Source organism: Ciconia boyciana, chromosome 6, assembly GCF_034638445.1.
Source record: "Ciconia boyciana chromosome 6, ASM3463844v1, whole genome shotgun sequence".
NCBI lineage: Eukaryota > Metazoa > Chordata > Aves > Ciconiiformes > Ciconiidae > Ciconia > Ciconia boyciana.
The window spans coordinates 44,544,084-44,616,172 of NC_132939.1; the positions used below are offsets into that span (position 1 = coordinate 44,544,084).

At 38.8% G+C, this 72,089-nt stretch overlaps 1 protein-coding gene across 1 annotated transcript; it reads left to right on the plus strand.

Annotated features, from left to right (window-relative positions):
- Window positions 1–801: 801 nt before the first annotated feature.
- LOC140653019 (tetratricopeptide repeat protein 6-like) lies at window positions 802–23,102 on the plus strand. The gene is made up of 14 exons (XM_072864599.1): window positions 802–870; window positions 1,976–2,052; window positions 2,924–3,084; window positions 5,147–5,281; window positions 6,596–6,745; window positions 7,008–7,148; window positions 7,784–7,897; window positions 9,439–9,558; window positions 12,025–12,098; window positions 13,960–14,170; window positions 15,455–15,607; window positions 15,812–15,982; window positions 17,419–17,644; window positions 21,760–23,102. The coding sequence occupies exons 1-14, from the start codon at window positions 863–865 to the stop codon at window positions 21,894–21,896; spliced, it is 1,878 nt and encodes a 625-aa protein (XP_072720700.1). The 5' UTR covers window positions 802–862; the 3' UTR covers window positions 21,897–23,102.
- Window positions 23,103–72,089: the final 48,987 nt, after the last annotated feature.

The following is a 72,089-nucleotide window of genomic DNA, read 5'->3' on the forward strand; positions in this document are numbered from 1 at the left end:
TTTTCAAAATGTTTTGGGAAAGTGTTTACACTGTTCATTTTCTTCCACAACTAAAGGAAATGGCTTTTAACTCAGTGCATCTAAATGGATTGATGATATTCTTTTTTTGGATACTGTTTTTAAGAACTTGTGCCTGATAATTTATATTGGAGGTCATCCACGAATGCTCAGGTTGCATTTGTAGTTTTTTGATGTTGGTGGTGGTTTGGGGGGGGATTTTTTTGCCTTTTTTTTTTTTTTTTAATTTCAATGTAAAGCAGTAAAATAAATCTCAGTACATGCATTCTATCAATGCTGTTCTTTAATGAGAGTTCGAGTTAGCAGCTATTCCAGCTGGATGAATCAGTCCTTGGGATCTTCACTGTAATGATCTCCTTTCTCCTCAGCATCTGAAGCACACTGAATGGGACCACATGCACAGACACTTGAAAAATAAATGCAAATTCATTACAGCAATGAAGATTCATCAGGACATATGTGCATGTGGATCTCATGACCTAATCTCCTTCCCAATAGTCCAGACTCTTCTTTGGATTTTGGAAGAGTAAAGAAACTGTCTGGAGTTTGGATCTGTCCTGTGGGAGGGTATGGAAATATGCAGGGTAAATGTTTCAGACCTTTATTAAAAACATGTTGAGCTCCTTTACAGAGGGTGTATGTGCCTTGTGAGTAGTTACCATGTGGGCATTACATCCTGCAGAACCACATTTACAGAAATAGTAATTGTGTCTCCAAATTGTGTTCATATTAGCAATTAAATTTCTGTTTTTTTCTTTATAAATTACAGATTCATAATTTACCAAATGCTGTGAAGGATATAAACAGAGCCATTCATCTTTATCCGAATAAATCACAACTTTGCATGTTAAGGTAGGAAAGTGATTAGCCGAGAACTTCACAGATATCTCACTTTTGAAAAAAAATCCATTTGGAATGCTGTTGGTAGATGCCCTTGTATTCTTTGAAACCTGCTCTGAATGGGTTTTAAATAATATAGTATTTTCATAGAATTTTCAAACCTGAAGAACTTTATCTGCATAGTGTCACGCAGCTATTTTAATTGTTACCTTGGAGGGAGGAACCTTGTTTTGTATATAGGATTCTGCTCTTTGAGGTACATACAGTTTCTGGAGAAGAAGTAGTATATAGGTGCCATGACAAAAAGCAAGTCTGATCTTTTAAAAAATTAATAATTTTAAATGTTTTCCCCAGGTGGATGGGTCCTTCACTGATTTGTTTGCAGAATCCACATAATGCAAAGAATGTGAAGGATTGAGTTCAGGCCAATTTAGATTTGAACTATTCTTCTTCCCCATCTTCATCCCAGTGAGAAGTAGTGACCTTTACCAAGACTAAAAAATAAATAACTAGATAAAGCTGTTTCCTCCCCTGAAAAGCCGTAAGAACTAAGGAGGAAATGCTAGGATATTATTCCTCAGGTGTATTAGAAGATTTAGTTACTATGTTCCAGTCTATAATACTGTATTTTCCCAGTTTTAAGAGTGGGTTTGCTCAGCTTGTCTCTGAGTGTGGTTTGGCTAGCATGACCTCTTATACTGATGGTCATATCTGAAGAGGCAAAAAATTGTCCTTGAAAACTGAATGTGTCTATCAGCTATGAGTCTGTGGTGGATTTTAGGAACAGTATTATTAAGATTATTGTTGCAGTTCTTGAGATTGTAAGGATTACTATCTGTGGAATCCAAAGAAAATGTATTTTTGTAACTCCTACAATCTGAAGAGAGGTGAGCATATAATTTCTTGGTACTGTGATGTGAGAGAAAAAAATAAAAATTTGACAGATATTTCTGATTAAAAAAAACAAGGAAAAACTTTAGATGTTTTTATTAGAAGACATCATTTTTCCTTTTTCTCTTTTTATACTAATGAAAACATATTTCAGTAGTATTTGCACTTTGAAAGAAATACCTGGAAATAGTTTTACTAATTACATCCAACAAATATTTCATTACAGGGGACAGTATTTAATGGAGTTGAAGAAATATGAGCTGGCAAGTTTATGTATTTACCAACTTGCAGAAATGGATGAAGGTAACATCAATTTCCATCAATTTTCCTAGATAGTGGTGAACCATGGCAACAGTCTGTAACCAAGGAACCATTCAAAAAATTAAGTTCAAGCATGAAAATAGGTTAGTTACCATGAATCAGCTAAAATATAGGAACTTAATATCTAGAGTATTTTGTTTGCATGTCTGAAGCCTTTAAAGGTAATAATGGTGTACACTATTGCCTGTGCTATCACCTGTGATTTCAGAATTTCCTTTATCTTTTGAGTTCTTGTTGTTTTCTATTTCTACGTTTCAATACTGGTAATTTCTGCTTTAAAGGAATATTGAGTAAGGATTCTGTTCTGTACTTATGTACAGTCTTTCCTAACAAAATATCAAATAGCTTTAGAACTGAACTTTCCCAATAGGTTTCAATAGTAAAAATGTTGCAGTATAGTAGTTCCTTGATATGTGCTGGGCATAAAATGGCAATGCTGAGTGCGTCCTGAAGCTCTTGGTGAATCCACATGAATAGCCATACTGTATGAGATTAATTTCCTGTCTGGTAGTGACCAAGAGTGAATACACAGGGCACAAGAATATAAAAACAAAGCAGGTAAATGGTGATACTTTCGCAGAGCAAAGCCTTCTTAGATGTGGAGAGAGGAAGGTAAATATTTGCAGATGTTTAGCAACCAAACTACACTCATTGATAAATAACTGTTCAACTTCAGAATTCTGTAGGAATTTAGTTTACATTTGTATTTTTATGGATGTTAAAACAAGCTTTGATACTCCTATTATTTTAATAGCCTTTTAAAGTTTGCATATCATTTAAAGGTATTTTATACTGGAAAACATATAGGTTGAAGTAAAAGAGATTATTATTTTTCATGGTGGTTTCCTTCCAGAATCTTTTACGTCTCAGCCTGTTCAGCAAGCACTCATTCAGTCATTTTGTCAAAATCACAATAAGGCCATAGAGTGCTTACATGAAGCTACTGCAACTCAACCTGAGCCTTCAATGTTTGTTATTTTAGGAAAAATACAAATGAAAGCCAAGAAAACTAAGGTTAGAAAAGTTTACATTATATATATGCCAAGCAAGACAATGTTTTTCTTTATGTGTTCTTTTAATATTTTATGAAATGTGCTAGTATGTAAATAAACCTTCAGAGTACCTCATGGTTTAAATTATAAGACCACCTGAGTAAGAATTTTCAACAACAGCACTAATAGTTCAGCATAAATCTAGGCAATTTTAGTTTTAAAACATTTCAGATGATAAATTAAAAGATAGTTATGTAGATTGAGGTCCATTACATGTTATAATTTTGCTTCTTTTGAAATAAAATAATACGGAGGTATGTCTAGCATGTTTTGTCTAACAATGCAGTACAAAAGTTTAAATCATGTATGTGAACTGAATATATAACGTATAGTTACAGGTATTTTCTCAACTTTGTGAATATTTATGTCATAGTGTTTAACCAATATTGTCACTCCTCTGAGTCCTGCAGTTAGCAATATTTGAGGCCTGCAGAATTGTTGAAATTGGCAGTATGGATTAGCTGTTTCTTTTTGTACAGTCCTATTTGTTTATACAAAAAGTACAGAGTCCTTTTTCCTAAACACAGTAGCAGCAAGCAACAGGTAGATTCATAAAACCTTGAATGTACCTATCTGTTGAGTTCTGTGTTTGAAATGCGCAGTCTTTCTGTTTCCTCTTAGCCTCGTTGTTTGCAGGTTCTTTTTAAATGAAAAGGTGTGCACTTTGCAAAAATTATACTCCTGCTCCCTGGGCTTGTACCAGATAAAACCTCGTGATCCATTCAGCTTTTTTCGTTAGGTTGGGGAGGTTTATTTGTCTCAAACCATAATGGGACATTACTAGTTCCGCTGTCTTTGAAAGAATGCTGTCAAAGATGGTGATCATTGGTATGCTCCAATTCAACCCATTTCAGTTGTCATGGTTAAAAGGATGTGTATTAGAGTAATTCCCTGATTTCTCAGAGTGCTTCACCCAGAGGTGAGGACTTGCATTGCCACCTGTCCTGGAGAGGAATGACACAATACTCTCAATATGGGAAAATGATCAGACTTCAGGCTATAATGCCCTGAGAATCAGCTGTGCCTTTAGAATTATATGTGAGTGAGTTCAGGTATCTATAGTTCTTTTTCCTCTTAAAATAAGAGTATTTTTGAATGTAGGAATAGAGAAAAACGATTTTTAAATAGCAGTAAATGCAGACCTGTTTCGTTTAAAACTTCTACTACCTTGACAACTTAAGGAGGCAGGTGTAGTATTTGCAGATGGCTCTATAGGCACCGGTATTTCAAAATTATTTTTTCCGAACAAATACTTCTTCATCTTGAAAGACTCACTTAAGAAAAAAATGCTATAATTCTTTTACTCTTCTTGATATTGAAACTTTAAACTGTGGTCCCTTCATAAGCCATTCCTCAGCCTTTGAGGATTATCTTGAACAGTTCTTAATTTTTTGGTTGTTTTCCTTACACTATCCTTTAAACCAAAGCATTATTAATTATGCATAAATTATTGCCCAGATCTATGAGACATGGTAAGATTCTGAGAGGCTATTCACTTAAGATCCTTCAATGCCTATACAGATTGATCCTTTCAATATATTTCTTAATGGTTATTAAATTTAGTAAGTTGTCTATGGAATAAACAGTTTGTCATTATTTACATAAAGAAACCTGTAGCAAGTACTTCATTATCGTCAGACTCCATCAAAAGGTATCCTTTTCTTCCTGAGGAAATGAATGTAAGTAAAATTAATAAATAGTTATAACTAACTATGTACCTAAATAACAGTATAAATGAACTGTATGTTATTTCTAGATCATGTACATCAGCTACTTTGTCATATATAAATAAAACTCAGGAATATTTATCCATTTTTCTAATCAGTTATTAATATGAACCATTTAGGGATCAAGAGTGTGTCTAACTCCAGCAACATCAAGGAACACTAGACTAGTCATTTTCACAACTAATGTTCCAAAGAAGGACTGAGAAAAAAACATTTAAAAATACTTTAAAATGTCTAACAAATCTTGCAGATTTTCAGTTAAGTGCTTTACAACTATTAATATTATCTGTATTGCAGGATGCTGTAAGAAGTTTTAAAAAAGCTGTGAAGCTCCTGATGACCTCAGCAAAAATCCTGCCTAATACATTTGAGGCTGCAGAAATGTATTATCTCACAGGCCTGTGTTACATGGAGCAAAAAAGTTTATTACAGGTTGGTATTAATTATATAGAATATATTAGCCTTTGACTCCACTGTTTGTAAACAACAACTATGATAACTGAGTGAATGATTTCAATATTTTAAACAGCCTCCACTGCCTTTATCAATTTTCTTTTGAATTCATGATGTACATTAGACTGTCTTGCAAGTTTGTGAGTCATTTTTCCAGTGCTAATGTTATGATTTTTTTAATGTGTGTAATTAATTGCTATTCTGATGGAATAAAAAAACTACATGAATTTCTTACCTGTTTATCAGTGTCTTCACAGATCTTATAGACAAACAACACTCATATAGGAGTATCAGTGGCTTAGTGAATTGGTAGTAAACTTGGACAAAGGAATTCCTAGATTATTGTATTATGGATTTGGTTGTACTTGTTAACTGTTTTTTATATTACTGTAGCTCATAACACCCCTAGCTGGTTCTCTTTGGCACTTAATATATGATACTTAAGAAATAAACTGTGTTACCAAAGAAAAACATATTTCCCTTCTTTCAACAAAATCAATACTTTTAACTGTATTAGAGACTTCTTTGTTGAAAACTACTGAAAGCCTATCAGTGAGCTTTGTGGCAGGCCTAGTGTGAGTTAATGCAAATGTTTCCTATGTTGATATTTTAATAAATATCTTTCAGTTGTTGATTTGCTAAAAGGCTCAAGACAGAAACTAGAAACATTTGAAATATCAGAATTTCACAGGGAAGAGAACAGTTTCTTGCCTTGTCTGCTTCCAACCCCATTTGTCAAAAGTGATATTCTGGTGGAAGAAGGCTGTCAAAATTGTCTGAAATATCTAATGAGGTAATACATGACAGTTGCAAAAGGTGACTTTCTGTGTCAATGTACATCTGATATTACAGCTGTAGGTCCTGGAAAAGCCCATGACTTTGTAAGCTAATGTACAATGTAGAGGAAAAAAATATCTGGATGGATTTTAAAGGAGTTGTATACTAGCCATGTTAATCCATTGTCCATTATAATAAACAAATTCACTATTTCAGCTCTATAGACGGAAGACCATGTGCTTGGTTAAACTTTTGCAGTGTCACAGAAGAAATGAGATTATTAAATCAGTTAGATTGTGCCTCCTTGAGGTTATGATAGTATTAGGTAGGGTGTTAATCATTACAAAATTTTAAGTAGCAGTAAATGGATGAAAGTGATAAAAAACAATGCAGGTACATGGTGGGTTCCAGCTGCAAAGATAAGTCATACCTAGCTATACAAAAGAATCAGTTAGCCTATGGTTTCAGCTGAACAAACAGACCATATTTAACCCACATGATATGTCATCCTTTTAGGCCCGTGATGCTTTTAGTATGGCTATCAGACTACATTCAAGTTACCCTGATGCTTTTTATCAGCGAGGGCTGTGTAGAATGCAGCTCAGACAAGCTAAGTGCATCAGAGATTTCAATCGAGCAGTTGCCCTTTGTCCATCACATTTCCAGGTAATAGAAAGACTCCTGATAGTTTGTTTCTGTGAGGCATTTTTGGATGGGTTCAAAGACTGACAGGTTTTGCATTTAAGGGTGTATTGCCTTGTAATCTGCCAGCAAGGACATGGCAAGCATTAAATAAAAGAAATTAGAAGCTTCATAAGATGTATGTTTTTATAAACTTGTAATTTCTGTCTTCTATTTCACCCTTGTTTTATAATGTTAAACAAAGCTGTTTTTTTACCATGTCATCATTCTGTCTTCATCTCTACAGGCATACATGAGTCGTGCTGCTTACTATGGAAGTAAAGGTAGATACTCTAAGGCAATTCTGAATTGCAATGAGGCGATAAAAATTCTTCCTAACAGTGTGCGAGCTTATTTTTACCGAGGAACTTTAAAGTATCAAAATAAGGTGGGACTGTCTTTATTGTTGTACTTTTGCATTCTCCCTTAAAACTTAATGTATCTTACTCGACACTTTAGAATGGTGAAATAATGGTAAAAGTGTTGCTGATGGAAACCAGGAATTCCACTTGATTACTATGCTTTCAGTTCCCCGTTGAAGCTACTCTCTGGTTGTTCTATGTAACTGAAAATGACTGATGGGTTTGAGAAGCTACTGAGCATCTATCTGGTTATTCCCCTGTTAAGTTCCACAGAATAGATTCTTACCTAGTGACAGAAGTACCCAAACTCCACAAAAGATACCTTCTGTGTTAGGTTAAGATATAAAATGTAAGCTAGTAAAATTAAGGATTGATTATGTATTGCAGTATATGGATGGGATGTAAGAAAACACTAAGAATGTTTGTTTGCCCAGTCTTTGCACAAATAGAGCTTCTGAAGAAGTGCTCCCACTGCAGTGAGGACTGCAGTAAGTAGTCCGTAGAGGACATAGTGAAATGGTTGGATGCCTTCCAGTACTGATGGAAAACCAAAATGTAAACCTATAAAATAAAATTTTACAATAGGCTATTATTTGAGGAAGAATATGTAGTGCTGTGAACTCTGAATTACAATTTATACATAGTGTTTTTTCATTTGCAGACATTTCAAGCTGCAATTGAAGATCTTTCAAAAACTATTGACCTCAACAAAACCTGCATTGTGGCACATTATAACAGAGCTGTCTGTTATCATGAAATAAAGGAGTTAAAAAAGGTATGGTATTAAATTTTTTGTCAACATCACATGAGCACTCAGTTGTTCATATTAGCTAGTAACCTGTTATTGACAATTAGTCAAAATTTCTGACCTCTTGCAATGTCTCCCTGAATGATTGGTGCTCTTCAGGAAATTGTTTAAAAAAATGGCTTTTTAGTGTCTACTATCATATTAATTGCATTTGATATCCCTTTGAAAATATAAGAACTATATCCAGAAGAAGACTACATCAAAATAGGGATTTGGACTACATCCAACCCACATTCACAGCCCTGTTTTTTGGATGTGTTTATACTTCTGTCAATTTGCCTGTGAGCTGCCTCTGAGTGTTTCTGCTTTCTACCTTTGTTATAAAGCAAAGGCACAACACGGCACACAAAGGCACTGTGCAGCTTCAGACTGGGAACACAATTATGTTGAACTGTCTTTTTGATGAGGCCTATTTTCTGAGACAGGGCTAGTTTCTAAGTATTTGAGCTTGGATGTCTCGAGTCAAATCGATCTTGGGCAAAGGTCATTTGTGCTTAGAGGTTAATTGGCCAAGAATGATGCAGATGGGTAAAGAAAAATAGGTGATTACAGTAATTGAAGGTAAAAGTTTAAGAAGTGAAAATGATAGTTCCTTCATAAATAAGGTATTATAAAAGTTGTTCTTTGCTATCACTTTCCAGAAAAGCCACTTAAAGTACAAGGGAAGTTGCAGGAAAAATGTGGTATGTTATTGACAGAAAAAATTTACTAGATCTAACAAGAACTGGATTGTTTTCTTTAAAGCTGTTTCTAATATCTAGCTTAGTTTAGAATTGACAAAGAATAGAACTTCTCTTAAGTGGCTAGTATATGGAATACTCCAATCAACGTCATTTTTGTCATATTAGCTGTAAACTGTCTAGTTATTCTTAACTATACTATATAAATTCATCCTTCAGGTGAAAAAAGAGGCTAGAACTTCTTCAGATCAAGCATTGTTGAAATACTGTTCAGTTTTGATAAATTTGAGAATTGAGGCTTCTTCAGTCTACCTAGTCGTGTCACTATTTGCTCTTTTACAAATTTTACACCCAAATTTAGCTAATACAACTAGTGCTTAGGTTTTTCAATAACAATAAATTATATTTGAAGATGCTTAATTTTAAAAGTACCTTACTTTGACATTAATTCATGACTAATTAATCTAGAATAATATGTTGGGTTTTTTAATAAGAATTTGGACGTAAAATTTATCAGTAGAAGTAATTAAGATTTATTTCTAACTCTGAAATTTATATAATGACAAAATAAGTTTTAATTATGTCTATTGAATATATTTGTATTATCTTTGCTTCTGTACTTTAGGAATGGGTATCTATGTAATTATAGAAGGCTCCAAATTCAGTTAAATTCAATCTGGAAACAGTGAAACATTGGAATAGCCACACTGAAGTCTGTGCATATCCACATGATTTGTAGGAATTTGAAAGTGTGTCTTTAAAATTTTGAAGTATCATTGTATCCCTCTGAACAAATTATCATTTCAAATCCATTTTATGTTTTTGTAGGCTTTGAAAGATTATGGAATTCTTCTTCTGCTTGAATTGAGTAAGGAAATAGCTTTTAAAGTGTTAATTAATCGTGGACTACTCTACATGGAACTTGGTGATTATGCTAATGCATGTGAGGTACAAAATCCTTCTTTGAGTAAAGGAAATTTAGAATTTTCTGTTAAATGTAAGCTATTGCTGATATAAAGACCAGCTTGACAGTTTTTATATTCTTCTGACATAGTTTGTGCCCAGTTCTCATTTGCTCAACACCTAATGCCAGTCTGGCTGTGAAGATGCAAATAAAGTGCAATTTTACAATTTTATGCTGCTAGAGTTAAACATGGGAGTTGCACAAAATTTAGTAAGCAAGAACCTGATTTTTCCTTCTTTTTTTAATCTTGAAGTAATTTATGTTGTGTCCAAATGAGTACTAATTCATTGCAGAAGCCTAAGTAAATGGAGGTTCTGATTGAGTGGGCTTGTTTTGTTCCTCTGTGTGTGTGCGCGTGTGTGTGTCAATGACCATTTTTGTTGAAAGGGCAGGAAGGGTCCAACCTCAAGATAAGTTTCTTAAATGTAAGAAAATATTATGTGTTTCTGACACCGACTCACAGTGCAGATGACTCTCTCATTCCATGGGACTCCATCTCGTATAGCAATAGCAGGCTTGAAACCTAACAATGTTAAACATTACTCTTTCACACACATGGGTTTTTATTTTTTAATTTTAAATAGTTTTTAAGTTTTCTAAAAGTTTTCATTTTTTTTTAAAAGCAGGGGTATTTATTTTCAGTATAACTGGTGCATTCATTGCTTCCATTGTGGGCTAGTAACTTTAAAATGTGTTATCTTTTTCATGTGATAGCAACAATTTCAGCACAGGCATTCTAAAAATTGAGTAATATTTCTTATTTGCAAATAAAAAGTGAAGAATGAATATGAATCCCATTCCAATGACCCAGAAATGTCCTATTGGAAGTGCACAACAAAAGCTCTTTACAGTTGGTAGACCTTGCATAGAAATAATTTAAGTAGAAATATTGTGTTATTGGTCTGTTATGCTTCAAGATGCAGTTGATCAGAATAGTTCAGAAAAGAGGCTGAGGTGGTACAAACTGGTATGTAAGGCCAGTAGAAAGACTGGGGCAGAACCAGCAGGATGAGCAAAAAGTTATTTGAATGGATTGTACTGAAGACAAATTTACAAAATGGTAATTGAACAACAGACACAAAAATAAAACAGCTAATTTAAGAAAAACATCAGTGACTATAAATATGCTTGAGACCTTCTTATGTATCAGTTCTGATAAGATTTTATTACAGGGAGTGTATCTGTATACATGTATAGTACTGGTTGAATTAGGATATAATTACTTAAGCACAGATACATATTACTTGAAGTGAATGTATTCCTGAATTGAGTACACTGGAAGAAAAAGGAAAAGTTACAATTCAGTCTATATAAGATCTGAGTTGCCATATAGAGGTGTCTTTTTCCTGTTGATTCTGTGAAGTGTGTGGTTACCTGTGAGGATAGCACCGTTGGTTTAAGTAAACCAAACCCGGTCCTTGGAACTTTGGTCCTGCTTTTGCTCTGCTCCATACACAAAGCAGAGTGTATACTCCAAATTGTGCACATGAAGAATCCCATTAGCTTTGCTGGGTATTCTTTGAAAGGCTTTGCTGGATGGGAACACTGTCTCTCAGTAGTTTTTTAAAATCATACCTATAATTTTATGATAGTGTGTTCACCAAAAGAGAGGTTTCATTTTAACAAAATACAAATATATATATCTGCACATAATTATTTTGCCACTTGTATAATTCTAACAGTACTAAAATCTTCCACACTTTTTTATTTTTACAATTTGAACAAGTAAAAAATGCTAAGTTGTAGTTCAGTGGATGCATCATCTAAACCACTGCTGCTACATACTGATTGCTTTCCCATGCAGAAGCCTAAAGTGCATCCTTACATCATAATTGAAATGACTGTATTTGATTTTTAAAAGCACCTGTACAGTTTTTACAAGTGAACCACATATATCAAAACCACAAGCATTTTGAAAAATGTTCTGAATGTTAGTAAAAGGCAAAAGTCAAAAGCCCTGTGAAGTCTTTCACTGGAACATTGTGCATAGAATCTCCCAAAGCACAAATGAGTTTGGTTTACTACATTTGTCAAAGTAATAACAGAAAGTAACTAGATAATTTTATTAGTGGAAGAATTCTATTGAAATTGCATATAGCAAAATTATTTTCAATATATATGTATTTAATAATAGCAGCTGAGGTACAGTATTTCTATTAAAAACAAACAAACCCCCAACTTTCTGGAAGGTTTTGTTTCTGGAAAAGTTGCCTCCACCTTTGTAGGAAATACCATGATACCACATAACTTTGCAGATTTTATTCTATCCAAGTCTGGAACAAGAAGTATGAAAACAGTTAAATACATCTGCAGTACTTCTGAACATATAATGCCTTTGTCAGAAGTCATCTCCCTTATATAAAGAAGTATAAAATTGTTTAGCTAAAACCACAGTTGTAAGTGAAGTGAAACAATACCAATTTGCATGGTTTAATGTCTGTTCTTTTCAGGACTTTAAAGAAGCAACGTTGCTTAGTCCAGATGATAGCCAGATCTTTCAAGCTATTGGAATCTGCTACCATCGGTAAGATATGTAGTTTTGTTTGTTAGAGAGTAGAAAAATGAAATAGTTCCTGTGCTTTATATTCCTGTTCGCCTTTTCACATTGAGTACACTGAGAACTGGGGGAGGAGAAAATGGTAAAGAGGAATGGAAAAAAGAAAATTAGATATTTTTCAAGTTTAACAACTGGTATTAAAATCTTCTGGTATCAAGCAACTATGTGTTCATGACAGCGTGAGAAGGAAATACTAGGATGATAAAATAGAACCAAGAGAAGGACTGAAAAAGAAAGAATTAAGAGATAAACAGAGTTGGGTTGGTTTGTTCAGAATTAGTTAGGATGTAATTTCTGTTTAAATATGCACTTTATCCTTTAAAGAAAAGCAAAAGCCTCAATGGTCTTCCTTGCCTGAATTTTTTATTTGGAAATTCTGAAGTGTAGTTTCATCAAGATGAGGTTTGTTTAGAAAGACTAAATTAAATCTGTTAATCACTTAAAATAGATATAAATTGAAAGAAATAAGATGTACATTAGTATCTTTGTCTACTTATCATAGTGGCACTTGGAGTTGATAGCTCCTATTTCACACAAATATTACCTATGATAAAAAGGAAATTTTAATAGCTATCTGCCTATTAGTTTAGTCTAATTTATTTTATTCTACAGTTACTCTGCCATCTATCACTGCCTAACCTTGTTGCTGCTGAGGTAGTGTGGAAGTGGACATATTCAAGATTGTAGCATCAAAACTTCTTGTGTTACTATACCTGTAGTTAGGACATAACTGGCTCCATCTTTCGCAGTGTCTGGATGATGTAGAACTCACACAGGAATGCTGAGTTCTGCTTCTAAGAACTGAGCATATGATTTTGGTGCCCATGTCTATATTCAACTGTCAAAAGGAGTCACTCAGCTGTATAACCCGTTTTAAGATGCATTTGGGATCCATCCTGCAGTCTCTAACCTCATGACTGCCTATCAACAGGATTGGAAGGAAGTCCTAATTTGTTTTTGCAACAAGCGTTGTGCTTTTAAAAAGCATTTGGTTTACGACCCTTAAAGTTATTTGTTAGCTAAATATATTTAATCTTTCCTCTTTTGGTAAAGAAGTCAGGCTGTACTTCAGGTAGACACAGGTAGTTCATATTCAAACAATATATTATCTTTTAGTATCATCTTGGTAAAATTATTTTGTACTTTGATGCATTAAAGTGTTTGCTTTATGTGTGAAGATACTTACTAGCATTCATTGACGTTTCAGGTATTTAATCCTTTTCATTCCTACGCAGTATACCTCAGATGCATCAAGTTTTATCTAAGGATGGAGTTCCACATTTGGCTTACTCTTAGACCAGAGTGGTCTGTGCTTAGAACCCTGAATATTGTTTCTTTTTACCCTGCAAGTTTAGCATAGTTTGGATAAGTTCAAGAATTGGTATGAGAAAAAACAGAGAGAAGGCTTGTACTAGAAGTAAATTATTTATGGCTGAAACATCTGTGCCTGAATACACTACCAAAACCATGTTTGGTCATGACATTTGGACAGCATGAATGACTTGGATAAAATCTCTCTGTTGAGTACAGCTGTTGAAAAGGTGAAATCTTGGCCCAGCAAAAGTTAATGAGGGTTTTGCTGTTTTCTTCCTCAGGCCAAGGAATTCAAACTGAAGTCTGCAAGGTCTTACACTGACTACCTTCACTGTTATAACCATCAGGGAGCACATACAGAAAGAACTTAAGTGGGGGGAGGGAAGTGTCCCTTTCAGTCAGAATTGAACTACTTTCAGTGGGCATTATGGGGTAGTATTTGCTGATCATTCATAAATTGAGAATTTTATTTATAGAATTTTTAAACAGCAAACATTAATATCTCTATTTTTAGACTTCATGAGTTTGAAGAAGCTGTGAGATCATTTGACCAGGTTCTCAAACTAGATCCTGTTTCTGTGGATAGCTATGTTGGACGAGGAAATTCGTACATGGAAAACGGACATGAGGCTGGTTGTAAACAAGCACAGAAAGATTTCCTGAGAGCAATTCACCTGAATCCAAAGTGTATAAAAGCAAGAATTTGCTTGGGATACAATTTGCAGGTAACACACCAAAATTCATTGTCAATGCTATGTTTAATCAAAGAAAATAACATCAATCTTATATGCATACATTTAGATAATACATAAAATAATAATAATAAACATAATCTATGTACTTTAGACAAGGCCTATGGCGTCTTCTTTCTTTTTAAGTAAATGGGTAGACCGTTATTTTCTTTTCACTTTTGTGCCCAATATTCTTGGAGTTCTGCTCATTGAATAATGGAATTTGCATATATGGTTCTCTGATAAACTAACATTAAGAACTGGTGTGTTTTGTGTGTATGTGCTGTTTACTGAAGTAAAAAGCAGACAAAGTGTTGACAAATCTGTGTAAAACAAAATCTTGTATGTCCTAATTATCCAAACTGCACTGTTACCAAGGGATTTTAGCAGATTTGCCAACGGCCTTATGTATAATGACCTCTGAAAACTGCTTAGAAGGCCAGTGACACCCTGGGCTATGTTAGGAGCCACATTGCCAGAAGGTCGAACGAGATGATCCTTCTCCTCTTCTCAGTACTGGTGAGGTCACATCTGGAGTACTGTGTCCAGTTCTGGGTTCTCTAGTACAAGAGAGACGTGAACATACTGGCGTTCATCCAGTGAAGGGTCACTAAGATGATTAAGGGTTTGAAGCATCTGTCATACAGGGATAAGGGAAAGAGAGATGAAGGCTTAAGGGGGACTCTTATAGATAGGTATAAATATCTGATGAAGGAGTATAAATAAAGTGGAGCCAGCCTCTTCATCATGGTGCCCAGTGACAGCACAGGAGGCAATGGGCACAAACTGAAATACAGGAAATTACATTTAAACATCAGAAAACTTTTTTTTTTTACTGTGAGGATGATCAAACACTGGAACAGATTGCACACAGAGGTTGTGGATTCTCCATCCTTGAAGATATTCAAAATCTAACTGTACGTGGTCCTGGGCAACCTGCTCCAGCTGACCCTGCTTTGAGCAGGGGGTTGGTCTAGGTGATCTCCAAAGATCCCTTCCAAACTCAGCCATTCTGTGATTTGATGATGTAGAAGGGATAACACTTGCAGTTAAAACAGTTGTGACAAATACATTACATAGTTGCAAAGATGAGTATTGCATAAATAACAAGATATTTGAAAATTAACAAGATATTTGAATTAATTTTTTCTGTAATTTAGTTAACTGCATTTGTAAATAGCATACTTCCATTCTCTGCTCTATGTTTTTTAAGTGGGACCATTAGTATGTTGTCATTTCTTGTGTTTCTTATTGTGGACACACTGCAATTCATTTCAGGCCCTTGGAAAACTTCAGAGAGCATGGAGCCAATTTACAGTTGCCATTTGCATTGATCCAAAATGCCATGCTGCATATGATGGAAGAGCTTCAGTCTGTCTTCAAATGGGTGAAACTTTTTCTGCATTTCAAGATACAAATGCCTCTCTAAAGGTAGATGTTAGCTTAAAGTGACTTTACTAAAATCAACCTGTTGCTATGAAGCCAGCCGATATTGTACATTGATAGTTGCCAATTTAGATTAGAAGGTGCAATTAATTTTTTTTTTAAAACAAATGTATCTTTGAAAACCAGAATAAATTAATGTAGAAGTGTAAATTTTCCCTGAGTAAGAATGCATCTACGTTTTCCTTTCAGCTCACTACAACTGCTCCTCTGCTAACAAATCGGGGTGTCATCAATCAGTTAATGGGTTATCTACCCTGTGCCATGAAGGACTATCAACAAGCAATTTCTGTTGACCCAAACTATGCATTAGCCTATTTCAATGCAGCAAATATCTACTTCCATAATCGACAGTTTTCACAGGTAAGTCTACAGTCTTCAGAACTTTTTTCCTTGAATAAATAATGTTGGCATAAAGCTGTCTTTAAGTATAATTAACATGAAGCTTTCTTACATTGAATTTCATGGTCCTCTACCAGGAGATGAATTAATCTGTAGTAATTATTAATAAATAATTGCCTTGCTACTATGTATTTTATCATTGATATGAATGAACTAAGATTTATGACAGCTAGGATACACATCACAAAAATTTGTAAATAATTCAGATACCCAAATCCTGCTGATGTTTAGTAACTTTCCCCCCTGGCCTAACTCCCATACATTAAATAACTTGCCCAGATTCACTATAGCACCATGACAAGGAAAATGAAAAGAATCTCCTGCTGATGAACTTTAATCAAGAAATCAGATCTTCTTCCTGTTACCACAGTAACTTTGGAATTTTAAATCACCTAATTCTGCTTAAATATGGTGGGTGTCTTCAAATACAGAAGAGTTGGATACTAAAATTCCTCTTGTGAGAGAATTTGAAATCTGTTTGAAGGCAAGGACTATTTATTTTTCTTTGTGTGAGGAGGCCCCTGCAATGATTTTTCCTTTGGTCTTCCAAGTCACGTTTCTTGGGCATAGGCTCAGGCTTCTGTATGATTGGAGCTCTGTGGTCCAGCAGCTGTGGAAACCCAGAACCAGCATGGATGCTTCAACACATTTCATCTACTTGAATTAATTCTCTCCTAGAGTTGCATCTGTAAACACTTCAGCTTGCAGTTCACTTATTAAGGAATTCACCATGTATGGTACAGGCTTGGCATATGATTTTAAACCTAGATTGTACTTCATAGAGCACAAGAAATAGATCATATAAGAAAAAAATCTAATGTTCTTGTACGTTTCTCTAAGTTAGATCCCTTGTTGCTCTTGAGCATTAGTTAGACTTGGATCAGAAATTCCTTAGGAGTCCAAGGTCAGGGCCCTGCATATGGCTGCTTCTGTGATCATGTAATCTCTTTTCTTATGCATCTGGTATCATTCTTCCATGACTGGTTTTGCATAGGCTGTTCTTCCTCTTTAGTGTGTTTCTGTGACTCCTTACTGTCTCACAGAGGCTGTCTAATTATGAAGAAGCAAGCTCAAGAACAGGTGTTGCATTATAAACTATTTTCTATGTTAATTCAAATTTGCCTTAGTGTGTAGCTTATTTCTTCTGCTACAATTACAATTCAACATAAACAGCTGTTATTTTTCAAAAGTGTGTCTGGGTGGTGATCGACTTATTTGTGGATAAACACACTGGTGCTGTATATCTCTTTTCTGTGCACAAAGAATACTGAACAGAATGAGTAAAGACTTAAGAATACTAACAGCTTAAAGAAATGAACTGTAACTTACAAGTTGTGCATAAGCCATTTCCTCAAGTTTTAACAGCATACTTTGTCTCCAATTCATGTGTTTTGTAGGCCTATTGCTATTATTCCAAGGCGTTACAACTTGACCCAAGAAATGAATCTGCTGTTATGAATCGTGCTATTACAAATACATTACTAAACAATATTGAAGAAGCAAAAGAAGACTTTGAGAAGGCAATTTGTCTCTGCCCATTCTCCGCAGCAGTGTATTTTAACAGGGCAAATTTCTATAATGGATTGAAGCAATATGATCTAGCTGAGAAAGACATTTCAACAGGTAATCTTTATTTACCTGTCATGATTATGTTTGGTAGCATACTAACAATTATGATAACAATTATGATATGGAATGGAAGAATACAGGCTCTTTAGGAAGGACAGGCAGGGGAGATGAGGAGGGTGTGTCGCCCTCTATGCCAATGACTGGCTGGAGTGCATGGAGCTCCACCTGGGGATGGATGAGGAGCTGACCAAGAGTTTATGGGTCAGGATTAAAGGGAGGGCAGGGACAGGTGACATTATAGTGGGGGTCTGCTACAGGCCACCCAACCAGGAAGACTGAGCGGATGAGGCCCCCTATACACAGATAGCAGCAGCCTCACGTTCACAAGCCCTGGTCCTCATGGGGGACTTTAACCACCCCCATATCTGTTAGAGGGATAACACAGCAGGGCGTGAGCAATCCAGGAGGTTCCTGGAATATGTTGATGATAACTTCCTTCTCCAAGTGATAGAGGAGCCAATGAGGAGAGGTGCTATGCTGGACCTTGTTCTCATCAACAGGGAGGGGCTGGTAGGGAATGTGAAGCTCAAGGGCAGCCTTGGCTGCAGTGACCATGAAATGGTGGAATTCAAGATCCTTAGGGCACCGAGGAGAGCGCACAGCAAGCTCAGTACTCTGGACTTCAGGAGAGCAGACTTTGGCCTCTTCAGGGATCTGCTTGGTAGAGTAACATGAGATAAAGCCCTGGAGGGAAGAGGGGTCCAAGAAAGCTGGTTAATATTTAAGGATCACCTCCTCCAAGCTCAGGAGCGATGCATCCCAACAAAGAGGAAGTCAGGCAAAAACGCCAGGAGGCCTGCATGGATGAACAAGATGCTCCTGGACAAACTCAAACACAAAAAGGAAGCCTACAGAGGGTGGAAGCAAGGACAGGTAGCCTGGGAGGAATACAGAGAAATTGTCGGAGCAGCCAGGAATCAGGTTAGGAAAGATAAAGCCCTGATAGAATTAAATCTGGCCAGGGATGTCAAGGGCAACAAGAAAAGCTTCCATAGGTATGTCAGTGATGAAAGGAAGACCAGGGAAAATGTGGGGCCTCTCCGGAAGGAAACGGGAGACCTGGTTACCTGGGATATGGAGAAGGCTGAGGTACTCAACGACATTTTTGCCTCAGTCTTCACCGGCAAGCGCTCAAGCCACACTGCCCAAGTCGCAGAAGGCAAAGGCAGGGACTGGGAGAATGAAGAACCGCACACTGTAGGAGAAGATCAGGTTCAAGGCCATCTAAGGAACCTGAAGGTGCACGAGTCTATGGGACCTGATGAGGTACATCGTGGGTCCTGAGGGAACTGGTGGATGAAGTTGCTAAGCCACTATCCATCATATGTGAGAAGTCATGGCAGTCCGGTGAAGTTCCCACTGACTGGAAAAGGGGAAACATAACCCCCATTTTTAAAAAGAGAAAAAAGGAAGACCTGGGGAACTACAGGCCGGTCACTAACCTCTGTGCCTGGCAAGATCATGGAGCAGATCCACCTAGAAACTATGCTAAGGCACATGGAAAATAAGGAGGTGATTGGTGACAGCCAACATGGCTTCACTAAGGGCAAATCATGCCTGATGAATTTGGTGGCCTTCTACGATGGGGTTACAGGGTTGGTGGATAAGGGAAGAGCAACTGATGTCATCTACCTGGACTTGTGCAAAACATTTGACGCTGTCCCGCACAACATCCTTGTCTCTAAATTAGAGAGACATGGATTTGATGGATGGACCACTTGGTGGATAAGGAATTGGCTGCATGGTCGCACTCAGAGTTGCGGTCAATGGCTCAATGTCCAAGTGGAGACCAGTGACAAGTGGCGTTCCTCAGGCGTCAGTATTGGGACTGGCGCTGTTTAACATCTTTGGTGACATGGACAGTGGGATTGAGTGCACCCTCAGCAGGTTTGCCAATGACACCAATCTGTGTGGTGCGGTCAACATGCTGGAGGGAAGGGATGCCATCCAGGGGTACCCTGACACACTTGAGAGGTGGTCCCGTGCGAAGCTCATGAAGTTCAACAAAGCCAAGTGCAAGGTCCTGCACATGGGTGGGGGCAATCCGAAGCACAAATACAGGCTGGGTGGAGAATGGATTGAGAGTAGCCCTGAGGAGAAGGACCCGGGGGTGTTGGTTGATGAGAAGTTCAACATGACCTAGCAATGTGCGCTTGCAGCCCAGAAGGCCAACCGTATCCTGGGCTGCATCAGAAGAAGCGTGACCAGCAGGTCGAGGGAGGTGATTCTCCCCCTCTACTCTGCTCTCATGAGACCCCACCTGGAGTACTGCATTCAGCTCTGGGGTCCCCAACATAAGAAGGACATGGACCTGTTGGAGTGAGTCCAGAGGAGGGCCACCAAGATGATCAGGGGGCTGGAGCACCTCTGCTATGAAGACAGGCTGAGAGAGTTGGGGTTGTTCAGCCTGGAGAAGAGAAGGCTCCAGGGAGACCTTATAGCAGCCTTCCAGTGCCTGAAGGGGGCCTACAAGAAAGCTGGAGAGGGACTTTTTACAAGGGCATGTAGTGACAGGACAAGGGGTAATGGCTTTAAACTGAAAGAGGGTAGATTTACATTAAATATAAGGAAGAAATTCTTCACTATGAGAGTGGTGAGGCACTGGAACAGGTTGGCCAGAGAAGTTGTGGATGTCCCATCCCTGGAAGTGTTCAAGGCCAGGTTGGATGGGGCTTTGAGCAACCTGGTCTAGTGGAAGCTGTCCCTGCCCATGGCAGGGGGGTTGGAACTAGATGATCTTTAAGGTCCCTTCCAACCCAAACCATTCTATGATTCTATGATAACAAATTACTTGGCTTTATTTCATGATTCAGAAAGTATGTGCATATTTTTGCTACCTAGTTTTTCTACCTAATTTGATCAGATATTATGATATGATTAAAAAGAGGAAGTTAAAGTAAATATGTGAATTAATTGGGTTTTTTCGTTCTCAAAATTGAAAGAATATGTAAATTAGAAGATAAACTGTTTCATATAATGTGTGTCGTTAGCAGCTGAACAGAGCCCCATTCTAAATGAAACTGTGGCAAGAAGTTATGAGAAAATACTATAATTACCAAGTCTGAAAAATTTTTGTGAGTTTTTGTGTGTGTGTATGTGTTGGGATATCTAGGTGCCTAGAAAATGGCATTCAGGTAGCTTATTCTATATGTAAACATGAAATTTAATGAATGTGCTCTTTGTAGAACAAGTTTTGAAACAGTATTTGGCTTCCATAAGCTTTGCTGTTGGGAATAGACATGGTTCATAGAGAAAAGGAACTGAATCAAACTTTCATCTTGATTTTAGTAAAAACCAAATTTTTTGTTCAGGTTCAAAACAGCTGAGCTATATTACTCCATTGCTGCTTTTGTCATTGCTACTAACATGAGATTCAGCAGCTGTGGATACATAGGCAAACTTCTTCCAGTAACTAAAGCTATGTTTAGTTTGTATTAATTTTATTGAAACAAAAGTTAGTAACGTGACTTTGATTTGACAACACTTGATTGCACAGCTAATGATCTTTTCTGAAAGGATAACTCTTGTTAGATTTTTTTTTTTTTTTTTTTAGAAATCACTTTACTTTTACAGTGGAATTTTTCAAAATAGCGTTTTTACTTCATGGCTTTCATGACTGATATTTTCATAGTGTTAGATGGTGAAAATTGACTAGACTAGGGAGCTGATTGATTTTTCAAAAAATTTTCTCTCTAAAGTAGAATTTTAAAACAGCAGTTTAAGCTTTCCAACAAGTACCTAAATCCTTTTTATACAATGGAGAAACTGGATAAGATATTGGGTTCATTGCTATGTTCCAGAAGTTGGATGGTGGTAGTTTTCTTCTCTAAGATTTTGCTTGTGTTTCAGAGGAAAGCATAGTTTCTGCTGTTAGGGCAAAATTAAAATGGGATTCATAAATGGCATCAAAAAGAGAAAAAAAATATAAACAACTTAGTTGCCTACCTCTTCATGTAAAGTTAATGTATGTAATATGTTTTCTCTTGTGAAAGCATGTCTGGAGAAGAATTTCAGCACTGGCAAAAGTTTTTGGATGATGCTTCTCTTCATAATCATGTGATAATGTTAAAAAAAAAAAGCGCCTAACATTCTATTTCTCATTTTTACAGCATTGTCAATTCAGCCTAATGATGCCTTGATGTATAAATTTAGAGCAGATATTCGTGGTAAGTTGGGTTTCAATAAAGAGGCTGTAGAAGACTACAAACAAGCAATCAGCATTCAAGAACAGATAGATACCATGTGAAAAGATACCAGTTCTCATACCACTTGGGTTCTATTTACAGATTTCTCAGACCTCTAATTAAAAATGTCCAACATGCAAGAAAAATTTATAACTTATCTTCATTTTTATATATTCTGCACACATTTTATTCTCCTAAATAATATAATCACCTTGATTGTGCAAAACTAGCCAGAGTTATTTAAGAATAGAATGCCACATTTAATTTTTGAGTTAGATTGTTCTTTATTTGTTAGTTTCAAGAGATAATTGTGTTGTGTGCAAAATGAAGGACAGAGAAGAGGAATTTATAGGCAAAAGACCTCAACCGTATTGGTTATAGAAGGATACAAGAGACTACATTCCCCCTTCCCCCCCAAATATAAATGCTTACAGTGATGGTAATTATGTGTCACCTGGATCATCTGGGAAATAAAAATTCTAAGATGGCTACCAAATGCTTGTGACTGCTAACTAGGTCTCACTTTCTTCCTGATCTTCCTTCTATACCTCTTCATAAGATTTCCTATTCCCCATCACTCAGATGGTAGGGGAAAGCTATTGTGCAAGGACCATCTGTTGCGGTGTGTGAGAACTACTCCACGAACTGAAATTTGAGAAGGCCATGATTCAGTTTGTGAGTAAAAAAGTTGAGGTTACTTGCTTCCACTTAAATATATTACACAGTGCCAGTTTGAAGAGGCAGGTAAAAATTAATAAATAATATATCATATTTTTGTGTTCTAAGCTGTAAAAATGGGTTTAAGAACAGGATCTCACCTAAACGTGGAGATTGAAATGTGAATCTATGTGACCAAAATTTAAAAATTGTCAGGCCCTACCCATGTACTAAATTCAGCCCCCAAGTTTGGCATAGTATGGTGAAGACAGCAAAAGGATGAAGCAAAACAGATGTCTTTGCCTCAGAAAAGAGAAAAAGAAGGAACAGTAAGGTCTTATTCAGCATGCAAGCAGTCCTGTGGCTTCAGGCAGTGGAAAGATTTCTAAAGGCACAAATGCCACTTCAATGCATAATCCCAGTGATAGAGGAATTGTATGTGTAACTTCAATTTAGGCTTAGATGTAAAATGCTATCAATTTTCCTCTTGAAAAAGGGCAAAAGGAAAAGGTGAGAGGGACCTTCACAAAATAATATACCTAACACATGCTGATATTTGCCTGTAATTACCTAATGTTCTGTATGTGGAATAATCCCTAGATAGTAGAGAATAATCCAGAATAAAATCAAAATTAAATAATCTAATTTATATAAAATTAGTATTAAAGAGTTACATTGGTCTATTTAGCTTTATAACTGACCTTTTTTGGTGGTTTTTTGTGGCTTAAGTGTTGTTTTTTCATTTATGTGCTATTGAGATGAAAGTAAAAAATATTGTCATTGCTTTGTGTCAAAGAGCTGCATTTTATTTTCTCTGAGTACTTAACACATTGCTATATGCTATTTCTGTAAAAATATCTGTTCTTGCATACCTATGCAGTGTATGTTTAGCCAATGTGATAGGCAGTGACTGGAATTCTAGCGTTGTTCTGGTATCTACGTTTTTGCATTTGTAATATCACATTACATTGTAAAAATTCCTATGCTTGTCACCTTATGATACTTGGGTTGAAAAGAAAAGTCCTGTGGAGAGGAAATTCAGAGTATCACAGCTAAGAGCAGTTAACTCGGTAAAGCATTTGACTCCATCCCTACTTTCCTTGACTATCCTCTTATTTGTTGTTTAATATCTAGCATGATAAGACTTTGCACTTGCAAGATCTGTGGTGATAAGTTTGACTGGAATAGATGCATCATAGTTAACATGTATAAAAGTTAAAACAACTTCAAAAAATTCTGTACTTAATTTTTGTTTGTTCATGATTAGTGTCTCTGTTTAAAAATGAATGTTTATAGATATAAACAATAAAATATTTCTAGATGTTATAGGATGTTGCATATTAATATTTCTTTCTAGTATTATACATTAGAGCGTTACTTACTAGAAATCTATTTGGAACGACAGTTTTTCTTAAAATCAAATTAAAATATGTGACCGTGGGATAATCAAAAAACAATTTCTGCTTTTCTGTTCTCCAATAACTTGAAATATGAATTGCTAGTAATAGCTTTTAGAAGTATTAGTTTTACCACAGTACCATAAAAAAAAAAAGGTAGACTGCAACACACAATAGGGAGAAATTCTTTGTGACTATTACAGAATTCAAGAATCAGAATAACTATGTCAGGTCTGATTAGACCATTGTAGCTACATGTTTCTGTAAAGAGTTTTACTCTTCAGAGGTTTTGCTTTTATTTAATGTTGACTGTTATGTTACTAAAGCTAAGTTTGTGAAGTCCAAGGTAATTGAATAATTATTTACTGCTTTTTTGCTCTTGTTCTTTTTTCTTTTTTCTTTACCTTATTTATTTTTGCGGTATCATCACCTACCCAAGTGGATCAAGTGTAATGTACAAAGTATAAATATACGTGTGTCTGTATACGTGTGTGGTTGTTGATGCAAGTTGGGGAATTACTTACCTAGTTTCCTGTATGCACACAAAGTCAAAGTTTGCTTGCAAGATGATGGTGGGTGGTATTTTTGTTCCCTTTCTCCTTCTCCACATGCCTCTTTCAGTGCTCACTTTTATTATCTGAAGAATTGTTTATTGATGAAATTGCTAAATTATGCATGATTCTATGGCCTTTTCCTTTCTTTGACCTCCTTATGAATTACCTGCTGATGGGTTGTGAGATAGTGGTACCCTCATCATGTATAGTGCATCATCAAACTTAAATCAGAATGAAGAGAGGTCAAACCTTTCCCTTGGATCCTTTTCTTGTGATATTCACTGTAGATTTTCTTTAATTTAACCTCTCTTGAATGTCAGACAGAAATGGACACTTAAAAGATTTTTATCTTCACATTTAAAAACTGAAACCAGATGCAGTCAGTTATGACTCACTATTGATAGAGTGACTTGACTTACATAATATGGGCTATTGTAATCTCTCTTCTGCTTGTAATTTTTTTTTATTCTGGATGGTGTAGATCTATTGTTTTAATCCTTAAAAACGGAATATTTATTCTATGGTTGGCTGCGTGGAGTTAAATTTTTAGAGCTTTTCCTCTATTACACAATGCTTAGGATATGTCTGGTCTCCCATTGTATTTCCAATTTCATCATTTAACATCACTTTCATTCACAATTCCGGGACCGTGTTAGATACTTTTTAAAGAAAATGGGAAGTGGATGGAGAATTTATTTGCACAATAGAACATGAAAATTTCAAGTTGCATGATCAAAACATAATGCATTCTTTGAAAAATAGATTATCAGCTCCTTTTTTTTCTTCAAATCTTTCTTTTAAACTTCTTTTCTGACCTAACAGAAATTTTATATTTTCTAAAGGTTTTTAAAAGTAGGTGGAAATATTTTGTATAATAGCACTTTTCATGTATTTTTTTAAAAAAATAGATTAATAGAGTCATTAGTAACTCTAAGAATCACTGTTCCACTAATAAATGGCAATTGGATTTCGCAGGCTGAACTGTAGCACTTGAACTTCCCTGTTGGTAGAGACTACAGTAGATTTGTGGCATTCTGAATTTTGCCCAACTCAGTATGGGACAGGTGTTAAACTCTGAGGTTACTTCCATAGCTAATAATGGATCCAGTAAATTTTCATACTGGGATTATCAACGTGATTTTACTTCACAAATGCAGTTTAAGAGAAGCTCTTGTCCCTTGCTATGTGATGGTATTAATTCTTTTTGGATTTAAAATCTGATAATCTGAGCTTGATTTTTTTCTGCATTTATTTCCTTTCATTTTCTTTTTCTAGAAAATCCTTTTGATAGACTGTAGTTAAAAAAACCCAGAGTTACTAAGGAACCTCAGTTGCATTCAGGTTTTTCCTCCCTCTTTAAAATACTGATAATGCATGCATTACTGGGAAACAGGTAATACTGTTTGATTAATAGAGAATGCAGTAGATGACTTTTTATAAAAAAAGGACCAAAGCAATTATTTCCATTTGAAGCCCAATAAGGGAATAGGAAGTTATGAATAATCTTTCACAGAATAGTAAGTTACATACATACATCTATCAACTGAACGTTAAAGCATTTTCTTTCAATATTTTATAATTTAGACTTTTTCAATGGGATACACCACCAAAATGATGATGAAGCGGATCTTTTGTTACCACCATTGAAAAGCAAAGGAAAGTGGTACTTTTTGAAACAAAGTGGGAAGTGAGTTTATAAGTTTGGGGAAGTTGTTTTGGTTTTTGCAGTTGTTTTGCAGCAGACCTTTGCCTGAAGTTATTGATCAGGTCTTAGTTTTTATCAGACTAAATCTAATTTATGTACAACTCAAGTCAGAAAAACATTTGCATAGCAGTAGTATATCTAGTTTAATAATCTAGTCTGAGAGAGTATGTGACAATCAGTGGCAGTGAGATGGGTAGCCTGTGAGAGAAAAGTAAGGGGCTCAAATTTTGCAATTTGTTATTTCACAAATTGTAAATGACAAATGCCATTGATTTTCCCATGTCTTCAAGATCTCCACCTTTGTAAAATAAGTAGATAAAATTTACTTTAAAATAATATTTTAAAATAATTTAGTAATTAAAATAATATTGTAAAATAATATTTTAAAATATCTAAGTTCACCTTGGAGTTAGCATGAACAAGATGTACATAGCTGTAGCTTACAGAGAAGGACAATAATAAAGAAAATTGACATTAAAATGACAAACCGAAAACTTCAATGGCAGTAAATAAAACAGAACAAAAGCAAATGAAAAAGTTGTGTTCTCAGCTGAACTCCTGTGTCAGCTGCTCTACCGAGTTTCAGATGGTTTGGGTGTATGGGTGGGGTTGTTTTTAATTGAGAAGCAGGGCTTTGGGACAGGATACCTGACAAAAAATACAAGTCCTTCGCAACTGGCCACATATACCAGAAACGCAGTCAATTCAGAAAATAAATGGGTAGCTGGTGCTGAAGACTGTATGGCTGAGATAGATAGCAGATTGACAAGATTGCTGTACAAGATTGCCATAACAATGAAGGTGAAGAACGTGTGAAAGTGAACCAAAGTCTGTGCTGCTATAGTAGAAAACAAGCCTTGCAGGAAAGATGCTACTCTTTACAAGAAAACCCAGGAGTTTTAAAAGATAATTTGGGAAACTTCCTTGTCAAAATGTAATGAACGCAAGTGGTATATCATTGTAGTGTTTTCAGTCTACTTTTCTTGGGCCTGAAAGAATGCAGTAAATTATAATGCACTGCTGGCTTTGTTCATTTAAGTGGGGGAAGACTGGCAGCTATATTGCATAGAGAAGGATAATCTTATGGCTGCTGCTATGGGATTCTCACTAGACAGTAGTTTTAGAGCAGAGCAATCAGGTTTTAGTCTTGCCTTTCCAGGTGTACAGATGAAAGTGAATTTTCTTTTTGAGTGGTTAGGGAGATGAATCAAATCTTAGTTTCTGTATTATTTTTCTCCAAATACTGTTTCTCTAAGAAACATATCTCAGAAACATATTTTGTTTTGAAGACTGTGCCAAACGATAGCAGATTTGTCATTTTCAACAAATTAAAACAAATGCAATACACCCTAGTGGAAGGGAATAAGAAAACTGGTAATGTGCTTGCACTTTCAATGATAAATATGCCATTTTTTCCACATTATTTATGTGTATGCTACACCTGTACTGCATTTTATAAGGTTGAGCCAAAACCAGGTTCCAGCTCAACCTTAAACCTGCCTGAACTTTGTATGAGCACACTGTGAGAAGTAGGATGCAGGACTGGTATAATGCCCGCACAGTGCTATATAGACATTCCTGAGCAAAGGCTGCCTATGACTCAACACAAAAGATATTTCTTACTATGGGACACTCTGACTGTCGTCTTTTTGTAACACTGCCTGTGTACCCTTGCCACAAGGGCAGATGGAACACCAGATGGTCTAGGCTGGTATGGTGAGCCCTTGGGGAGCCATGGTATACCTGGGCCATCTACTACACTTAAGATAAGAGCATCCATGGGTAGAAAGAATATTAGCTCAAGTTACCTGTTATGTCTTCCATCCCTCCCCAAGCCTCAAGCCAGTGCTTGAGCATGGGTTTATGTGGACACAAATTGAATTTGGATTTGAGTTGGCAATGGGCCAAACCTTGAAAAGCAATATAGATGCAACCTGAGCCATTTTGTGGGATATCAGGAAAAAAATACACTGGAATCAATGTGCTTGCAAAATGTGGTCTGAAAAAGCCAGTGTGAATAAAAGTGATGTTTTAAGTAACCTTATTCAATAAGACGACTCTCGTACAAATTGTGACTTTAAGACAGACCACCAGAAGATGGCAGTCTGCAATCTTGAGTGGAACAGCTCTCCTCCCCGGTAACGGACCGGCTACACCAGCAGCCTCTGGCTCTGATAACTGTTGTGAGGAGGTATTACGGTATACTGGTGTTCTCCAATGCCTCTGGTTTAATTGACAGTATTGTGCTCTCACTTCCTTTTTGACATGCTGTATACACTTCTTTTATAATAAAATGAGTTTATCATATCTCACAAGCATGTAACATAAAGCTGTAATATAATGTAAACATACATGTATATGAACATGTGCACAAGCACACCCCCATATGTATGTATACACACGTGCAATAATACAGGTAAGAAGTGGCACAAGCCCTGAATAACAGCTCCTTTCCTGTTGTGATTTTTTTTCTCTCCTGGTTTTGAGGTACTTTTCTACAAAATGAGGCATTCAGAAAAGGAAGGCAAACTGTGTGGAACCTTTTAACTGCTCCCAGCAGTTATATTTTACAGCATGTTTCTTTTTATTCACTCTACCGAGTCAGTAAATTCTTTTTGTTGCAAAAGGAAAAGGCTTATCATTGCTATCTGTTGGAATTCAAACAGAAAAGCTAAAAAGTGGCCACACCTTGCTTCGTGAGACATTCCTCCTCTCTAGACTTTTTTGCCCCATTCTCAAAATGGACACAATGCTCTGTTTGCGGAGAGTGAAAAAGGTAAAGCGCTTTCACTCTGAGGAAAAAAACCCCAGACCCCAAGCTTAGAGTAGCAAGCAGAGGTTGTGACCTTCCAGAGCAAGTCTTTGTCAGGTCTAATAAAAGGAAAGCAGGCATCAGGCATTTTCAGAGCTGCAAGCCTGGTTTCTCTGCTGGGTAAGACTCTTAACAGAACTGCAGTCTTCTATTTTGCATATGATTTTTCTAGATGCATATGCGCATATAATGGTCATTAAAATCCTGATTCAGAATTCATTAAATTCAGTGAAAGAAGCTTGACTAAGTTTTGAGTCAAAGCTACAAGCTACAGAAGAATGACAAATACTCCCTTGCCATTGCTTTTCCCCATGTTTATGAAAACTAGAATGGTGTGACTGACCTGTTATTGGAAAAGATGGTGTTATTTATCAGCTTTTCCTAGTCTGTTTGATAGTGATGCAGTGTGGCAAAGAGCTTATTTACAATTCCAGAAAAGTAAATTTATAACATATGAACAACTTTGCAGTGAAGTGTTTTTGTCAAGTAGTATGTGCAACTTCATTTAGTGGTCTTGTAAGTGTACTGTTTACTAAGGCTGTTCTCATGGGGAGATAATATGAAACAAAAAAATGCGCTGGAAACTCCTATGCTGTTTTACTTGAGAGTAACTTCCCCAAATAGACCTCTGTGGTGTAGACAAGCTCTCCATCTACAGGGGTTCATCTCTATTAGCAGGATGTTGCCTCTGCTATTTTTAAACAGAAACATCTGGTATAAAAGGAGGAAAAGCATGTGTCAAGGGCATGGCAGAGCAGGGTTCTGCTCCTCTCAGTTGTCCCTCTTCCCCAAAAATGCCAGGTGGCTACCAGTCTTCGAGAGATACTCTAAGCTCTCCGGGCAGGGATGAGCCTTTTTGTTTGTCCTCACTGCAAAGGCCGGGAGACATTTCTTCCTGAGATGATGCACCTATGGGGATCCTTGTACCTGACATGCTGGTTCCTTTCTTCTCTCCCACCACACCTAAAAGAGAGGGGGATGGCCCAAGGGCTGTGCCAGGCTGGCGCAGAGTCCCTGCAGCCCGTCTGTCCCTAATGAGAGGGGCTGCCTGGAGAAGAAGAGGAGACAGACCCGCTTGCACGGGTGCCACAAACCCTGTCCCAGCTTCAGGAGGGCTGCTTGCTGAGCAAGGGCAGGGCTGGGGGAGGCTCGTGCCTTTTCCTTCCTTCTGTTGCAGGAAGCCAGCTTGGGGGGAGGAGGAGGAGGAGGACTGCAGCAAACACACATCAAGGCTGCAAAGCCAGCTGGTGCCTGTACTGGGGAGGCAGGGAGCAGTGGGAAGAGGAGGGGTAAGTCTCCAAAGAAGCAATTCCCCACATCCTTGGTGAAGGTGAATGCCTGGGCAGGGTCTGCCCAGGTGTCTGAAAGCCTTGCAAAGAGGTGGAGGGGGCATGTTGAAGGGAGGAACAGAGTCATCCTAGGGGGATGCTGAGCTTCCAGGGGAGGAGGGATGCCCGAGATCTGATGGCACTGACCAAGGGCTCCTCCAAGGAGTAGAGAGGGCTGCAGGGGCTCTGCCCAGGCCCATTTGTCTCAACAAAGGACTCTGGGAGTCACAGCCCATACAGTCAGCTATGAAGATCTCTGGCAACGGTGCTGATGCTCAGCCCTGGCACGTGTCCTGGCCCTGCTGGCTCCTCGGAGGCTGTGTGGGCTGAGCCAGAGGCGAGGGCTGATGTCCTGGGAGCCGAAGCCCATAGATGACAAGGGGAGAGCAGATTGCTGTCTCCCGGGGCTGTGTGTGGCCCTGCCACCCGGGCGGGCGGCAGGGCTGGGGCTCATTCTGCTGGGCTCTGGCACGTCAGTCTGCTCCTAGCCTGGCCTAGGACAAGCTTGAGTACCAGGGGATGGAGCAGAGCGAGCCCTTGCTCCCTGTCCACTCTCCTCTAGGTCACTCAGGTGCTGCCTGAAGCTCACTGGGGGCAAGGAGGCTGGGGAGGGCTGGGGAAGATGAGGAAAGAGAGAGAGCAGGGCCACGGAGGCTGGGGGCACTGGAGGGAGCTTTGCTTTGTGGAGCAGGAGTGTGGGGCTGGAGTCGGCCCAGTGAGGGCATTTCAGCAGGAGTGGGATGTGCGGTGGGGTGGACAGGTGCTGGCTGTGACGGTGAAGCCCCAAGGGCTGTGCAGAGGCACTTTGACTTGTGAGCCCTGGGGACACTCTTTCCTGGCCAGCCTGCCACCTCCTGCTCATCGCAGCCCTGGGGAGTCCCTCAAGGAGACTTTCCCAGACTCCTTGAGAGGCGCTGGAGTCACCCCCTGCTCCTGCTTTTCCCTCAGGGTTGGCAGAGGAGCTGTCAGCATCTATCTGCAGTGTGGCTGCCATGAAGAGGAAGGCCCCCAAGTCAAGAGAAGATGGTGAGAGCAACTATCCCTGCAGCTCCCTGGAACCAGAGGGCAGGGCAGGTGCCGTAGGGACAGGGTGGAGGGGGGCAGGAGCTCCCCAGGAGCCCCAGTGCAGAGCCTGTCTTGTGCTCAGCAAGGGAAGCTTGTGGTGTGGGCAGGGACGACTTCCCAGGCCTCTCGGGAGGTGCTCAGCGGGGGTGATGCTTGCCCCCCGTTGTGCCCTCCCTGCCTGCCCCCAGAGTGTGTGCTGTGCTGTGCTGTGCTGCTGCACAGGCTCTGACCTGGACGCCGGTGGGCTGATGTGCCAGGAGGACGGTCTTCTGCCTGGTGAGCTCCCTGGGGGCTGCGCACAGCTTTCCCCTGGCACCCGAAGGGACCCCCAAAATCTGTAGCAGTGAAACCCCCACTCTGGGCACTCAGTGGGTGTCACCTCCTGCCCCTGTGCTCCCAGCACAGCCTCCCCATGCCAGTGCTGCTGAGCAACCCTATTCCCTGTGTGTGAGAGACCCAGCCCTCCCAAACCGGTCCTTCCAAGCGCATCCTCCAACCCAGGGGGTCTCGCGGGTTTGCTTTCCTGAGCTCTCCTCTGGCTCTCCACCATGGCCACCCAAGCATGGCATCTGCTTAGCTCTAGAAGGTATAGGCAACCCCCTCCGCAGGGCTGGTCCCCAGCCCTCCTCCATTGCCCCGGTCAAATGCTTGAGGAGCCACAGCACAACTGGAGCTGCACCTCTCCTGGTCTTTGTGCTTCTTGCTCAGGATCAGGTCTGAGATGAGGACTATCACAGCTCACCCAGCCTGCAGTTCAGCACTGCCTGCCCACACATCGTCTCAACTCTCAGCAGGTTTAGCTTCTGCAGATTTTGTGCTGGCCCCTGTCTCACTACCCTGATGAGCTCCTGGCCTTTTCTGTCTTCCAGTATCCATCCAAGGGCCTGTACCAGCGAGGCACTGCTGGGGAGGGAATCTGCCTGTTCCTCCCTGCAGATGGCAGGCATGCAGTGAAGTGGGTGTTGTGGAAGGTGATGGGTTGTTTTTTTAGGAGTTGGAGCTTGTGGGAGGTGAGCCTGAGCCTTGGGAGGGAAATCCGGGTGTTTTCATAGAAATGTCTGCTGAGGCCACGCTGAGACCTTTTGGTGTCTCATGGTCAGCCACGCTGAGCCCTTTTGGGTGGGGGGCACACTGGGAGAAAAGGAGTGGCAAGAGAAACATGTGCCCAACGCCCCAGGGAGGCGGTGGCCTCTCCAGCATTTGGCAAAGCCTTGTCCAGAGCTGTGGATGGCCTCTTGCAGACCTTGGCCTTGCTCACCTTTTCCATCTCTTCCCTCAGCTCGTTCTGGTGGGAGCACTACCTGCAGCAGACTGTGGAGGTGCTTCAAGAGGAGGATACCACATGCATCATCTTTATGGAGCTGGTGGAGGACAGGACCTCCTAAACCACCATGGTGTGCCCCTTCTGCAAGCATGCCTGGTTCCACCGTGGCTGCATCCAGGTAGGAGACCTTCCCTCTCCCGCCTCTCATGCATGTGGTATGCCCTGCAGCTGTGTCCTGCTCACACTGTTATACTCTCTTCTGAAGAGACAAGCACTCCAGGTGGGGATGAGCTTTTTTGCCTGTCCCCAGTGCAAGGACACATTTCTTCCTGAGATGATGCACATGAATATGCTTATACCTGGCAGGTAGGTTCCTTTTTCCCTCCCACAATGCCTAAAGGAGAGGAGAATGGCCCAAGAGCTGTGCCAGGCTGGCCCATGGTCCCTCCAGCCCAGCTGTCCCTTGAGCTCCTATTGTCAGTGCCTTGATGGCACTTCCAGGTACTGTTCCTGGCCGGCCCCGGGGGCCTCCTGGTGCGAGCAGCCATAACGGTGGCCTGGTTAGAAGAGGAAAATTACGGAACTGAAGAAATGGATGCGTTCCTGATCCCTATCTCTAGTCACTGATCCTTTTGGAATGATCTTCCTCCATCCTAACTGGGTACAACACTGATACAATAAGTGATAAAGCTTTTAAAAAATTGTTTCAGGTTGATGCTGCTTCTTTTAAAATCCATATAGAAAACAGTAGACATGTTTAGTGTAGCTCATTTGGCTGCATTTTCCTAGATCTCGTAACTGAATTTTTTCCTCATAAAGGTTGATGAGAAATTCTTCTAAGATCAGCTTTATGTATTGAACATTGCCCTTACTGATTGGCTTGCTTATTGTGAGATAAATTATAACTTCCTGTTTGCAAAAACAAAACTCAGAATACACCCTTCCATGACTTTACCAGTGTCCTTATTTTATGGAATTGTGGCAGCAAATGTGTAACATTAACCATAGCTGTAGGAGGTGTTGTCCTGCGCAATCTTCATGTCTGGCCTAATCTTCATGTCCTGCATAACCTTCATAGTCAGTATCCGTCATGACAGAGTTGAAAAGTATAAATAAGAAACCATTTGTACTTACTTAAAAAACATAAATGGTATCTTATTTGTGCTTTTTAAACTTTTTGCCTGGCCCTAGTTTACATGCTGATGACTCTGACAAGCTTGGTGTCCATGCAGTTATCAACTATAGACTTTGTGATTTAATGAGAAATTAATACACTAGTCTTTAAATAACCAGTTATCTCAGAAAACTGAAAAGTATTTAGCTAGAGGCTTTCCAAATAATACCTTAATTCTGATTAGAGCTATTTAGAAGCTATTGAAGTAAAGAAAGAAAACCTGCATCATTGAAGACTAGCTCTTTAGTAACTAAACTGTGTATCAAGCAGAACAAATGTGTTAAGGTAGTCTCAACAGGGAGCTAATTAGTACAAGAACCATTAGCCTTGTTTTCTAATAATAGCATTATCTAGTATTTCATCCTTCTCCTGGTTTTTTTCATGAGCTCACAAGGAAAAAGTACATTTTATTTTCCAGAAATATTGAAAACTTGCTGACTTGCCTAATCTCATTAAGTAGTAATCTCATTGCAGTGTTTGTTTCTGTATCAAGGGACACTGCAAATAGTCTGTCAGATTTTAAAATGTAAATGTGAAACTTCTGGTGCATATATTAAAAAAAAAAGTAAATGGGACATGTATATAAGAAAAGGGCAGGAGATAGAGGATTGTTTTTGTGAGATATAAATCCAAGCAATGTGGGTATGACTATGCTGTATTTATGCAGACAACTTTTTCAGCTGTTGCTCTCCATCACAGGATGGGGTTCTTGCTCTCATGGCTTTGCAGAAGTTTGTGTAAAAGGGCTGGGTCAGTGCAAAGGGGACCTACCAGCCCTATTTCTGATCAGGAGAGGCCGTCCTTTGCAGCAGATGATGTAGAGGAGAGCAGGTAGCTATCTTCTGAAGGCCTAGAAGGACAGCAACTCTTGGTGTAGCTGCTGTGCTAAGATAGGGCTGGAGGTGGTTACAGCAAGTCATAGATGAGATTGTGGTCTGCAGCACTGCTGAGATCCCAGGTGACACTGTGCTGCTTGCTTGCTTCTAGTGGTTACTGTGGTATTGATGGCTTTTAACACCTAAGTTATACCTTACCATCTTTGTCTGACAAACTGCAAAGTCTGTTTTTTCTCTTTGCTGGCGTCATCTGGGATTTAGGAGTGTGAGCATCTGCAATGGTGAGCCATACCCATGTAGTTGCATTCATAAAGGAACTGCAGTTAGGCACTATTTTGGCACTTGAAATCATGAGCCCTTAGTACTTCTCTTAGCAGCCCTTCCCTGTGAAACGTTTCAGAGTGTATTCTGGGAGAACATCTGTCCATTCCTGGCCCATGTGCAGAAGTGTTCCTAACCCATCAGCTTGGTAAACTAAAGCACTTCTGGCATGGCATCCTCCAGGTGGCAGCTCAGAGACTCTCCCCCAGATAGAAGGGAGGCCCAGAGACTACTCAAGATTTGTTCCAGTTGCTGGAGACCATATAACTCTTATTTTGAGAAAGGCAAGTGAATGCAAATGAAAGAACAAAAGTAGCTTGTTGTCTTGAAGAGGTGATAACATGCCTCTGGTGAGATTGTGCAGGCTGCATGCAGAAATATTGGGTTACGATGGCTGGTGCAGATGTTAGTAATTGTACTGATTTGACTGTCCAAAACAAGATTGGAAACACTGAATGGTGGAGCTGCGCAGACCAGCAGAATGAAAATGAAATGTGAACAACGTGGCTGATTTATGTACTAAGATGTACAGGTCAGTGAAGTAAATCAGGCCTGTCCAGATGCAGGTGGCTATTTCTTCCTGAAACTTGACCATAATAGTTATATACACACCCTCTTTCTCTTTCCTCTGCTTTTTTGTTCTGCTTCAGTTTCTCTGGTATTCATTATACTATAGCAAAGTTTAGAATAAAATACTCTTGCTGCACTCAAAAGTATTGAGGTGGTCTGAAATATTGCAGAAATGAAAGCCAGACCTAGATAGATGAAGAGAGCCGGCTATTTTAGAAATGCTGGCAGTATTTTCTGTCAGTTGCCAGGAATTGGGATGACTTGTAGAGCAGCCAGCTTAGTCCAGCCAGGGGGTTCATGGCAACTGCAGTTCCCTAGCTCTGGTTATTCGTTCCTCCTCTAAGTTTTGGAAAATAACAACAGATGGATTACTTGTTTAGAACAAACAAGGCAGCCAAGAGTAGAGCAGAGCCAACTGTGCTGATATCCCAATCTTCCCTAATGATCCATTAGTCCAGCTACTGATGTGACTCTGTGTTTTCAAGCAGGAATGACAAAATACAGTCCAACATGAATGGTGAAGCTTTCCTACCTTCTGTTCTGGGAAATAGTTGCCAGGATTTCCCAAAACAATTTTTCTTTAAACAAAATATAATTAAAAAAATTAAACTGTTGAGCTTAAAATGAGAATTTTCTGCATATTCTCTGAGAAAGAAGGAAACAAGGATAGTTCAAAATATGATAGCAAAATTACATTTAAATTAATTTCTCAAAAGTATCTGAAAGGTTAGAAAGCTAATTCTAATTTTCAAAAGCAATGTATGTATTTACATACTTTAAAATATTCTAGCTGGGCAATATTTGTGTATTTAGGTGTCTATATAAATCTGAAAATCTGGGATGTAGCTGATTGATTGCTAATTTCACTTTCATTTAAAGATAATATGATTAGCATTAATCACAAATTTTCGTACAGAAGGTTTTTCTATCAAAAATGTTGTTTTTGTTAAACCCAGACATTTTGTGGAAGCATGCCCATGTCAGTGAATTCTTGTTTAGACAAAAGCCCAGCAAAATAAAACAATTCATTTGCATTCTATTTCGATGTTTACAGAACAGGATACTTTGACTTTGCTTTGAAACAGCTCTTTTCTGTTTTGAGAAGTTGTGTTTTACTTTACTTAAAAAGCTGAAAGGAGTTTAAATGAGGTAATAACATTTTAATTATTTTAAAATAAAATCTTAGTCTATTAAAGAAAATTTCATTTGGAATATCACTTCTCAAGGATGTTTAAATTTCTTGTTTACTCTCTGAATCGTAGAAAGCTTTCAGATTAATTTTATTCTCTGTAAAAACAAAAAGTCCAGTTCTCCTCTCAGTCAATGTGGGACTATTCTCTTTTGAAAATTTTGCTCAAACTTGTGATTTTTCTTGTACCATATTGCCAGTAAGTGGTGAATGCTTTAGTTTTCCTGGCTCAGTATTCTGAAAGTGTTTTTTTGTGTGCTTGGAGTTATATCTAGAACCTATTAGTAATTTTTAAAAGTATGTGATTTTACCATTTCTGTTTTCGTGTGAGTACTTTGTTTTACTGCAACAGAACATAGCTGTGGTGAAAGAGAGAAATTAAAGCAAAAATCTGTCTGAAGTTTGAGAAAGTTCCTTCCCTTTTTCCCTCTCATCCTCACGCTTCAGTTCTCCAGGCATGTGATCCAGATGGTTCTCTCCAGATTCAAGCATGAGCTCAGATTCTAAGCTAACAAAGGAAATTAACTATAATGAGTAGGAAAAAAATTCCTAATTGAGTTTATCTGGAAAAAAAAGATATAGTGACAAGAACAAATAAGACAGTAAGAATCTTACTTCATATGGGGAAATATCTATGGGGGTATGAAAACAAACTAACTGAGTTGTGATAAACACATTGCATTTTTATGTTGATGAAAAGATTTTTATTTATGGACATTAGCAAATAAAACTCCTTCAGAATATAGCATGGTTATTTTCCCTGGTAATTGAATTTTGCATGCATTTATTCAGCTGCAGTTGGTATTAAGATTTGATAAAGTTCATTAGCAATGAGCAAGTGAAAGGTTTTATGTAGCTTTCATTTCTTGAATGCAAGGCAGTTTCATTGAAATTAATGAAAGTCTAAGATCAATACATTCATAAATAACGACTGCAAAAAAGACCAATGTCATTGCATGCTGTAGGTTGCACTGAAGGTTGGTGTTTGCATCTCATCTAAAAAGACAGGATGCAAACACCAAATGCCATAATTTAGTATGATTTCTAATGAGGAGATAATGCATTCAGCTTTGGAAACAACCAAGGGAAGGAATGCTGCTTTATTCTTCCACTTCCTATGGTTGGCATTAGGATGTGTATGGTTGCTGTAAAAGGGAGTAATTTGTCTGTGGTACTGTAATGGTGAATACTCAGGTGTTTCAGCTGTAGTTAAAACTGGGGAAATGGCAAACAAAATGGAAGTAGAATGTCAGATGTGTAAAAATGGCCATACTGAAGTGAGTAGTTTGATAAACTGATGCAGACAAAGAGCATGAATATAAAAGTTCTCATAAAACCAGGTGTGGATTTACTTAGGAGAGTTACTGGAGCAAACACAAATGGCCAACTCAAGCCCACCCTTGAGTCAAGCGAATAAACCACAACAGTGGTGTCCCAACAGCTTGGTTCAGACCCAGTGCAACATAAGCTGCACTAGGTGTAGGCTGGCTCCTGTATAGCCATATCAAGTATCTCCTTTTTCTCTGCTCCTCGGTGCTCTCAAAGAGAGGTGTGAAGGCAGATGAAGCAATGAACTCAAGCTCGATCTTTGCACTGTTGTGTGAATGCACCTGCTTTAGTGAACTCTCGGACTCACAGTTGCGAGGGAGCAAGTTGAAGAAACAGGCTTCAGGGAGGTTTTGGAAACCACCACCTGAGAGATGGCATGGCTGATTTTAGAAATCACAGCTGACCTCAGTCATCCTATGCAGAGCCTCTCCACACTGTGTTTCCCAGCACTTTTGATTATAAGAATGGTGTGCAGAAGTCTGCATAAAGTCCCTGGGATCCCTGCTGGTTCTGCCTCATGCAAAGGGAGCTGAGCCTACTGTGGAAGCAGCAAAAGTGTATTTGCAAAGCAGTGTTCCTGAATTAAGCTCGACTCACCTAAACTGCTTCATTTCCAAGGTGGTGTTCTGCTTAAAAATGATACCATCCCTCCTCACCCTGTGAAGTGCATGGGAAGCTTTCATAGCTTTGCTAGTAGAAGTAGATGGTGGGAGCACTTCCTCCGCTACTTCAGGTAAACAGAGTCATTTCAGCTATACCATTCTGACTTGCACAGCTTAAGGGTGGCACACCATGTCCCCTTTTCAAACAGAGCTGAGGAGATACGTTGGTGAGAGCAGGAATGGTTTAATCCAGCTTGGCCAGGTCTGGATGAGGATGTCTGGCCATGCTATGAAATCAGAAACAATACGAAAAATGAGAGCCTAAGCTATGTCAGCCGATGCAATAAGGGTGGTTTGGCTGTTCTGACAGAAAGCACTCCTTCATTATTCAGCTTATTGGATCTTCATATTTATTGTTCTGGGAAATTTAAAACTCACTAAATTAGACATAGATGATGTTAAGTAGTCTTTTAATCAAATAACAGTTTTGTAAATGATGTTATGTAAAATGAGGGGTCATGTTTTAACCTTTCCCTTAGAATAAAATAAGGCATTATCTTTTTTTAATGTGCAGCTCTATGTATATTATGCATTCTGTATAATGATTGTCAAGGGTGAGATTTTCAAAGCCATTTAGGAGGCATTAATTTTGATGAGTGAGTAGCTCTTGCCCTAGATAGCTGTTAAAACCTGTCAGGTTCTTTTTAGATGCTATAGACTTTGTGAGAATCAATGTTGCTTTGGTGATCAATGGGGATTTTTCTTCCTTTAGTAAACGATGCAGACACTGGATGTTGGAGTTGATTTTAGAATTATTTAACTTTTTCTCTGCCATTCTTTCTAACCTTCACTTTTCACTTCATTATAGGTCTGTGATATTACCATTTCTGGGTGGTCTGACCGTTCATGACTACTGGCATGAAGATTCATGCCAAAAGTACCTCTGCAGCAATTTTTATAAATGTTTTCATTTCCCAAGTGTTAGTTTTTTCAAGTAACTATGAATGTCTGTGGATAACTTTAAAAAGTCTCAGAGCAGACACAATACTAGATAATAACCTTACTTTAAGTTGCTCTTTACAAAATAACTCATCAAATAACATAACATGGCAATTGTCCTTCAGATGTTAACATAATTACATAAATCAAATCAGCATCAAGTCTCTTTTTCTGAAGTTTGTCAAAATATTTTCAGACAATCATTTCAGTAAGTACTATTAAATATTAAATGCTTATAAGCTAGGAAAAAAAAAAAGTATGCTTTCAGAATTTCCATACCCATTCTTAAATCCTGGTTATTTGCACACACAAATTAGTCTTTATTCTGTGAATGGCTTTCACAAAAGATTAAGAAAGATATTTCTCCAACAATACCTAATTAACTTTTTCAAATACATAAAACTAACTCCTTTTTTCTCTGCTAGTTCCACTAACATAAGGGGCTGATTTCAGTGCAATGACAGAGCTACCAGTTCTAGACTGGAAGTTTCTTGAAAGTGTAGATGTGTCTGGATGACTCAAAAAGGGCAGGCATGCAAGACCTTAGCACAGGTCAGAACTAACGAATTTACCAAAGCATTTACTTATTTGTGCTCTTCCTTTCAGGATTTTCAGGTATTTTGGATTCCCTATGCCCATACTGTGAGATGTAGCAAAAATTCCTTCTGTAGCTAATTTCTGTTTTTCATTAAACTTGTTGCATTACCTGGCAACCTCTTAAATATTAGTGAGGATTTGGAGAAATTGGCTAGTGCACTAATTAGGTGGAAATTGGAGGTCTTATCTATTGATACTTCTGCCATAAACAGTGTTTGGGGCGTTACTAATTTAGAAGAGTCTCAGAGGCTCTTATATACAATCTTTCAATGAGAGAGTTACTGCCTTTGCAGAGAACAAAAAGAACCTTGGGGAAGGGCAGTTGTATACACAATTCAATAAACATTTATGTACTGTAGAAAATGAAATTTTGTCTTTGGAGGCTGAATGCAGTATTCTTCCAAGTCTTCCAAGTTTTAAGATGTTACAAGTAGACACAATGTAATAGACTTGCTTTGAAATGTTGTTTCCTTCCTTTAAAGTGTCATTAAGATGTTATGGCATATTTTGTAGCTAAGGTACTCCATAGCTAATCATTTATAGATTGTAGTTGCTCTTCTGATACAAAGCTTGCATATATTATAGCTAGAGAGGGTCGAACATCAGCATGATTTATTAAAACTCTGCAAACTTTGAGAGGTGTTTTTTCAGTCCCTCTTTTTCAGTCTAATAAACAAAGCAGTGATCACAATCACATTCAAATACTATGTGCAGATTAAAGTATGGCAGTGACCTGGAGAACCACTCTGCCTGGAAAAAGAAAAGAAAACAAGGGAGAGAAAGCCTGCCTTTATACCATGCCTGGTTCTTAACTGAATCCAGAGGGTTGCTGGATTAAGCTCTGGGTCTCAGTGTCATTTTCTTTCCCCCTGTAAATACAGACTTGTCAAGTCTTGTGCAGTCTGTGTGAAATGCATGGGACATGCTCCTTACCCCTTCCCCTACATCTCCGGTGTTTTCCCTGCTGGTCCAGAGTGTCTCCGTGGTAAATCTGGCTCCCAGTGCCAGATGCACCTGGTTGGAAGCTGGCTCGCTGCATCCGTCAGAGGAGAGCATGGAGTAGCTGTCTTTGGGAAGGAGAGCCATTGCCGAACGCCAGCCTCTCGAGAGAGCCCCTCCAGAAGGCTCCTGCTCCAGCAAAAGCCTACAGTCATGGCCCCGTGGTAGTCACAGGAATAATGTCAGGATAAATATTTAAAACAGGCTGTAAAAGTTATGTGACCGGAGACTGTATAAGTGCTTGTGAAAATGTGGGAGCTAATTTTCCCTCACAGTGTAAACTTTTGGGACATAGATTTGTCTTTTCTGTATGCTTATAGAAAAGCATATAGGGAGCCTATTGCAACTACTGCCTGGCTTTAGAAGCTGCTGTAATACAAACAGTAATAATAATAACTGTCTGCAAGAAAAGATTTGATTAAAATGTTTGTTCATGGTGTATGTTGTAGGAATAGTGACTATTTTATTTCTGTATGGAATTGCTCACTAGGTGTCCTCACAGGATCAGAACTCATTGAATAATTTTTACTGTGAAGTTTGGAAATTGTTATATTTGCCCAGTCCTGAAGGGAAACTAATGATGTATATCCATCTCTGACTCAACTGGGAGATTAAAACAGACAGATGGAGACGGCCAACTTCATATCCATTTTTACACTTCAGATTTAAAACTGTTACAGTTTTTCCTGGCTTTGTACAGACTCCATAGAGGATATTGTGCTAATATAAATAATAAGTTAATATATAAGTAAAAGTTAACGTAATCATCTTTTGATAGGAAAGAAAGAAGTGTAGAGTAATTAACAGTACACAAACAAGGACCTAAAAAAGAATTTGAAAGCCTTACTGTTCTACTTTTTCAGATAATCATGTAGGATACGAGAATGATGGTAGTCTCCAACTAAACTTGTTAGTTGTCTAGGAAATTTTTTTATGTTCCTCAGAGGTAAGTGCAACAGATTTACTTGATATTGAATGAGTAATTGTTTCTGTATATCTGTGTCTTCTGATTATTGATTATTTGCCATCAGTATAACTAAAACAACTCCCACTATGAGACAGCCTGTCTTTTACCTGATTTTGTGTCATTAGTTATCCTTTTTGGGAGGCTAGTAACTGTCTTTTCTAAGCTAGTTTGTTAATATAGATTTTTCAATTATAACACCAAAACTGACCATGCCATCAGTTAATTTAACCTCCTTTATAACACAGGCCATAGATGTTCAATAAAAATATATAAGCAGTTATGGGAAGTTATAACTGCACAGATAAAGCTGCTGCTTCTGGACAGCATGGAATGTACCTCAGGCAGATTTTTGGCTCCAGCATGTTACGGCCAGCTAAAGAATGATTTGATCTTTGGTACAGATTCATGCTAAACAGGTCATTTTTCCCTGCACAGGACCTAGGAAAAGGGTTGCTATGGAGCTGCTAGACCAGCTCAGTACTATACAAATTAACACATTTTTTTCCATTTTATCTGCATTTCTAAAACAGGGACCTGAACTGTGCTTTGAGTGACCACTTTTTACTAGTGATCATCTACACATAATGGAGTGAGGAGTAATGCAGTAAAATTGCCTTTACTCATGTTCTTAATTATTTAAACCGATCAAGTTGTCTTGACAGTTACTCCCTAGAAGTGTTATTAGTAAAACATAACACACAAACACCTTTTAATAGAACGAAAGTTTGACAGTGGAGTAGCAAATCAATTGGGCCTTCAACAGATGTAACTAGATCAAAGATGGTTTTGGCTGGGAAAAAAAGACAGAAATTGAGGGAAAACACAAATAAACAGGTATCTTGAAACTCAGTAAACAAATCCAGCTCAGAGTAGTGAAAAACTAATACTTTACTGGGAGATAAGCTATCAGATAAACTCAGCATGTGAACTACTTTGAGATAATCGCCTGTGTATAACCAGCAATGAACAGCAAGTGTTTGAATTGCTCTACATTCTCACATTGACTTGCTGATCTCTCCTGAAACAACCTGTTCAAGAAGTGATAACACATTATCCTCATTACAGCTGTATGCTTCCTGATACACCATGCTTCGTGTGGAGCTTTTTTAATGAACAGCTCAGAAGTTTCTCCATAAGCTTTGCACTATGTCCATTAGTCACCTTTGCACAGTGTTGCTCTCAGCTTCCCAATTTAACCCAAGTTTCCCACTTAGTACCAAGTGCCATCTTCCTTGTCTCTTGGATCAGTCTTATGGCTGATGGCCTCCACCTTAGAGAGATTTATCCTTTCACTGTGGCTGTGCTGTGCCTTGTAAATGTCCTGGGCCGATCAAAGATAGGTTGGGGATTCAGGAACTAAGTTGGCATGTTCCTACGTACTCATTTTTAGATATGCTCATTTGTCTTTTCCTTTAAGGGTTAATTCACAGATATACCTAATGTAAAAACACCTGGCAAGTTAAAGCAATTATGTATAGTCGTGTACAGAAATAGAAGTGGCAAATGGGGGTATGTACTTCTTGGAAAATGTACCCACTGAAAAATATCAGGATGCACATTGAAATAGCAGTACCTGGAAGGAGGTTATGCTAAAGTAAAATTAGAATTCATAGTGCCTGATAATTTAATGGTGAATATGAGTAGAAGGGAAAAGTGGTGGTAAATCTGAGGTATAAATGCTGAAACACCCTATCTTAGACCGACATAGGCAGTACCACCTGTGTTGCTCGGCAAAGAAGAGGTTTTTAGATACAGTTGAAGCCTGTGGAACAACAACAGGAAAAGATCAAAGGTCAGGCAGACCTAATTTATACAGAAACTTATTTTTTTAAAAGGCCATTGTACACAAGCTGACTATGAAGGTCTCTAGAAAATATAGACTATATTCATAGAATGTATTTTAGCTTAGCAAGCCTAAGTATCTTACCAGAGTGAAATGAAGGAGATGAGCTCTTACAGAGCCCAGTCAAATCAGACTCATGCACTGTCTATTTGCCTGGGGAAGTTTATCTTCATTCACCAGAGGAGACATCTGTCTTCCCTAGCATTTGTGAATATGTCTCTGTGTGATGGCAACCAACCTGGTCCACATAAACATAAATTCATTGTCTAAATTAACAGAGGAGAACATAATCATTAAAAATAAGCACAAAAAACCCCCAAAACAATCCTGAAAAGAAATTTGGGCAAACTGTTAATGAATAGTATTATATCAGTAATGGCTGCTTGAAGATGAGATACTCTTAAGAAGTCATGGATGCAATTCCTACTTTCTGAACTACTTAAAACTTTACAGTGGGTAAGTGCTTTGAGACTGAACTACAGGGACATGTCCTGCACTGACAAGACAATAGACTTACCTGATACAACATTGTTGGATCTTTTCTAACACTTATTCATAAATTTAAGCATATTTAGTGCCAGGCAGTGAGTGTTTAGTATATAAATGATAAAAGAAAGCAGGTTTTCTAATAAAAGGCATTGGCAGAGACCCAAATTCTCCTCTGATAATACTGCGCTTATATCCCAATCAATGTTTTCCAAAATTTGGAAAGGAATCTTAAGAATTTGGCTAGAAGGAATGAATGTGGCACACGTTTCAGTTACTGGACTCCCAAGAGAGGTTAGGAAGTGGGGAAACTGTTATCTATGAAGAAGTGTTAAGTCAGTGTGTGAGATCTCTAAATTATTCTGGGAACAGGGACAGCAGAATCCTGGTCTAGAGAAAGGCCAAGATATTATCTGCATGCTCTACTAGAACTACAGTGTTTTCAAAGCAGAAATGGAAGCAAAAGGAAGCTGTAGGTACATAGCAGCACTCTCTGCTATATGCCTCTCTGAGAAATAAACATTGGAGTTCCAGTGATCTGAAAAAGAAATTGCAGTTCACAGTGGAGAAGCTGGAAAAGGCTCAGAAAGGAGACTTCAGGTAGGTGCAGGGTGAAGAAGTGGTGTTTGGAAGGCCAAGCATAAACTGACAGGTTTTAAAAGGCAGAAGAATAAAAGTTTTCAAAGTGTTTCAGTAAATACAGGTGAAAGAAAGAAGCTGAATAGTTGCTGGAGCAACTCTGAGTTGAATGTGCATTAGCAGTGTACTGCAGAAAAGGCAGAAGTAAAGACATAAATTCTGGCTTATGTTCTCTATAACTCAAGGACTCTAAGAAAGCAAGTACTGGGATCTCTCGCTGGTGCACATCTGTGCTGCTCTATTCATGTCAGTGTTCTCGGGGGTTTTAAAATCCATTAGTACCTTCAGGGCAGAAGAAGCAGAGTTTTGCCTAAACATCCAGGCTCCCATTCCAAAACTGGTGCATTTATAAGAGGTAACTTTGCTATCTTCTGTTCTGTATTGTGCCCAAATGTTGTTGCCTGCAGGTACAGCGTCTCTGTTATCTGCTACAGTGACAACATGACCCAGTAGCTGCCTTTTCAAACAGAAGACAATCAGTAATTTATTTTCTGTAGGTAGCAGTATTTGTGGGTAATTGCTTGAAGATCATAAAGACTTCACAGGATTTCTTTTCACTGTATTTTGATTTCTAAAGTATGCTTTCGTTAGTGTCTTCTGACTAAGCTGGTTAGGTCAGCTCTTCTTAACTGCTATTCTGCTTGGAAAACCAAGGGAGAGGCTGGACATGCAAGGATAGCTTAGTTCCCCATGTGTGTTCATGATTGCTGATGCTGCAAGAGGCTGACTCAGTCTCCACTGTAATTTGAGGGTGTCTCTGGAGTTTCTTTAAATTGTAGATGGCAGCACACCTATTACAGTGTCATTTTACAAATGAAAATTTCACCTGTGTGATTTCCAATACCTCCTGTGTGAGAAATCCTGGCAGACACAAACAGAAGGAGCCAAGTACCCAGTTCCCTTACTATGAATACAAAGTGTTATTTCTAAACCTTTCTTCTAGCAATCTTATTTGTTATCTAGTCAGCATTTCAAATCTCTCTGATAGCTAATTGAATTACAATTTTTAATATCTGTATTTTCCTTATCAAAGCAGTGTGCCTGAGTTAGGGCATGGAGGATACTATGAAATTTTGGGCCAAAACCCAGAAAATGTGTGAGGAGTTGTGCTCTTAGTCTAGTTAGTAAAAAACTGTTTATTTATTATGACTCATGATTTGGCACTTGTAATCCCTCGAAGTCTCCCAAAATGAACTTTGTGGGCAACAGTCTGCAGATAGAGGACTGCTGGGACTTCAGTGAGCAGAAGCAGCTGCAATGAACTCACCTATGATAGGATAATGAAAAAACAACAGTTCAGGCTAGACTTTCCCTGCTTCGTGTGGACTGGCAGTTTATTCCAGCCCTTCTTTCCTCTGCAGTCTCTTCATGTCAGCTTTGGAGCATACCTGGACTATCCCTTTATCTGCTCCTATTTAGCTCCCACTGCCTTAAGTAACTGATTTCATCAAGCATGACATTTGTTTTCATCATACAGGACTCCACCCCTGCCCCCACTCCCTATCTCTCACCTGTTTAGACCAGGACTGCGGCTGCCTGTAATTCTGTCGGTAGAGTGTCCAGCATTGTGTAAGCAGGTAAGTGGTCAGCATGGACAAACAGGCACAATAAATGTAATTATAGCAAATAACACTGAAATAGGAGAAACTGGTGCATAGGAGTCTGTCAGTAGGGTAGAAGTCTTACTTTTTACATATGCTTTTTGTTTCCAGAAGCATAACCAGACATTAAAGAAATAAACTACATTCACTTGTAGCATTACTTTATTTTGCATCTTCTCTCCATTTGCTCCTGCTGAAAAGTACCTTTTAGTTTGTGACGTTCGCTGTAGCCAGCAATGTTGTTTAAACTTCAGGCATCAGCAGTAAGTTGAGATGACAGATGAAAACCTGAAATAGCTCTTTAAGTGAAAACTGGCATGAGGAATTAGTCTGAAGTTTATTTGCAAAACTGTTACTGTGCTTATGCTTCTCTTTTATGATGCTATAAAGGTCCACCATCACAACAGCCATGAAGCCTGGACTGTCTTTGCTGCTTATGCACTGGTCATGGTTAAGGGACCTTCTGAACAACCTAGGTGAGACCACAAAGCGTACCATAGACAACGGTGTTGTAGGAAAATGAGATTGCTTATATGTTACCTCAACTATGTAATTTTCTATTGGGCACATGCTGGTATGCTAGAATTGGGCTGTGGTGTGAGGGCATCAGTATGCAGCCTACAGACCTTCAGGTCCTACAGACCACTTTTTCTTTTTTTTATTTCTTTCCAAATAAGGCTGGATGGAAGTTGTTAATCTAACAAATATCATATGTTGGTGTATTTTTTCCACTTTGAAATATACTTAGCAGAAGATATGGTATTGCAAATAATTTAAATTACCACTCTAATGGCCACATTAATGCTGTGTCAAATGGAATGATCTTTCCTCAGGGCCTCAGTGTGAAGCTTACCATAACACTGATGTTTTGGTACATTATTTCATTTTAGGGTTTTCATCTTTTTGTCATCATTACTCTCATTATCATAATGAATCTATCAGTTTCTCAGCCAGCACAACATATCTTTTAGCATCTACTACGTGATGTTCAGTGTGAAAGCTGAGACACTAACATTAAAAAGTTACTTTTCAAGTGGAGGTGCTTAAACTTTAGACTTTTAAATGTGTATTTGAGGTGTCAAAATGCAGTGACTGTTAGACATGCAGAAGTATTAACTCTGGTGAAACTGTGAAATTTAATGCACAAATATGGGCATCTGAATTCGAAAATGCTGGTCCATTTTTGTCCAAAGCTATGCAGGATGTTCGTGGCTGAACTGAAAAGTGAACTTGAAACTCTCACCTCCCATTCCTGTCATTTATTTACTACAGCTGCCTCTTCCTGCACTGATTTTTTCTAAGTAGTTATTTCTGACTCATTTCAGATCCACATCATTGAACCCCATCCTGTATTTTGCTAATTAGTCACCATTTTTTCTCCGTAAAAGTCTTTCACAGACAGTCTGAATGCATCTGTCACAACACTGCAGTCCTGATATATGGGATACCTGTTGGGCCACACGCTGGGAATGGGCTTTGGTGCCTTGCAGTACTGATTCCTTTATTTGGGGGCTAACATTAACCCTTCAAGACACATATCTTTAAAAAATAACATCAGTTTTTAAATGAACTTGCAAAACATTGTATTTTTAAATAACTGAAGCCCATTCATCTCCCATTCTACTTGGTCAGTCTAGAATAGAAATCCTTTCTTTCCCTTTTCATATGCTCCTTACAGGAAGAAAATAAAATAGACACAGTGAACAAAAAATATTACCGAGCTCTTTCCACATTGGAATCGGTAATAAATTAAATAGCCACCTGGTAGTCAGAAGTACTTCTGGTAGGTCTTTCACATGTTGAAAAATCAGGTCAGCCTGCTCAGCTTTCTGTCAGGTGACTGTGACACTGGAAAGAAAGTACAAACATAGCATACAACTGGTACTGGAAAGCTGTACATGTAGCATACCCACACCGTTTAACATGTAACCTGCTTGGAACATACCATACTCTAGGCACGGATGCACTTAGAAATGGGCTGTGCTGGTACTTGCCATGAGAAGAAAAGTAATACCAAATGCCTTATCAACTTGCTTGCATAATTTCTTTACTTTCCTTTCCAAAACACACTTGTAGCTGCTCTACCTAAGCTGCATAGAGCTTTGTGCTAATGACTGGCTGAAGGATTCAGAGCGTTTATCTGTGAGTCTCAAGTGAGACCACCTTGGTTACAACAAAAACATTTTGTGTTTGCATTGCATTCTCCATGTAGAAGGAAGGTGGAACATTAGATAAAGGCATGCTTCTACCCATGAACCGACGTTTCGTCTTCTTCTGAGGGGTACAGCTGCTGGGTTAAAGAACATTTTAGAGCAAAGGCTGAAACCTCTAAAAAGACTAAAGAGAAATAATTTGCAGAGAGGAAAACTGGACAGGACGTTGCTGTATACCATACCTACTCTTGCAAAAATTGCACTGAAATCTTTTATGGTTGCAAAGAGTCACAAGGTGTACTGTCACTCTCCTGAAAAAGCACACGACATAGTTATGCTGTCTCAAGACATTAGAAGAAAGAGTGCCAATTCCAAATACGCAGTGTCTTGGGTTTCCAAATAGCAGTTGACACGAGCATTTGGTTCAGTTATCTGACAACGTCAAATTCTGAAATGGTGAATAATTTTGGAGACAATTTTGGAGAAAACTCTATGAGCAGTGTAGGCAAATGGAAAGATTAAATTTTTTATATTTTCTGCCATATTTCTGTTCTAATGCTTAAATGATGTAGTTTTGGGAGCAGTAAACATAAAATGTAATGCTGAAATCTGAAATGGACGCTTAGCAAATTATCAATATTATTGTTACTGTGCTTGGGTACAGTGAACTGGTTTTCCTCTATTGCTCTTACTCTTAATCTGTTACTGTTTTAGAGTACTTTTATTTTCTCTTAGTCCTGCAGTGTTTCATGAAATGGTACCCCGTATTCCTCAGCCTGGCTAGAAACTAACCTATCTGTGAGAAAAGGAAAACAACCTCTCTGACACACCTCTGAACTGGTCCTTTATGCTTTGCTGTAGGCTGCGTATTTTGCCAGACTTCACTGGACCTGTTTAAATGTGTCCTGGTTTCCTAACGAGACTAAGGGACTTGTTTTTTTTGCAGGCTGAGACATGGCTACATGCTGTGATGCTAACAAATGTTTTTTTAATTGATTATGTGGGAGGGAGGAAGGAAGTGTTTTCTTTTTCTTTCTTTTCTTTTCTTTTCTTTTCTTTCCTTTCCTTTCCTTTCCTTTCCTTTCCTTTCCTTTCCTTTCCTTTCCTTTCCTTTCCTTTCCTTTCCTTTCCTTTCCTTTCCTTTCCTTTCCTTTCCTTTCCTTTCCTTTCCTTTCCTTTCCTTTCCTTTCCTTTCCTTTCCTTTCCTTTCCTTTCCTTTCCTTTCCTTTCCTTTCCTTTCCTTTCCTTTCCTTTCCTTTCCTTTCCTTTCCTTTCCTTTCCTTTCCTTTCCTTTCCTTTCCTTTCCTTTCCTTTCCTTTCCTTTCCTTTCCTTTCCTTTCCTTTTCTTTCCTTTTCTAGTAGTCTTTTTTATTTGCCTTCTTATGGATAAACTACTCCTTGTTCACTGTAAAATACACCTGTCCTCATATGTTCTGCAAGGCTTTCTGAAGCTCTGTGATATCTTTTGATACACGTAGTCTCTGAGGGAACAGTTGTCCATGCCAGCATCCATGCTTTGATCTCAAGTTCAGTGTCAGTAGTTTGGTGCTTTAACCTACAGTGTACAAGGAGCAGTTATGTAGTATATGGAGAAACTTTGATCACAGCAGTTCGCCTACCTTTCTTTTAAGGGGAATAACTATTGTTTGCACAGAAGAATATTTAATTTTATGCAAGAGACATGATCCAAAACCCCCATCCACTTGTGATGACATTAGTGATTTCAAGTGACTTTTTTTATTTCCGAGCGCTATAATTTTGCTAAAAATCAAATACAAAATCCTCTGAGAGTTTAGGTTACCTGAAAAGAACCAAAGGACCTAATTTTAGTTGGCGTAGTATGTTGTTATTTCCCAATATAGATAGTATTGCAACAATCTCATTGAGGTGATGCTGTTTCTTGTTTCAGGAGAGATGCCCTACCTACTTGCATCACTTTGATTTCTCTGTACCAGTATAATTCCTGTCATTGGACTAAGGAGGGATTTTAGCAGAAACATCTGTGTACATCTGAAGTACACTTCTGGGTAACATTCATGATCTTTTATTTTTCCAATTCAATGAATTATGTAGTTGGGAATCCAGTAAAGTTTTGTTGAATTGTTTATTATGGAAGGGGAGTTTTCATGTATATTATTTGAGACTTTTTTGCTTCCAGGAAGAATTTTCAGTTAGGCATTTCCTTTCTATGTTACAGTCAATAGAAGTAGGTGTAATTTAATTTCTTTTAGTTTCATGCTTGCTACTGACTTTGAAAATGAATCACTGAATTATTTCAGTAATAGGTATCCAAATTTGGAGTGTACATAAACAACCAGTGAGGAGAGGCAGGGTATAACTGCTGTGCAACTGTGAGCATGCAGGGGAAGTGCCAGGATGGTAATAGCCACTTCTTGGGCTAATTGAACATTTAATGAAATCAAGGGCAACCTGTTTGTTGCCTTACAGATGGAACTGACTCATATTTTGATGGATTCAAGTTTCCTGTCACTAGGGTTTCCTGATTGGCTTAGTTTATGTTTGTTTGGAGGTCAAACACTGAGGATATAGCCTTAAAAAAATACAAACAAACAGAAACTAGATGAGGACAAGAAAGAGCAAGTCTGTTATTTGGGAAGATCTGGTATGAGGCAAGGACAGGACCTAATTTCTGATATTTACTGTTTTTCTGTGACTTGTGAATCATCTCTGAAAATTTTATTTATAAATAAAAGGCAAATAATTTTTAATGACTAGCTGTTGATTGATCCCCCGAGTTGTTCCAGACAGGCCCCAAAGACATTAGAGTCTGTGGCTGGCAAAATGATAAACAATGATTGCTTAAAATTCTATTTAGAAATTAGCTTTGTGCTGTACTTTGTCTAGCTCTACTTATTGACTGTCTGGGCAATGTACTTTACATCTTCTGTAGCCCAATGAATCACAGCATGTTATTAAAAATCAGTGTTGGGTCTTACCATCTCTCATCTCCTAATTGTTTTGTGCTATGTGGCAGGTATGATGCTTCTGAGAGGCTTAAGTACTTTCTGTGTTGCTGCTATACTGCATCCACCCTTTTTTTGGATGTATTTTTCTACAGAAGATAAGGAAATATAAAGCATGGCATCCCTGTGTGTTTTGCACACAGCTCAGGCAGGGGAGAGGAGGAGAGGCACACGATGAAGAAGGCACTGTTCTAGCTATTTCAGTGTAGACTTTTCTTTCAGTATTGAGAGGAAAAAGAGGGACATTGCTCAGTAGTTAAGGCATGTGAAGTATGTAAAATAAAATTCCAGGTATACAGATGAGCCAAATTTAAGAAAGGCATGGAAAACAGATATATGTACATATATATGGAAATATTTATGTACATATGTGTAAAATACATATATAAAATATATATGTATATAAAATAGATTTATATGTGCTTATGTAATAATATATTTATATTTATAAAGGATTTTCAATAAGGGATAATGATAAAGAGGATTAGCTCACATACTTTCCATTTTTTAAAAATCTTATCAGGTCAAACATTCCTCAAGTTCTGAAAATTTTCCAAAGGGAGGAAATGGTGTGGATCAAGACATTAGGATTAGATAGTGACATATAAATCTTTTCATCTGTGGGATCAGGAAATTAAGCCATGAGCACAAAAGAGCAAAGTATTTTCACACAAATAATTCTATCCCTCTCAGGAAAGCTTTAATCCTGTGCCTAAGTCCCAGTGAAGTCCGTGAGATCTGTCTGATAATGATGATGTAGTTTCTGACTATATTATAGCACAGGAGAAACACAGTGAAATTCAGCATTGTGCTATGGAGAGGAGGCTTCCTAATTTAAATATGTTTAAAAAGGTATCAGAAACACTAATGAATATAACTCATTAAATCCATGATTAACTAAAATGCAGTTATTCAATAACATTTCCTGAAGCCTTAATGCACACTGTGAAAAAATTTCTAACATTTGTTTCAGTTTCGTGTTCCAAATTAAGAAAATCGACCCAGTGATAAGCAGTAAAAACATGGAGAGCACATCAGCATGGGCATATCTACACAAACAGAGGAATCAGTTAAGTGAAAATAGAAGGATATTATGTGCATGTACAAGTTTTCTGTTCAGTACTACAAATGGAGAAGTCTGGGAGGTGAATGGTTTGGTCTGGAGAATTCCACCAACAAAGGCATCCATGGCTGAAAACTGACCCTTTTGCCATAACTCTGCACATAAGACTCCAGGAGAAGGATAAAATAATTTTCACGTGGCTTTCAAATCTAACTGAAATTTCCTCTGTGTTAAAAAAATCCTAACTGGAGCTGCGTGAATATGAATGTGTATATCCTGAAGCACTTCTGCAAGCCATGAGAAGAGACATCTCTTGCTATCTCTAGGGGAACCAATTGCTGGAATGGTAATTTTGTCTTGATGTACTTAGTGGTAATTCTTGCTTCTTTTTGTGTGCTTTTTTTGCTTCCTTTTAAAATAGAAAAATTGAAAGTGGCACATCAGTCAACTGAAAAAAAGAGACATCTATGTGAGAATTGAATTTATAACTCTCATCCAGGATTATTTTATATGCGTTCAACCTTACAAGGTCAACCTAAGTGAGAGCTGTGTTTTAAACCCTCTTATATATTTAATTTTATTTATTATTTTCCTATGAACACTTTTAAAGCTGTTTTTTGAAGTAAGACAGTCCCACAGAGAGACACGATACATCTCCATGATTTACGCAGGTAATCTTGTTTCTATTATATTGTCCCTGCCTATTCCTTAGTGAGTTACTGTCATGTAGCAGGCAGATGGGTTAAGAAAATAATTTCACACTATAAATGGCCTCAATCTGAATATTTCACTGGAGCAAAGTTTCAAAAACTATCCTTTCACTTCATCATGATGATGATGGCTCACTGATGCTTTGGAGGGTTACTCCAAGATCAGACTCTCTATCTGTTGGGATCTATAGGTAATGATGTAAAGCATACAAAATGCAGTGGGAGTCCTTTCTCTTGACTTGTGTTGATTTTTACTGGGTTCAGAGTGAATCACAGGATAGTCACTTAAACTTTGTTCTGTAAATCGATGCATTTTTGATGCAATCAAGTGTTAGAACTTTCCTTCTCTGAATGAGGTTTTAAAGGGAACGTTACTTAAGAAAAATAAATATATGACCAGCATATTTCTGCCACTAGAAAATTCTGGTCAGTTTACTCACTAGCATATTGCTGTATTTTCCACAATAAAACACAGAATATGCAATATTCTGTACATTACAATGATTATTATACTAATACTGACTACCTTATTATCCTATAATCTTCCTTAAATAATTTGATTTTACACTTGGCTGGTTTGCCTCAGCAAATTAAGTAAATGCACTAAGAACGAAGATGGGTAATAAACTGTTCTCCACACATGAAACAAAAATTAACTGATGTTCTGAGGTAAATTGTAATTATAGCACTCCCTTGTAAGCATGTCCTCTGAGTTTGGTGAATGTGGGAAAGACTCACAAAGGCAGGTTAGAGGACCTGAAAATGTAGGTGACAATGCACCACAGGCTACTTTCTGGACTTCTGTGCAGACTGTGCTTGTGTAGAAGGTCTTTCTTTTAAATACATGGGAATTGTACAGATTGGGAAAAGGCAAAGAAGAAGAAGTAAAAAGAAGAAAAGAAAAGGAGACCAAGAGGATATGACTTCCTGAAAGTTTTTTGAAAGCCAAGTTATTGCAGAGGATTTTCTCAGCTACCCACCCATGCATTTTTGAATGAGAGGAACATTGTTACAAAAGACACGTTGATATGTCTGACAGAACGCTATATACTTTTTTTTTTCATTTTTATTTTTAATGACCAGTTTGCTTTTAAATGAGGTTCAGAGCCTTCAGGATAGCCTGACATAAACATGTGGTCACATCTTGTTCTTTCAATGCAGTCCATCAGATGAAGTGGAGCATGTCATACTGCTGTCTTTCTAAAACAATCATTTAATCAAAAGCGCAGTAATCTATCACCTCTGCATAGGCAAGGATCATAACCCAATTCAGAGCATTACTAGTGAGATGAATATTTTTTATGTCCCCATATTTGATTTATGGGATGAAGGTGATATAGTGAGAAGCTGATGAATAGGATTCCAGACTATGGGACAGGAATGGAGGTGAGGTGACAGAGTGTATTCTGTCCATCAGTGGTCAATGTCTCCTTCACAGAAACACCACCTCGGTTGTCTCTTTTCAGAAGATTTTTTTTTGTTTGAGTTTTTGTGGGTTTTTTAAATGGTTTTTGTTTTGTTTTGTTTTGTTTTGAGGAGGGGGAAACAAAAGAGACTAAGGCAATAGAAGTCTTTTGAGACCGCAGCCTTAAGAAGGCTTTTTTGCCAACAGTTTCAGTGACTGCATGCCAGGCAGCAGTGGGGTCTTGCAATACAGCTTCCTCTGCTGTTGGCAGGCAGGAGGTTTACATTTCTGTTGTGGACAAATTTTGACTAAAGCTGTGACTAAAATGAATGAAGCAGCCCTAAGACAAGGAGCTTCTGGCCTGAAGCATGGAGGTTACTGCTCCTGGTACATGCCAAGTGCAAATGATCAGGTAGACCCAGAAGAGAACAACATGCCCAGGAAAATGTGAGCACTGCAATGGAGGTAAAACAAGCCAGGTTAGGGCAGAGGTAACAGCCTGAAGGGAGGGGTATCATCTCCTGTGCGCCATTCTTCTCTGTTTTGGGCAGCAAGGAAATTTCTTTGATTCCTCCTGTGTGTCCATGACCTAAGTAAATTTTAAAGTGGAATGTTCCTCAGATATGGCTGGACTTACAGGACTAGGTTATACCCAAGGCCAAGAAGGGGAGGAAATTGATCCTTAGGTACAGAACTGTAGAAGTTTCCTTTCTGATATATTTGGTATCCTTGCAATAGAATGATGTCTTCAGTGTGAACTCTGATTTAGGCAATAGGTTTCAAAGACTCTAAGGTCCTAAAAGATAGTTTTATGTGTATCTGCTATTTTGCTAAACAAGAGCTTGTTTGAATTCATGGATGTATATTTAAATATACAATTTACAGTAGACATATACCTGAATTATTGTTATTGTATAGCAATACATTTGTCAGCAAGTTTTAATGTATTAGTAAACTATAGGAGGTGCTATGAACATTTTGGGGAGTGCTTTTTCTGTGAAACTGCCTTCTGTATCATGTTATTTGGCTTGGTTTTCCATCCCTTTAGGAAACAAAACTATAAAATTATTTTCATAACAGGATTGTAATTATAATGTTATTTCTCTCATTGTTGAAACATGACATTTAGAAATCTTATTTTTAGATATGAGAGTAAGAAAACATACTTTATTGAAAGGAATAGTTAAGACTGGGTATATCATGATCGAGTTAAAATTTATAGCAGTTGAGAGGTTTTGGAACACGACAGCTGAAACATACAGTTTCCTGCAGAGAAGGATTTATGAAATGCTACAGGGGGCAGGGAAGGATGCATTACAATATGGCCTTTCCCACAGAGAGGGATCTTACAGAAATCTAACCTAAAATTGCCTCGCCTTTATAGGCATCTAAAATGAATCACCTCATTTACCTGCAGCAAGTGTCTGGCCTCTTTGCTTTTCCCCAGAGAAACTACAGAGAAAACGTGAAAAAATCCTATATGCTTCATATATGACTGGCTACTTTGGAATCTCCTAAATTAAGCCAAGACTTTCAAGTGGAAATCCTATCCTCTGCTCTATTTTTCAGTTGGTCTTTTACTGAAAGACCTCGTAGATAGTCGATTCCTCTGTGCCTGTTTAACCAAATAGTTAGCTTTATGCAACCATGGCATTAGCTTTTCCTGGAGCACCTGAGGAAGCAATGCTCTTTCTCACTGGGAGAGCAGAACTGCAAAACCACTGAAGTGACAAGATATTACCAGACTTTTAGGCCAACTTCATTTACATCTAAATTATTTTAAAAGAGCATTTGAGGGAAAAAAAATGCTTGTAGATAGAATGCTGTAATGACCCTTTCCAGGTGCATATAGAAGATTGCTCCTATGATTGCCAGAAATATTATTGCTACGTTAAGACCTTCTTGTTATTCCTGGTACTGTCTCCATGTTAGGAGACTCCTCACTGTGGTTTCAGCCCAATTTTGAGCTTTAGACTTAGGTCTAAGCCTGTTGACCTGCTGCAGTTGTGTTCATAGGGGAGACTGTGCAGCACGTATCCAGGTGAAACACTTGCATGATTTGAGTCTTTTTACCTCCTTGTTTCTGGGCTTTGGTGTCAATTGAACATAGGTGGCTAGCAGAGCGGAAGGGCTAGAAGCCACTTAGTCTGCCCTTTTGCTGTAACTTGCCTCTGTCTTAAACCCATAGTAGAGGTGACCCAGCCTGCAGCACAATGCTCACTGCAAAGGAGCCTTGAGGATTTCCAGCAGGACAAGGCTCTATCGTTAGGAGCAGCAATTTGAACAGATGATCACCACTGGCTCCAGTGGTCATCCCATCATCTGGGACTGGCATTTGACTTACTGGGCTTGAAAGTGTTGTTGTCAGTCACCTTTAAGCAAGAGGAAGCAGTTGATCTTCAGATACTTGTTCAGTGCTTCATTGTATAACACTGCAAAACTACAACTTTGAAGACAGAAAGTAGAGTGGGTAAAGATGGTTCCTTTTTTCAGGGCAGAGAGGGGGATATGCAGCTGTGGGGAACATTAGGAAGGCATATTGTACTTGCTTTCACAAGTGTATTAGGGCAAACAAAAAAGGTTTTGCATAACCATCTGGTTTCAACCACTTTACAAGTTTGAGATAAAGTTGAAGAGACAAAAGAGGACACTAGAAAAGTCAAAATAGGTCAAAGAAGGATTTCTTCTTGAAACATCAATGCTGACACACTGAAACAGATGGGTGCCCCAAAAGAGTATTCTGATTTTCTTTTGCCACTTTGCATAATGTGCCTGCAAGCATAAATAAATATCTATGAATTTATACATACGTGCGTGAGTACAGAGATACCACTGCTGCTGGAGAGCAACAAACATGCTGTTTATATTACTTGTAGCAGTGGTGCCTGGGAGTAGCCCAGGAGAGTGTTAGATGGAGGGTGTTGAGACAGATTAATTTACAAAGAGGTTTGTGAGTGAGGTCGGTCCACAGTTGATGGATCTTCTGGTTAAAATTGCTCTTGGGGACAAATAAATCAAAAGAAGAGAAAGAGAGAAAATAAAACAAGGGAAAGGGAAAACTGTCCCCAGAGTCCAGCTGGGAATAGCAGGAACAGGGTCCCAGACAAGTATCCCCCTCTGGGGGGTCTCTCCGGTGCAGCAGGCTGCGATAGCCAGTATGCCTGTTGGTTTCTATCATAAATCTGTTGGTGTTGTTTTCCTGTCATATCAGGCTTCTGCAAGCAGAAGTGGCCCTGGAAGGTCCATCTCTTTAGTGGCTGCATAGCAACAGATTTGGATACTGTAAAAATGGCATGTGTAGTTATAATCTGAGTAGATGAACCTTTATTATGCCTCTTTTACAGGTAGATTTAGTCATGAGCAGCAAGTATGCTACAAGCAGAAGCCTTTACCTGGAGATTGCAGGGATGTCCCAGAGACACAGCACATCACTATCAACAGGATGAGAGCATTAACATTGCACTTCTTGGATGTCCAATATTCTTGTTGCTACACAAGTGCTTAGGCACTTGGAGAGCAGGTAATCACCTATAGCTTCCATACCAGCTTATCCTGGTGTTCATGTGGGACTGGAATAGAAATACAGAACAGAGAAGTGAAGGACACAAGCTGTCAAGGCCTAGAGCGGGATCAAAAAATGGGAGCATGCCATCCACCAACACTTCCAGTTTTAGAGCAGACAACTCTGACTCAGCGAAGTGTGGGGTAGACCAGTGTCTGTGACTGACTTAGCCATGCAGAAATGTCCAGGGAATTCACAATGACTCATCCCCAGTTTTAGCAATTACCGATGTCGTTTTGCTTTGTGTAACTCCTCTTGTACAGCTGACCTTAAGGTATTAAGGTGACCCTTAAGGGCGTGTGAGAACTCTCACTATCCTTTTGTGCATTTTTGTATTTAGACTCAGAATTTTCCATAAGGTGAGGTGAGACGCTGAACATTCAGTTTCTTTTTTCCTGAGTGCTGAGAGAAATTATCTTGTGTAATCTCTACAGTGTCTCCACCAACACTGAATGAGTTTTATAACAGCAAAACAAAATGTTTTTCCAGTTCCGTTATGGATGCTTAGTAATAACCAATATTGTGTTTGTTCTGCCTTTCCCCTACAGGAACCCTGTTTTATAGCAGTGCTCTGTAAATGTCTCCGCTGGTTTTGGCTGGGACAGAGTTAATTTTCTTCACAGTAGCTAGTATGGGACTATGTTTCAGATTTGTGCTGAAAACAGTGTTAACACAGGGATGTTTTCGTTACTGCTGAGCAGTGCTTACACACAGTCAAGGCCTCTTCTGCCTCTCACCCCACCCCACCAGCGAGGAGGCTGGGGGTGCACAAGGAGCTGGGAGGGGACACGGCTGGGACACGGCTGGGACAGCTGACCCCAGCTGACCACAGGGATATTCCACACCATATGGCGTCATGCTCAGCATATAAAGCTGGGGAAAGAAGGAGGAAGGGGGGGACATTCGGAGTGATGGTGTTTGTCTTCCCAAGTAACCGTTAGGCGTGATGGAGCCCTGCTTTCCTGGAGATGGCTGAACACCTGCCTGCCGATGGGAAGTAGTGAATGAATTCCTTGTTTTGCTTTGTTTGTGTACACAGCTTTTGCTTTCCCTATTAAACTGCCTTTGTCTCAACTCACGAGTTTTCTCACTTTTACCCTTCTGATTCTCTCCCCCATCCCACCGGGGGGGAGTGAGCAAGTGGCTGGGTGGTGCTCAGTTGCCGGCTGGGGTTAAACCACGGCAGTGTTACAGCAAGTGCTACTGCTTCTGTATGTGGAGATGAGGAGAATACCAGCTGTCTGCAGGGACACAGCAGCACACCAGCTGTACAGCTCTTGCTCTCCTCATTTGCGCACAAAGCTTCCAGCCTGCAAAATACAGAAGATGGGGGAAGATGATGGATCTGAATGTACTAATACCTCTCTTCTGTAGTCTCTGAGGCCACTGAGAATGATTGCTTCTGTGAATAAGTGATGTTAGCTGGGCATTTCTATTCTGTGTGTTATTTTCCTTGCACTGGTGTTGCTCTGATTTACAGTGGGGAACGGGTCATATTTGTTCTTATTGTTTTAGCACTTAGTTCAGTAGGCATTGGCCCATGACAGGGGCTCCTATCTGCTGTTAACCTTGGAAGATTTGGCTAGACTTTGGACTAACTGAGGATGAAGGGCTATGAAGAGCCATTCTGCCACCAGGAACACTCACTCTGAATGGCAGGATATACTAGCTGCTGTCCACATGGTGCTTACAGTGCACTAGATACAGAGTAAATCTCAACCCTGGACTTGTGTCAGGCACTGATGTCTTGGGGAAAGGCATTTTATGGAGGTAAAGAGGACATTAGCCTCTGTTGCTTGATTTTTGCCCCAAATCAGTGGCAATCCACATACTCTGTAGCTGCAGCACAGACCATAGTTTCTCTTCAGCTTCTCCAGCATGTCCTGCCACGGGGGAAAACCTCTGTCTTCAGGCTCAGGAAGATGAAGGGGACACTCCTGTGCAGCCCCTTCCCCTTGACTAACACTGGGTTATTTCTGCCCCTGGTTCCCAGGAATGGGAACATCTAGAAAGACCTAGATCTAGGAAGATCTAGAAGCCATGCAAATCCACAGAATAAACTGAGCTCTGAGGTTGCTCTTGAGTGAGTAATTCTTCACAGGCACAGAGTGTTGGAGGACCTGTGGACTCAGATGACTTAGAGCTGGTTAAAGTCAGGTGAAATTGGAGGTACACTTTCTTGGCTACCTCAGTGCAGAGAGACCTGTATCTTTTTCTGCTGGATTGCCCAGCCATTTCCCAGAGCCCACAGTGTCAGAATTTCTCATCACTAGTTTCCTGCTTTTGGAATAGTGAAGACTTCAAAGTATTTGGCTTCTTTAATGGTGACTGTGTTAAAGCCAGATAGCAGTTGCCTAGGTTTAAATTTAAATTTATTGGATCAGTCTAAGAACGTAGAATAATATTTCTATTTTCATTTGGAATTCTGAGGTGACTCTAGCCAGCATGCTTTAGAAAGGCACACTGAAGAATTTAATTTAGCAAATAGGCATTTACAAGTACAAAAATTAAACAACCACCTTGTTTTTTACATAAGTAGCAATTAAATATGTTAAGGGATTAAATTTCTCATATTTCATCTTAATGCATAAGAGGCTCATTCCTAAGCTCAATGTTCCCAGCCATAAACTGAACATTAGGTAGAAATTTCGCAGAACAATTCTAAGCATGTAAAGAAGATAAATTTATAATCCCAGTACAAAATAATCCAAGCATTGCACCACCTGGCAAATGTTACTGAAATGAATTTCATTTAGGCAGATCCACCATAATAGAAGTTTTCAAGGCTGTGTGATATATTAGCATCCATCTGTTTAAAGAAAAGTTAATTGTGGTAAACCAAAAATACAGTCCACCAAATTATGTAAAGCAACTTGCAATTAATCAGAGCACGTTTTAGAGTGAAAAGCAACTGGAAATTATTCAAAGAGCTATTCTTCCAGGCACACAATAGAGCCAAGTTTTATTAAGACCAGAGAAAGAAATCAATTAATAACTACTTCTCAGTAGCTGTAAAACTGAGGTGAAAGGAAAAGGTTGTCATGCTTGTTCAAAGCATGCAGCTCCATTTTAAACTTTTTAAAAAGAGTCACCCTATTTTCAAGTTGACTTAAAGTAACATCTTTAAATAACTCATGAGATGCACAGAGACTGACACTAAAAATGCATACTTGGCCAGGGGTTGCAAGAAGGTATAATGATTAGAAAGTGTCTATATAAAAAACCAAAGCCCTTCTAATTCCTTCATACTTGACTAGTTTGTTTTAAAAGCTGGATTTAAAAGTCAGTTAATTAAGGAGTCAGAAAAAATACCAGAATATTAGTGATATAAAGAGGCTAGTCAGGTTTGTAATAGGGAATATTTCTTGCATAAAGTGCAGATGTATATAGAGGTGTCAAAAAGGCTTTAAGGCATGCCGTTCTGACTTTGCTTCTGCACAGTTCTCCTTGCGGAAAATTAATTCCACGTGAGACATTAAGACAGGAATGAGGAGAAGACTCAAATCAGAGTTCTTTTTTGCTAATTTATAATGTTTCTTCTGCCTGACCACCTGCAGGGAAAACTTTACACTGCTTTTTGATGTATCATTACCATAGACCTCAGGTTCCCAGCTACTACCTGTGTTTGTTTTATCTCTGCTGTCAAACTTGTTCACAATGTGAGCAATCTCTTTTGGATCTTCAAGGATACCGGAGAAGTGTTTTATTGTCCCTGCAGAGCTCAGTATTGGCTCTTGTGTTGCTTAAGGCTTATATGCTAGCAATAATACACTAACAAGTTAGCATAACAATATCTAAATGTTGTAAACAACACAAGCAAATTCATGTCCGTGTGTGTGTCTTCTCCATTTTCTATGAATACAGTCTACTCCAAGCAAATGATAAAAGAGGCAGAAAAGGAAACAGTAAAGCAACTCTTTCCATCTCTTTAGTTTTTCTCTTCTTCCTTTAAAGCAAATTTTGTTCATGTCTCAGAAGCCAAGTTTCTCAGGAACAGGTGTAAACCTATTACTCCACATACATCCATGCTGAGAAGTGTATGAAGCAGAACAGATGTGTTGGTTATGACAAATACTATGTCCAGGCAAAAGTTTTGTTCATAAAATGTTTCAGCTGTAAATGTTGCTTCTTAGCTAAGAACTTCAGAAAAGTGCCTCAGTATTCACTTAGTTCAATTTCTTTTCAGTTTTATTAGGCAGTGAAGTGGATTTGTTTCCAAACAGAAGACTTCTTGTAGATGCCAAGAACCTGCAGTTGTGCAGAGCTTATGGGTTGTAAAAGGGTTTTCAGTGTGTTTGTTTCTGTATGGAACGCTAGAGTCTGAGCGCCTGTTTTTCATTGCTCTTGGTGTATTTCTATAACTGTGGCATAGGTTCATGATGGGATACTTTTGAGACAAGTGGATACAGAAGATGAGTCTTTCTCAGAATTTGGGATCTTATTCCTCAAATGGTGCATGATTGACTGCATGGCAGTCAGCCAGCTACCAACCTTGTGGCAAATAATTCTCTCTTCTTCTGCTTCTAGCTTTTAACTCTGTAAAAGGTTTCTTGGAAATAGTCTTAGATTCACTAGAGGTGAACAGTTCTTTCAAGAGGATAGGATTGCTTTTGTCTTTTTAATCTTTCAGTCCTGGAAGAACTTGAAAGGTAAAAATAAATTAAAATATAGAGTAAAAAGAAAGGATCTCACCTCTCACACATTTCAGCACTGTGATATTATGCATTTGAAAACCCTGGAGCCTGGTTTTACTGAAGATTTTATAGAGTTGTCTGTACTTCATCAAGCATAATAACTCTTCGTGATTTTGCAAGGAAATCTTTTCATTGCAAAACACCGGAACAGTAGAATCTGCACAGCAGTTCTTCATAAAAAGGTTTCAAATTTCTTCTTTACCGGCATAAGACCCCTGCAGGCTCAGACCGACAGTTCATGTAGCCCTTTATTCTGTCTTTGACAGAGACAGAATGTCCATGGCAAGGGCTTCCCCTCCTCAGGAGAAGTGCTCCTCTTGCAGGGTTTTTCTGCTTATAACTGCAATCACACTGAGAAGGACCAGTGGCCATGCTGTCAACAGCAGTGTCTGAGTCTCTTGCTTTTTATTTGCCCTCTGTGGCAACTCTGTGCTATATCTGCAAATGTTGTATGTACACAAAGTTATAAGCTTTGGCCTACATGAAAATGCCAGTATAAATGTAGAAGTTCCTCTGAGGTGTTTTTAAGTTAGTCGTTGTATGCTAAATTCCATTATCTAGTACAGGATATGAAACTAAACTGCTCTGCTATAATGTGTTAGCTGTAGGACTGAAAGGGATCTCTTTCGTTACTGAGTCAAGTCCTCTGCTATTGTAGCTAAGTTATAAAATCACTTCCTAAACAGATCAAACTATTATTTTTACATATGTATTTGATAATATCTAGATCTAACACCATCTTTTTTTTCACAGCTCCTACCAACAGGCTCTTTTAGAGCCAATGCTCATCAACCTCTGTTTTCGAGCCTGTGTTTATTCACAAACAATTTATACCTCGAGATTATGTACCTTCGATTCAAGTGCCAAATCATTTCTGGTTTCCCCCTGTTAAAAAGCCTCTACACTCTCTTGATTATCCTATGAATCCATTTTTGCAGCTGTCCTTCTCTAGATTCATCTATCTTGAACAGAAGTTACTTATCTCTAGTGGAAATACTTCATCTGATGTATTCCAAAATTGCATTTCTCTTTTTTCACAACAACATCATATTGGTGGCTTATGAACATCCTATAACCAAGCAAGACACACAAGCTAGCTTTCCATCATTCCAAATCAATAAGCCCCAGAATTTCTCGCTGTTAAGTCCAGAACACGTGCTGTAAAACAAGAGTGTAATGTCCAATTCTGTATGGTCCCATTAAAAAGTGCTTCTAACAACCATAAATAGCCCCCACCAGGAAACGGGAAAGCAGGTCGTGCAATAGAAAAGTAGTGTCTCATGTTCCACATTAATCTGGGTGTATCTGTTTGCAATAGCAATATGTGGGTTATTACTGAATGTCAGAGGAGTTATTTGTAACTAGGGACAGTACAGGTGGGCAACTGGCATATAGATGAATATTATGCATAGTCAATTAGACACCTTCAAGGTACAAATTGAAGTTCTGCTAGTATACATAGCAACAGCAGTGTTCTGTAACTGCCATGGCCTCTTTTGGTGTCACTTTCATAGTTCACCCTGAAGGTTTCAGACAACTTTTGTAGCTTTAGAAAAAACAAGATTTCTGAACTGCTTAAATTACTCTAACACATATTTTCCAGATTCTTTAACTTGGAACTGGTATTTGCTATGGCTTTGCATGGTACTAAAAGGGATCATCAGACACGATAAATGATTAATATAAGTGGTATAACAGTGGTTTGAAGTCTGTCCTTGCAATTTTAATGGTTCTTGCAATTCTGTGTTCAGAAGGGTCATAGATCATGTTTTGCACTGTACTACAGGAACACTAAAGCAGAATTGTTTGCTGAAATCTGTTTCACACAGCCATGTCTAGGCCTGCAGAATGGTTTGGGGTGATAGAAAAAGTTCCTCATCATCATCTTTGCAATATAATGGGTATTTCCCAGTCACTGTATTAATGAAGAGCTCTGTCTTCAAGCTCTCCACTTTCCTTCCCAGGGTCCCAGGAGATAGCAGGGCCAGCCAGGACAGGAGCAGCAGTGTTTGAGTATCCTGAGAGATGCCTGTGGGCCTGGGCTGCCTGATATTCACATGTCAGAACTTTTCTCTTCCCAAGAGCCACCCAAATATTAAGTGCACTTTGTGAATGAATGCAACTTGGGGCTGTATCTCTCCTGAAACTATTATTACTGGGAACTGCTGGCTTCATTGTTGCTCACTTCTCTCTGAAAAGGAGTTGGTCATTCCAGAGGAGCTGTTAATTCCCTGTTTACACCCTCTTTTCCTACTCAGATTTGTCAGAGGACCTTGCGGAAAAACTGCACCAGGCCTTCATGACTACAGAAAACATGACTTCTTGAGTGCTTCCTGGTCTATGGTGGATAGCTTAGAATGCCTTTGCCTCCTCCACCACCCAGCTCTGCCAGTAGATTCAGTGGAGAATGTCTCCAGTGTGACACCCTTCCTCCAACAGGTACATGGCGAGACCACATGGCAGCTGGCATTTAGTCTTATGTAAAGTGTAGGAGAGATCCCTTACTATAGCCAGACTCTGAAAAATAGTTTTGTTGATGATAAGGTATTTGGCATTTCCTCTGACTCAAAAAGCTAAGTTAAAAAATACTGGTATTCTGGTATTTTGCCTGTGTAGTTGCTGTGGTACAGAAAAGGCCTGATTCTAAAACGCACATAGTGACAAGGAAGTACCTGCAGCCCATAATGAGTGACTTCTGCAGAGCGGGGGCTGCTAGGTAGCGATATATTTATGGCTGATCAAAACTGGACGTGTTATCTGAATAGACCTGTTCCGGTTAGTGCTAGTACCATTCCTTGTCCTGCTTTGGAAAGAAGTCACAGGCAGTAAGGTGGTCCAGAAAGTACCTAGACCAGCCTAAATATGCCATTACTTCCATGTCAGAACACTGTGGATGTAGGCAGCTTTTTGCAAGGGATTAAAATTTTGTGACTACTCCTTATCCAGGCATTCTCATGAAATCACTTTCCCTTGCCTGTGGGGCTGAGGATGAACAGGAAACCTGACCATACTAGGAAATGTGCTAAGCCTTTGCTGACATATTGAATTCAAGGTGCTTTGAGAGGGGAGATGGGAGGAGCAATTCCTGGTCCTCGTCTGTGAGTAAGATTACTGTACCCTACCTAATTTCATTCTGATGAGTAGTCACTGATTCTCTTGCTGTGCAGGAGCATAACATCTAAAAATTAGCAGAAAAAAAATAGTCTACTTCAGCCACGTGCCAGATTTTGAAGTTCTTAACTAAGGAAAAGAATTGGGCAGTTCAGAGACTAGGCAGGCCAGTGGAAAAACCGAATGGTTCCCTGAGCAGCCCCATTTCTCTGCAGTATGGGAACCTGGCTTTAACATAAGTACTCTCTCATTCTGATATTCACAGGAATCTAGGTGAAATCCCACGGTAGGTAAAAGAACTTCTTTCTTATCTCATATCTTGGAAATAGGACAGAAATCAGAAAGCTGGGTAGAATTATTTGTAACTATATTTTAGCAGATATTTAAAAGTATACTATTTATGAACAAATATGTATCTTTTAAAAAGCTTGGCTCTGATGACTCATTCTTTCATAATTGGTTTGAAAGAAGTGTCGAAAAGCTACTGTGTGGAGTCCTGTACACTCACTAGTGTTGCATTTTAAAATGCCTCTGTGTGTGTGTTTATGGAATATGAAGGTCTTACTTCTTGCCAGTTGTCTCTGTGAGACCTCAGTGCAGAGGCCCTTAGGCTGAGAATGTACACTTCCAGGCAGGACACCTCCCATAGTCTCTGAAGATACTACTGGGTTAGACAGGGTACTAAACATGTACTAGATTTTCAGCAATGGCTCACGTTCCCCTGACTGAAATTGCTGATGTGCTCTGGCACTATGGGAAATGTATGCCACAATTTAGAGCTTTCTGCATTCTCAGATCCTAGCATAAACTGTGACTGCATGCGTAGGTTTTGCTTTTGAAAAACAAATGTGAACATCTTAAATTTTCCCATAAATTATTTCCCACTTTCCTTTATATATTCCAAGAAATCGGGTAGAAATGGGCTTCCTCAGTTTACCATTTTAAATTTCTGAGTTGACCCCTGTGCTTTTCGAACAGTTTATTTTCAGCTTTTTACCCCAGAGTAGTTCTGGCAATTATGAAGCTGTCTTTTCTCATTTATGTAAATCATTAAAACAATGCCCTTTTCTGCCACTGATACAGTGGACATTCACCAGAAGTTTTCTCCCAATTACATGCCTCACTGGGCCCTTCCTGATTTAAATATTCTCTCATTTTTCCTTTGTTCTAAGCTATCAATATTGCTACTCAGCGAAGTCGAGTTGTGTCAGGAATCATAATGTCTATTCCCACAAGATGCTTGTGCTGTTTGAAATGCTGAAGTCTGAAAATCAATTGGTTTTGTAAAGGGGATAACAGAGGGTTTTCGTGTGAATCTCCACCTCTGAAAGGGATTCTGTGTGGATGTGCTCTGATTTTTATGTAGCTATAAATGTAGTTACTCAGCAACACAACCTGAGCCTTACCCTTCCTTTTTTATCAGTGTTTGTTGCTCACAATCACAGGGGAAGGTTTTGTTTTACTGGACACTGGAAATAAAGCCTGGGCTCCACAGATGTCCACCTCCGTGTCCTGCAGGTGAACAAGCAGTCAAGCAAGGCCTGAAACAACATCAGCCGTGAAACTCAATTGCTCACTAGTAAATTAGCTAAATTCACCTCAATGTCAAACAATCAAAAAGGTTTAGGAAATATTTGGACAGTCCACGCATCAATAGTCATTCTTCATCTAGAATTAATAGCTGATCAGCTATAGCTGAATAGCTCTCCGCTCTTCTTAAGAAGCTTCTCTTTCCAGGGTGGCAGAGCACAGTGCATCACTTCTGACATCGTTAAGGGCTGTGTCTGAAAGTGCTAGATTTCAGCTGGAAATTTATAACAAAAATACAGGTGAACATCCTGAAAAAAATTTCCTTCATTCTAGAAGCTTTTTGAAACCCAACTAAAGTAAGTTTTTAATGATTCACGGGAATGTTAATTAGGTATGCTGTTCTTTGTCATTTCTGAAGTTTGTGTTTATTGCTGAACTGCTTTTGAAATGCACTGCATGGAGAGAGACGGGCACCTGCTCCTATCGGTGGATTTCTGAGGCATTAAACTGCCCTCTGGAAGGGATCCCTCACAGCCTTTCTGAGAAGGATGGAGCCTTTCTATGTATTTGCTATAAGCCACAAACTGTGGCATAGTTTTACTAAACACAGTCCTTTGTGGCACACCGTTAATTTTTGAACACATTTGCATGTCAGTTGTTGCCACATTGCGCAGACTGTCTGGGCCCTCTGGGTTATGTGGCACTAAAAAGAGAGTTCAGCCTCAGGCTTGCCTGCAAGATAGTGTGTAAGGGCTAACTCCAGGGTACCAGGGTCACCTCTTGGTGATTAGTGTCCTAGACTGGCTTGTGTGGCATCTAGGAATTACTGCTGTTGTCTGTGTCTCCAGGGCTCTATTTAAATCAATGGTGTGTTATGTTTAAGTGTGGGACACACATCCTATGTGCCGCTTTCGTGTAGCTTGTCTTATCACTTTCATGCCCCATCCTCTTCAGGACAACAAAAATGCTTTGACTTATTCTAATGTCAGGAGATTCAAAAACAAATTTGCAGCATTTTTCCTCTGGAGCTGGAGAGAAAACTTTAGAAGTTTTCTTCACCTGAGGTTAAAGGTATAATTGAATTGTCCTACTCTGTAGGGCTGTTCTTTTTTTCTCTTTTTAACAGTGGAACAAAGTCACCCCTGTACATACAGTTCAAAATGAAATGCTCACAAGTCCTTGACTAGTGAACTTTATTATGGAGATGGAAACCTGCCAGCATGAAGTCAGGGTTAGCCAATATTAGTTTGTCTGAAGTATTAGAGTCACCTTCACAGTGGCTGGGATCTATGTTTTGGGCACTAAAAAGAACGTGCTTCTTTCTTAAAAGAGAACAGCGAGGGCTTTACACAGAGAGAGCCAATTATGCAGTTTGCTTGAAGCAATCATTCATTTTAATGAAGAGAATTTCAACTTAGACATAAGTATGTCCTTGACATTTTTTAGTAGCAGTGACATTATCTGAGCAGCTTGTTCTAAGAGAAACATCAGACATACACAAGTACATCTCCCTCTACAGGGAAAAAACACTAAGCAAGTTAACTTGCTTGGCAAAACCAGTAATGGCTTTGCTAGATACTGCCAGAATTCAGTCTTCCTCAGTTCTGTGAGTTTGTGCAGAGTATTTCAGGCAAAGAAGCTACAACAGAAGCAAAGCTACAAGATGCAGAAAACAGCTGTAAGAATTGATGCTAAAGTGATCACGAATGACAGTTAATAAGCATTGCTTCTTTAAAAGTAATAGCCACAGTTCCTGCCCAAGATTTGCAGTATAAAGGACCTCTGACAATGTGATTACACTGGGATTCTGTTCAGCAGTGTTGCCTCTAGGAACTCTTTGAAATTTGTGATGCCAAGTGGCAAACAACTTCTTTTTTCTCCTCTCCCCCCCCCCCCCCCCCCCCCTTTTTATTTGTATTTCAGCTATTTGGAATATTCTTCTAATGTATAGACAGTTATAATTTTAATTAGGAAAGAGTTATTTTTCTGGGAACCCCAAATTATTTATTCATTATAAACCAGAAATCTCAGCAAAACTAGTTTGATTGTACTAGTTACTCTAAGAATACACAGTAAGAGACAGCTATCAGAACACAGGCCAGGGTTTCAGGTGTATTTTGACATTTAACTCAGATTGAACACACCAGGAAATAGATACCTAAAATATATTTTCATCCACATTGACAAGTCATGTGAAAAGGTTAGGGGAGTAGAAAGAAAGGTTCACTAGCTGCATTTTACTGATAAGGATTAGAGACAGAGAGCTCAAGGTTGTGCTGCCTGTTTTGAAGCTGTCTCAGAGACTCAGATGCATGGTGTATGGGTGATGGCATATCAGAATGGCTTTCCCAACAGGAAATTCAGCTTCCACAAAAATGCAGTTTTCCTGCGAAACTGATTTTCCATCCCCAATTTTTTTGTCGTTAGGAAAGAGAGAAAGAGTGAGCCAGCTTTGGCAGTTGATACACTGGGATCTTGATTTATTAAGTTCTTTAGTGTCATAAAGTTCTTCGGTGACACTCGAAGAATGTCATCTTGATATATATAAGAATTTCATCTTGATATAAGAGAGATTTTTTTTTACAGTGAGAATAATCATTCACTGGAACAACCTCCCCAGGGACGTGGTGGAGTCCCCAGCACTGGAGGTTTTCAAGCTGCAATTGGACAGAGTGCTAGATAATCTCACCTAGGCTTCCTTTCCTGCGAAACCGGGAATCCCGTTGGACCAGGTGATATTTTGAGGTCCCTTCCAACCTGGGCTATTCTGTGATTCTATGATAAACAATAAATCTTTTTCATAAATATGTATACCACTCCATCTTTAAAAGAGTTGGGTTTCTTACACCTGCTACACCTATTGGAAGTAACATCTCACACTTTCCTCTGATTTACAGCTTTCATTTATATAGGACAGTTTGTATTTATTTGCTCTAGTTTCAATACTGGGTTTTTTTTGCTAGCTCAATAGCTGTTCTCTCTCCCTGTTGTTTAAAACTTGAGGTATTTACAGCATTTAATAACAATACCTCTCACTCTTTTCTAGCTGTATAATGTAGTCTTTTTACATTCTCTGATCATTCAGGTTGTTAAAATATGGAACATTTTAGATCAAACTGATCTCATGTGTATCAGGAGATTATTTTTTTTTTAATTCAAAATTAAACATGTCATATCAACTCAGTTTAAAGCACCTAGATCATTTGACTGGCACCTCATTTCCCTATGGAAGGGGTTTTTCAAATTCCCAGTCTCTCCTCTAACCAGTGCTTCTAGAAAAAACCTCAGTATTCCTCTAATTCATTGGAGATGTCTTCAAGCCAAACGGTGGTTCACCATCTTTGCATGCATTGTGGAAAAAAATGCTCTGCCCAGGATGCACTAAAGGTGAGGAAAAGGAGGAGAAAATGGGGGTTTTGGGTACCTTGTGTACAAAGTCCACAAGGGAAAAAACTCAGCTGAATGCCAAATTTAATCACAGAGCATTCAGGTCAATGCCATCACTTGGAATGAAACATTTCAGGTACAGATAAAATCATATTGACATCTCCCAATATTTTTAAACTCAAATCCATCACATATAAACTTTAAATTTATCCTGATTTGGAAAGAAAATTTTTAACCTACATGTTAACTTTTCCCTAGGATAGAAATTACAAAATTTACTTACCTCTATTTAGGCTGTCTTGGATAAACCCTTGCAAAAACCTTCTACCCAAACCCTGAGAAAACTGTTCTCAGTTTACCTAGGACATTCAGGATAAAGCCTGATACTGAATGCAGTTTGCTGACCATCCCAAGCTAGTGACACAAATACTCTTTGCAACTGAAGCTGTGTAACCTCCTAAAAAGCTCAGGGCTCCTACCATTGGACACTCACATTTTCAGTAATATTTACATATCACGACAGCTAAGAGACAGCCTTTGTTTTCTTCTGCCGCCCAAACCACATCTGAAAACTGGAGTCCAATACACCTGCCACAGGCAGTGGTATAATTTTAGGAGGAAAGGTTTGGCACTTATAATGAAATTCATGGGTCAAAACTAGCTTTTGGACAACTGTGACCATTCCATGCACATGGCTAAAAGCTAGATCTGCAATCTGACCT

Coding starts and splice junctions, on each gene's coding strand:
- LOC140653019 (XM_072864599.1), top strand. Junction 9,559..12,024: donor ATTATGCTAATGCATGTGAG/GTACAAAATCCT, acceptor TGTTCTTTTCAG/GACTTTAAAGAAGCAACGTT. Junction 12,099..13,959: donor ATTGGAATCTGCTACCATCG/GTAAGATATGTA, acceptor CTCTATTTTTAG/ACTTCATGAGTTTGAAGAAG.